The 70,116-nt window shown below is 49.1% G+C and overlaps 1 protein-coding gene, 1 long non-coding RNA gene and 1 pseudogene across 5 annotated transcripts; 1 reads left to right on the top strand and 2 right to left on the bottom strand.

Annotated features, from left to right (window-relative positions):
• Positions 1–2,999: 2,999 nt before the first annotated feature.
• Positions 3,000–7,894, bottom strand: LOC117082403. The gene is made up of 3 exons (XR_004436599.1): positions 7,221–7,894; positions 4,810–5,012; positions 3,000–4,587 (listed from the first exon to the last, which is right to left on the bottom strand). It is a non-coding gene; the product is annotated as an uncharacterized LOC117082403 (long non-coding RNA).
• LOC117082402 lies at positions 6,429–7,222 on the bottom strand (annotated as a pseudogene). The gene has a single exon (XR_004436598.1). The product of XR_004436598.1 is annotated as an uncharacterized LOC117082402 (transcript).
• Positions 7,895–9,558: 1,664 nt separating the features above from the next.
• On the top strand, positions 9,559–30,945 carry GATA3 (GATA binding protein 3). 3 transcript variants are annotated; one of them, XM_033210026.1, is made up of 6 exons: positions 9,559–9,728; positions 11,245–11,854; positions 14,253–14,789; positions 19,966–20,111; positions 25,501–25,626; positions 29,773–30,945. In XM_033210026.1, exons 2-6 carry the CDS (start codon positions 11,614–11,616, stop codon positions 30,055–30,057), a joined length of 1,335 nt encoding a protein of 444 aa, XP_033065917.1. In that variant the 5' UTR covers positions 9,559–9,728; positions 11,245–11,613; the 3' UTR covers positions 30,058–30,945. The 3 variants fall into 3 exon arrangements, with proteins under 3 accessions (XP_033065917.1, XP_033065918.1, XP_033065916.1); XM_033210027.1 differs by lacking the exon at positions 9,559–9,728 and adding an exon at positions 10,568–10,850 and having other exon boundaries at positions 19,969–20,111; XM_033210025.1 differs by lacking the exon at positions 9,559–9,728 and adding an exon at positions 10,574–10,850.
• The last annotated feature ends 39,171 nt before the right edge of the window (positions 30,946–70,116 follow it).

Below are 70,116 nucleotides of genomic sequence, written 5' to 3'. Positions count from 1 at the left end.
AAAAGTCTACCTGTCAAAACAAATGGACTCTGGCCTTTCTACCCCAATGTTTATGGAGTTTCATTTTACTCTTGCCGAAATTTATTCATGACAGATTCTCTCTCCGTGGATTATTTTGATCTCCTCACCAGCAGGGGTAGGGATGGTACTGGAGAGAGGTGGTTTTGCAGGGAGGGTTGGAGTTTACATGGCCCTACGGGTGGCCCAACGGGATCATTTTCTTTCTGACATTTTATCTCCAGCGCGACCTCTGATTCCTGCTTTCTTATCTCACTCTCCTAGAAGTAGATTTGTCCTAGAAGTTTTCTTAAAAAGAATTGAGGCAGGGCACGGTGGCTCACGCCTGTAATCCCAGCACTTTGAGAAGCAGAGGCGGGCGGATCATGAGGTTAGGAGTTCGAGACCAGCCTGGCCAATATGGTGAAATCCCGTCTCTACTAAAAATACAGAAAATTAGCCGGGTGTGGTGGCGGGAGCCTGTAGTCCCATCTACTCGGGAGGCTGAGGCAGGAGAATCGCTTGAACCCGGGAGGCAGAGGTTGCAGTGAGCTAAGATGGCACCACTGCACTCCAGCCTGAGTGACAGAGTGAGACTCTGACTCAAAAAAACAAAACAAAACAAAAAACACAAAAAACTGAGACCCCTAGAGAATCCCCCCAGCCTCTAGTATGTGTGCCCAAGGATACTGCATCTCCAAATATTCTTATGTCTACTCCAAGGAGGGTGAAGGGGTAGCAGCCAGTCACCCAGCATCCTGCACCTCCTAACTTTTACAGGGCAACTACGGCTCAGGAGAGATGAAGGTAGAATGGGGACGTTTTGGAGGCGTCAGCATAGACAGAAACAGGAGAAATAGTCGGAAGGGAGAGGGAGAGCCCTGGAGGGCAGAGACCCTAGCTCCTTCCCCTGCTAATGGATGCCACTGGCTGGACCAAGACAAGCTCCCCCTGGATCCCCACTGCTCCCAAAAGTGGAAGGAAAATGCCATGCATGGGTTTATGCCTATGGTAATGACCTAGTCCGCACTTCTGATGACATGTATAGTGTTAATTCCAACCCTACCAGAAGACAGCGGGCTGTGCAGGCGCCAGGTGCCGGTCACATTTCAGGCCGCCTTTCCCCAACCCCCTCCCCCACCTCTGTCAGTTTCACACAACCCTGATGTGCGGTTTGCCTGTTTGCAAAAGGGGGTGAAATTCATTCCCTCGCTCTTTCTCCTTCCCTCCCTCCCTTTCCCTCTTCGCAACCCGGAAGAGCTCCGCTCTCTACAGTGAGCAGGAGAAGGCGGAGGGGAGGGGGCTCCCAGGAAGAACGCACATCGCCCAGGTTTTACCTCTGGCTGGAAGCCCGCCTGAGATGCGGTGAGCAGTTCCAGCGGCCAGGACGGCAGCGGCGGCCACAGTGGCGAAGTCTGCCTGTCATTTCTGCCTTCAGATCTCCGGGCGAGTCAGGAAAAAAAAAAATAAAAAACAGCTGGCCCTCGGGAGCGAGCTGCCCAGGTCAGTGAATATCACTCTCTTCCCTCTCTAACTCCGCACGCCCTCTCCCCGCTCCACGTGGAGAGAATTAGGAGGAGGCCTCCTCTCCAAAGGGCAGACTGCCTCTGAAAGAAACTCAACTAGAACCCAGTTCTCATTGTTCTTTTTGGTCCCTGGAAATCTCTGGGTTTCTGTGGTGACCTTGGGCGGGCACGGTGTGTGAGTGTGTGGATGTCCTCGTTTGCGGGAAAGAGCTGGTAGAAGTGGGGATGTGAAGAAAAACCCAGCGGAAGAATGAGAGCCCGTGGGAATGCTTGCAAAGGGCCGGAGACACGTTTCCCACTGCAAGAAGGGCAGAGGATTGGGGAAGACAACTCCTGTGCCCAGGAGCCTTCTCCTAAAGGTGGCTTCAGTGTCAATTTCATGTTTATTTTCCTCTGTTTTAAAGCGTGTGTTGAGGCTCATTGTCTCTGCATACAATTAAATAAACAGCTGTGCGCTGTAAGATAAAGTTGGAACCCAGATGTGTCAACATCTGGCATAGCCCCGGAAAGCTAGGGGTTGGGAGGCTTCTTTGCTTCCAGGAGCACCCTGAGGTGGGTGAGAAAACCGCAGCCTCCTCAGAAGTTGCCCAGGGACATCCAAAGTGGAAGGGGCAGAGAGGAAAAGATTTGGACTTAACTTCTCGGACATCAGACCAACAGACCTCTCCAAAAAGTCACTCAAAGGCAGTTGTCCCCTGAAGACAGATAATGTTAAAATGTCAAGGAAGTGAAGTGAGTCTGGGCAGGACAGCTGCTATTATACACGCCTTTTCTTTCTCTGGGATACCGACAGGGTGCCTGAGGAAAGTGACATGGGTGATTCTCTGGCAAGGGCAGGGAGGAAAGGGAGTCCAGTGGCGCAGCATCTCCCTCGGCTTGGTTCCCATATTTCCTGGTCCTTCTCTCCTCCCTATTGTCCATGCTCACCAGGATGCTGGGGTCGCAGATGGGACATTAAGAACTTTAAAGGGATACGTGATGAAGCAGCATTTCCGAAGTCTCCTCTGCTTACCGGCTGCTGCAGGGAAGGTAGTGGTAGTGACCATGGGTGGGCTGGGGACTAGCCAGTCATGTTGAGTCCATCCAGGCATCTGTAAATGAGATGCTTGGGGGCCCACATAGCTAGTAGTTTGTGTGTGTGTGTGTGTGGCTTACCATGACCTATTTGTGCCATTCAAAAGAATGGAATTGTTTTCTACCCATTTGAACCCAGTCGGGGTGTGGTGTCAGTTCGGACCAAGACCCCATTGGGTGTCTGGTCGCATGGGGGGTCTGATTATGGAGTCTCTCGGTGGGATCAAGCAGGAGTCTCTGCTTGCACCTTTCAGCCAGCTGCCTCCTAAAGCCCGAAGTCCCTGGCCCAAGAAGCCGCAGGGCTTAGAAAATGCGGAGTGGCTGCAATCCACCGGCCCATCCTCCACTCTGCACAAGAGGTCTCTGCCAGCCCCAGCACTGGGGCTTTTCTGTCCTTATCAAAAGCAAGGAGACCTGGCAAGCTGCATTTTTCTTTATTTGACATTTGCAACCTGCCTTCTTGCAAAAGATAAATGAGGTGGGGACAGTCAGGGGTGCAGAGAAGGGATGGGAGTGGGAACTCCTGAGCATTCTTCGGTGGGGGTTTTCTGTTAGGGTTTCCAGCTGCCTCGGGACACAGAGTGCCTGGGGAACCAGCAGGTAGGTGGGAGCCACGTGGCTGAGAACCCCTCTTCTGGAGGTTAAAGCAGTTTGTGTCCTGGAACCATAGGAGATGTCGGGGAATTAGGGATCCTGATAAGGTGTGTGGGGGCAGATCCCAAAACCACTTCTGTCCTCTAGCATTCAGTTATATTTAACCATTTCTAGGCTGTACTGAAGTAATGTCTCATTCTTGGTGCCTGGGCTTTTTTACACATAAATGTGCATTCTTCTCCTGGTATGTCTTTGTGTGCAGACCAAATCTTTCCCATCACCTCTTTTTTCCTTAATGGTTGGAATAACCAGAGAGGCTTTGCAGCCTCCAAGGGAGCAAACTGAGGAATCTCCTTTTTGCTTTGGCTGCTGGGCTGACCGGAGCTGGGGTGCAGAGGTGGGTGCGGCAGCGAGCAAGAAGCAGCTGCCTGAGGCGTCCCGGCTGATGTCCGCCGGGTGTCCGTCGCTGCTGGACTGCTGGCGCTAGTGAAGAACAGGCACATGCGTCTGGTTGCTGTTTTGTTTTATATAACAAATTGCTTGGGGTCCGCGAGGTGGAAGGCAGCCTACAGCTGAGCTGCCGGGAGGGAGAGGCTGTGGGTAGGGGGCAGCCCGGGACCAAAGGAGGCCGGGAGAAAGGTGCGCACGCCAAACCTCCTCCTTTGCATCTCTGAGCCAGGCACAAACATGGATTTTTTACCAGGGGTTCTCTAGCACGTCCAAAGGAAGACACGAACGGCTTGTGCTTTTAAAAGTGCGCCTCTACTGTCTCCAGGATCTGAACGGAGTCCCCCTCCCCTCTTTTCCTACCCCTGCTGTGAACACTCCGCCTGCCAGATCGTCCCGCTACAATCACACTCCAGTTCCTTGGCTAATATAAAGGAGTCAAAACACAATAGTCCCCAGATAAAGCCCTCCTTCTCCTCCAAAAAGGCCAAACTGAAGCAGACGGAGGAGACTCGGTTGAGGCCAGCGCTGGGGGCTTGGGGCTGTAGTTGGCCAGGGTCCTCAGGAGCTGGGTAGCTGTGAGGAAGTGGGTGTCCAGGCAGGGGGAGTGGAGCAGGTGACTCCACTGGCTGTCCTGAGCACCGCGTGCACCCCACCTCACCCGGCAATGCTAAGGCCTGGTGGGCCAAGCCTTGAAATGGGTGAATTTCTGCCAGGCTGAAGCCTTTCCTAGGTGCAGGGGCTGGAGTCCTGGGTGCTATAGCGGTGAGGCTGAGGGGTGCCCTGGGAGGGAGGAGAGGCCGGGTCTAGAAGTAGCAAGCTCCTAAGAGTCACTGATGCCGCTGAGGGCAGGGTAAGCGGTCCCGGCTTACCCCTGGAGACCCAGGGCCGCGAGCTGGGCTGCCTACATCCCTTCTTTTTCTCCGGCGGCATCCACCTGTTCCCCCACCTGCCAGGCCAGGAGGGAGGGAGAGAGCTGAAAAGGGCACTTTTCCTCCAGGGTGACTCCAATTCCTTTCCACTCATCCTCAAGGCGAGTTCTTTCTCTCTCACCCAACCCAGGGCTCCCCCCAACTGCCACCCGCCTCACGTGTGCATTGTTAAACCCGAAAGCAGAAATCCCCTGCCTTCTCCCTTCCCGTCTCCCCCTTTCCGCTGCACCCCTACCTACCCAATTTTTATCTCGCTACAATCAGGGGTTTTCTCAACCGGGGAAAAGGTGGTAGTGGCTGTGGGAGGCTCAGGATCCCTCGAAGTGGAGGCCGGGGCCGGGCTAGGGGCGGAGTGCGGGGGCGGGGGTAATCTCCCAGCGCCATCTCCTCTTTTTTTGACTCTCCCCACCACTCGCGGCTCCTCCTGGCCTGGGCGGGTTTCCTTCCGAGTTTTAAACGGTGGTAGATGAATAAGCAAAACAAACAAACAGGAAAAAACAAAAAAAGAAAGAAAAAAGAAAAAAGAAATGAAGGAAAAGAAAAAAGGGCAAATCAAATCACATACCACCCCCAAAACGATGGCTCATTTCACAGGGAAGGTAGACTCCCGGCCCGGGGCGCGTGGGCGTGGGAGCCGCGGGGAGAGTTGCCCCTTGGACGCACCCGCCTCCATCATCTTCCCTTTGCCAGTGAGTTTTAGGTCCCTCTTTCTCTGCTTTCCCCCAAGTTCCCTGCTCGCTGGGTTTTGTTTGAGAAGAGCCAGCCTTGCTGGGCCGGGATCCTCAACCAGCATTACCCACTGCCTGGCTGCTTTCTCCTCCCGTTTAGATCTTGCTCCGCGCTCTCCGCATTTCAGCTCGCCAGGGAAAGAAAAAGGGGGCCCGAGTGGCAGATGCAGAGATAATATGTATTTAACCTGAGCGGTCCGGGGCGCCGTGCCGCAGCGAGCTCCCCGCGGTGTGGCCCGCGCAGCCGGGGCTAGCGGTGGCGCCTGGAGCCGTGTCCCCGGCATAACCCTCCCGCCCGGCAGCCAGCGAGCTGTTTATACAGCTTTACCTGTGCTATAGTCCTATCCAGTAAAAGCCCTCGCTCGGCCAGGGTAACCTAATCCAGGGGCCGAGGCGGAGGAGGGGGCAGTGAGACTGGCTGGGTTGGAGAGGGAGGTGTGCGCGCGCCACTATCCGGGATCTCTCCTTTGCCCCTCCTCCCACCATAGGGAAGGAAATTTGGACATGGTTCGGGTGACCGAAATGGGGACCCGGGGCTAAGGAGAAAGGAGGCCAGTTTTCACGACCCCGTCCTCCGGCTTCTCTCCTTTGAACAGGCGCTGGGGACCTGCGCGGCGGCCACAGCCGGACGCGCGCAGCGAAAGGCGCGGCGGGCCCGGGGGCTCCCGGCGTGGGTCAGCGAGGCCGAGGACAAGTTTCCCGCCCTGGCCTGGCTCAGGTCGCCCTCGCCCCGCTTTCATCTTGCCCCAGTCGCCCTTTCCAATTCCCACACTGAAGGCAAAGCGAGCAAGGAAAGGAGCCGGCGCCTCCCCAAGCGGACCCTCCCTTCCGCGCAGCCTCGGCCACTCTTCCAGAGCGCCCCGGCGCGGACTGCGGCGGGCGCAGGGAATCGAATTAAACGCCTCTAGGCGGTTATTGTCTTCGGCTAATTGCTCGAACAATGGCCTCTATTAAAATGGAGACACCCAATTAAAGGCCCCGCCAGGCCGTGCTCTGCTCCCGGCAAAGCTCTGTCCCCCGGCCTGCGGCGTGTAGACCGCGAGGCCGCGGACCTGGCTGGTGCTGGGCGCTGGCGCCGGCCTCGACACCTTTGGCCTCCACTTCCTCCCCAGACTCACAGCGACAGCGGCCGCTTCACACTGTTTTTATTGACCGATCGCAGCCCAGCAAGATTGATCGAGCTGGAATGGGAAGGACTTCTCCTCCCCCAGGCCCGGCTCGTCAGGGCCTCGGGCCGTGCTGCAGTTTCTGGCCTTTGGTGTCGCTCCCCGCCCCCCAGCCTCGCAGATTCCCGGTTTCTTTTCTGTCTTTAACTGCGAGGCCGGGTCCGCCCAGGCCGGCGCCGGGGCTCAGGGGGGAGGGACTCGGCGGCGCGGCTCGGCTCCGCTTCTTTCTCCTGCCTGCAAATATTTGCTGCCTTGCTGGAAATCCGACGATTTCGCGCGCGCTGTGCTTGCAAAGTCTTTAAGTAAACACCCTCAAATGACCGCCCCGGGCGGCCCGAGGCACGCTCTCTCCCCCTGCGCGGGATTAGTAACTTTAGGACTTCGACCCCGGGGCTCCACTTTGCCGGTTACCCAGGTCGGGCAGCGCGCGGGCGCCCGGGGCCGGTTCTCCCGGCACCTCGGCCCCGCGGAGCTCGCCTGGAAGCATCGGTTGCCTGGCTCGGGTGGGTGGCGCGAGCATCTCCGCAGCCTGGGTCCGTAGCCCTAGGGCTGAGCCCCGGAAAGCCGCGACTCCTCTCTGCGCCATGGCCTCTGCTTTCTGTACCCGACTGGGTTTCCCCACTTCCACCGGGACAGGGTCTCTTCGCCCCTGGGAGGGCGGGTGGGAGGGACTTGCACGTGGGCATGTGTTTGGGGGTGTGTGTGGGTCCCAGCTTAACCCCTACCGAGCGGAGAAACTCCGGCTCCATTTCTCACCTTTTCCCCAAGAGGACACACATACCCAGCTCAACTTGACGCCTAAAGCAGCCGCTTCCAGGCCTGGGGTTTCAGATAGGCCAAGCCGGCTGCCACCGCCCCGCACGCCGCCCCGGGCCCCGGCTCCTCTCCAGGCGGTGGCCGCGCCGTCGCCTGCTCGGTTGCGGGATGCTTGCTCCCAGGGTCCTAAGCGTCCAGGTTGATCGCCAGCCCCTTACCCTGGTGAGGGAGGCCTTGTGCCCTACAGAAGCCCTGGGCCCTGCAGCGGCGGCATCCTTCGGGTCGCCTCCTCGCTTTCCTCCACCCGAGCTCCTCTGGCTGCTCCTTGGGAGGAAGGGGACTCGCTAGACCAGGCCGAGGCCCAGGTACCTGGGGAGGGGTCGCGTCAGGTCTGCGGGAAGGCGCTCAGCGGCTCCTACGCAGGAGGCCAGGATCGGCTTTGTGGCTGTGGCACAGGGAGAATCAGGACCACCTTATCCCCCTTCCCCCCGGCCAGGAGCCCCCTTCCCCTCCCCCGCCCGCCAAGGGAGGAGGAAGCCCGGCCTGCTCTTGCTGGCGAGGCGGGTCACGCCGGCGCCTGGCCTGGCCCGGACCCCCGCAGCCCGGCTCTCCGCCTCAGGCCACGCGCCGCAGCCTCTCCAACCTCGCTCCCTTCCCCCTTCCTTCCCCGTGGGTCCCGGGGCCGACCTCGGCCCTCCCTCCTAGGTATCCCCCTCCCATCCTTTTCCCTCCCCCGCTGCCCTATGCTCCGGGCTCCGGGGCTGGGCCCGTGACGTCAAACCCAGTGTGGCGTCGGCGAGACTGGCCGGCGCGGGCCATCAAAAGAGCAACGTCCTCTCTCCCAATTACCCACTGTCAGTCCGGGAACAGGGGCGGACCGGCTGGGAATTAAATGTTAAATACCCCCTACCGGCTGGCTCCATTACCCGGGGCATCCAGCCCCAGGCCCCCCACCCCTCTCTGCCAGCCTCAAACCACCCAGACCAAGAAGGGCCTTCGGAGATTTTTTATTTTTCTAAAGGTGGGGGTTGCTGTTCTCCATCCCCGGCCACTCCGACTTGGTGCTGGCAACTGAATTTAAACGAATAATCCCCATTTCCCCATCCAAAATTAGCGGAGAGGCGCCCCCGCACCGGAAGGCCTCCTCACCAGTCTTTTCTTTTAGGCTTTAAAATAATTCTTAGCCTCAGAAGTGAGCATTTTCAGGATCCGGCATCCGCAGCGTTTCTGTCGCGGGGACTTCTCTCTTCGGCTCTGAGGTCTCCGCGCGCAGGACCCAGGGCTGCTCTTGGTTTTACGCGTGCCTGTAAGCTGGGCTCACGCTGCGTGGCGCATCCACCCCCCGATTGACAGGCGGAGAAACATTTTTCATTTTTTCTTTCAGCTTCTATCCTTCATCTTAATCCCGGGCTTCTTAGCAAAAAATGCATGTGCGTTCGTTTCTCCTTGTTTATGGAGAGGTTTCCGGTGAATGTTAGACAGCAACTAAATAATTAAAAGGTTTAGAGAGCGCTGTGAGCAGAAGATGCGGGCAGCTTGGCTGGCCCAGGAGAGACGAGTGGTCAGAGAACGAAAGGAAAATCGATGCCTCTTAACTGGGCCGCCTAATAACGGGAGACCAAGTGGGCTCAGGCGAAACGTGGGGGGAGAGCTTTCTTTAAGAAAAATTAGGGTTCTTTCTGTCCTATATATGGAAATTCAGCCCTGATTTCAAACAAACATCAGATTTAAGAAGGTGAGGACTCCAAAGAAGATCCAAACGCAAGACCAGGAAGAGCTACGTTTCCACTACTTCTTCCAATACATTTCACTAATCTTTCTACAGGGATAGTGTTTTAAAACACGACAACCCGCACACACCAAGTTGAAGCTGAATGTTGATGTTCCTTCACCGCATGAAAGGAATCCTTCAGAACTTACTTTCAGGGCCGGCTTCTTCTATCTCGAATTTTTGCATTTGAAGGGAATTTTATGGAGTAGAGGAGCGAAGAGGGAACAATGTCTCCAAATAAAACCCCAAATTAAGCTCTCAGCCCCATCGGTGGGATAGCCTGCGGAGGAACCCACTCCCTCTCCTCGCAGCATTGCCCTGGGGGCGAGCAGAGAGTGGATTTGGAGTCTTCTTTTCCCGCCTGACCCCTGCTCGCCCGAGAAGCATTTTCGGGCCGGCGGCTGCAGCCACCCGGGCGCCACTAGGGGATGCAGTGGCTCAAAGGACCGAGCGGGCCGTGCAGGTTGGAGCCCGCGGGGCGGGCCAATCGCGGCTAGTTCGCAGCCTCGCCCGCTGATTGGCCCCTCGCGGTCCCGCCCCTTCTCGCCCCGCCCTCCTCTCTGGGGCGCCTTGCAGCCGTGTGCCCTCCGCGCCGAGGTGCCCATTGCGCAGAGCTTGGCCTGGAGACCCGAGAGCCGGGGAAGGTCGCCGTGGAGTTCCGACCGGAGGCCGGGGTTGGGGTCGGTGCAGACTGAGGGCTGGTTTCCTCGACTGGGGGAGAAACGCCGGGAGCCGGAGTAAGTAGGACTCCGGGCGGGGCGAAAGGAAAAGTTGGGTTCCTGGAGTGAAGACCGAATTCTTTCTGTCCGTCTACACTGAGCGTACTCGGGGAATGACTTAGAGCCAGTCTCTTCCTCCCCTCCCCTCCCCCCTTCTAATCCCTCACTGTTGCCACTCAAGTCAAAAGCACACATTGATTACAAATATTAGGTCTGGAAAGGGCAGCTGCAACAGCTGAAGCGTGTTCACTCTGGGGGCTCGAGAGCGCAGAAGGCCCGGGAAAGAGGTGACAGTGACAACAAAATTGACACGGACGCTCCAGTCAAAGGCATCTCTCCTTTACCCGATGCCTCACCCTCTTAGGAAGTCAGCCGGAGAGGCAAATCTCAAAGCACCTTGACACCAAACATTTTGTTTTACTGATCAATTTAACGCGCACGTCTCCCCACATCGATGCGCTCTCCCAAACAGCCTGCATTGGATCCTAATGACGATCCATGCGTGCCTATTGTTTAAAAGTCTGAAAAAGAAAAGTCTGCCCATCGACATGAACTTCATGAATGGGGCAGGCTGGCTGCACTGGGACAGAATCGTCCACCCGACCCGAATGAATCGGCAGGAGCTGAGGCCACATTTAAAGGGCCAGAGCGCGCATTCCCTCCCGTCCGCCCGTAAGCCCCACGGGCCTCGCCCACCCTGCCCGCCGCCCCTCCGCCCGCGGCCGCCCTCTGCGGCGCCCCTTTCCGGTCAGTGGAGGGGCGGGAGGAGGGGCGGGGGTGCGCGGGGCGGGGGGAGAAGTCCTGGAGCCGGTTTGGGTTGCAGTTTCCTTGTGCCGGGGATTCTGTCCCCTACTCGCCAGCGCCAGGCTCCTCCCCCCTCGGCGCGGATGACACTAGAACCTCCTTAAGTTGCGTCGCGCCACAGCTGTCTGCGAACACTGAGCTGCCTGGCGCCGTCTTGATACTTTCAGAAAGAATGCATTCCCTGTAAAAAAAAAAAAAAAAAAAAACTGAGAGAGGGAGAGAGAGAGAGAAGAAGTGAGAGAGACGGAGGGAGAGCGAGACAGAGCGAGCTACGCAATCTGACCGAGCAGGTCGTACGCCGCTGCCTCCTCCTCCTCTCTGCTCTTTGCTACCCAGGTTGGTACTGGTGACTTTTTTTTTTTTAGCTTTTATTTTTTGCCCCCAACCACTTGGGAGGACGTAAAGCAATTTTAAAAACTCAACTCTCCTCTTTTGGAGGTTTTCTAGGGGCTGAGGGGATGGTCCCGGGACCGGTGTCCCCGAGGGAGGGACTTGTCCTCCAAGTTGCAACAGTCAGCCCTGGGACTTGTCCTCCAAGTTGCTCAGCCAGCCCCGGCTCCCGAGAGTCGGGCTGCAGGGACGTCCCTGAGAGTCCTGCGGGCTCCCTGGCCGTTTCCCCGCGCGCCTGTGCGGGTCTCGGGTGCGCTGGGCGGGCGGGCGGCGCGAAGGGAGGTGGTGCCACTCCAGCAACTCAGGGGCTCATCCAGGTCTCCCCTTCTCTCCCTTGCAGGTGACCCGAGGAGGGACTCCGCCTCGGAGCGGCTGAGGACCCCGGTGTAGAGGAGCCTGGCTCGCAGAATTCCAGAGTCGTCGCCCCTTTTTACAACCTGGTCCCCTTTTATCCTGCCGTACCCAGTTTTTGGATTTTTGTCTTCCCCGTCTTCTCTTTGCTAAAAGACCCCTCCAAGATTATTTTTTAAAAATCCTCTCCTTTGCTCACCTTTGCTTCCCAGCCTTCCCATCCCCCCACCGAAAGCAAATCATTCAACGACCCCCGACCCTCCGACGGCAGGAGCCCCCCGACCTCCCAGGCCGACCGCCCTCCCTCCCCGCGCGCGGGTTCCGGGCCCGGCGAGAGGGCGCGAGAGCAGCCGAGGCCATGGAGGTGACGGCAGACCAGCCGCGCTGGGTAAGCCACCACCACCCCGCCGTGCTCAACGGGCAGCACCCGGACACGCACCACCCGGGCCTCGGCCACTCCTACATGGACCCGGCGCAGTACCCGCTGCCGGAGGAGGTGGATGTGCTTTTTAACATCGACGGTCAAGGCAACCACGTCCCGCCCTACTACGGAAACTCGGTCAGGGCCACGGTGCAGAGGTATCCTCCGACCCACCATGGTGAGTGCGCCCGGGGTGCGGGGGCTCTTGTCGGCTGCGTCAGTCGTCCCAGCTCGGGGAGGTCGGGAAGGACCTGAGGGCGGGGAGAGGGCAATCGAAAGCCCCCATCTGCCGTTCCTGGTTCTTTTACAAAAAAATTGGGGCCCGGAAATGGGCAAGGGAGGCCTCTGGCTCGTCGCGAGAGTGTGTTTTCAAACAGTCGCAGCAGGCGCCTCTCCCGGCTGGTGGCCCTGGGGCCTGGCGCTCACCTGGCGGGCGCCAGGCCGCAGCCTTTCGTCCCTGCGCGGCTGCAGGTTTTGGGGGGGGGGTCTCGGGATGTCTCCAGGCGTGGGGTGCCCTGGCTCTGCCTCCGCGGGTCCGGGCTCTCTGGGCCCGGTAGCCGGCGCCGGCCAAGCCCGGCTGGAACCCGGCTCTTCCAAAAAACCTGGCGTTCCCTGTTACCCGCTAGCTCTTTCTAGGGGGGCGGCCTCTGCCAGCGTCCGTCAATTCGCACATTTTCAGAAAGGCCCCAGAGACTTATTTATTCACACCCTTCTCCTTGACCTTTTCCCAAAGCTAGTGCCTTTGGTTTTTAGACAGGTCTCCTACCTCTTGGCTTCAGGAATGGAATTCTGATGCTGAAGGGATTTGGAGGGGAGACCCCTGTCTTAAGTTTGAGGGATCTGACGTTTCCCAGATTCCCGGCTGCACAGAATTTTCCTGCGTCTTTGCTTTCAAGTTGCCTCCTTGCCTGCAACTCGTGCCTTATACTCTGTCTCTGGGTACTGCCCTCCACTAGCCTCCCACCTAAGATGTAGGATACACCCCCGTTTAAATAGAGGCAATTCCAGAACCACCTCTTTTCCCCTTTCACCTGGAGAAGTTTAGGAGAGTTTTGAAATGTAAAAAAAGAAGACCGGGCCTGTGCAGTTTGAGGAAAAAAGATCGCATACTTTCCAGCTTTAAGTTTGTTCCTAAAGAAGAAACAGGGGCAAAACATTGGTCAGAAAAAGTGTGAGGCTTTCTGAGTCCAGCCAGACCGAATTCTGCCCTGATCCCCCTACTTAGAGCCTGCCTTGGCACTGATGACATAGCCCCTCCGGCAGCAGGCATCCTCTACCCCGCTGTCGCCAGGTTTTAAACAATCGTTTCTGCAGATGGGGCGCTCTCTGCCCACCTTCTGTGCAGATCAACAGTTAAGTGGAAATGCGGTAGAGGCAGACTTAATATTATTTACTATACTACTTCCTGCATAATATGAAGCTTGACCCTTGGTGTTCAGAGAACTCTCTTTCCCTCTCCACTCCCCTCCCCTTCCTCTCTCTTAAGTTTAGTTTCAGTATTGTTCTTAATGGTTGAATCGAATGTCAAATGCTGAGGCAGGTACCGGATTTAAAGATCAAGAAGTGTGTGGATTTGCACTTGCTTTTTAAATGAACCCCTCGGAGTGTATGAGTTACAGCTACTTTATTGTGCGTTTTAAATGAAGGCTAAACAGACTCTGTGTCTGAGTCATCTTTGATTTAAAATATATACATCAACTGGAATTTTGTGTCTTTGGGGCTCAGGTGAAAATTCACCTATGGCACTGGTGGGATCATAGCTTTATTGAGGGCGCGTGGGGCTTATGTTATCTCCTTCTCCTTTAGGATTTGGGAGGGCGAGAAAAGTGGAGAAAACAGCCATCCCAGGGTCCAGCCTTGGGAACTTTCTCCAACAGCCCCAGCAATGAAAATGTCCCTGCAAATCCCATTTCAGGCCTTTTGCAGGCAGTCTGGCTGATTCTGAGCAAGCACTGGGTTAGGTTTCCGGGAACTAACCCTGAAAGTCTCCTGACTTCTGTCCCAAGGCCTCTCCTTCCTGCATTCAGTGCTGGGAGCTGGGCCTGACTCCAGGGTCGTTTTCTGGTGTGGAGCAGTTGTGTGGCCGGGCTCCATCCTTCAGGCCTCCTCACTCACAGCCCTCTCTCTTATCAGGCTGACTGGGATTAAGTCCGAGTCAGGGAACTCAGGGCCATTGAAGGAAAACCATAAATCAAATCAGGTTCTAGAGAGAGGCTTTGGGGAATGTGATTTAGGTGGTGTATCTGGAGAGGCCAAATAAGCAGAGGGGCCCTTCTCCACTCTGCAGCAACCTCTCGGGTGTCAGCCACAGGCCCTTCATTCTGCTGGATTTGATGGGACATCCCTGTGGGAGAGAGGGGTGAAGGATTCTGTCCCCAGCCTGACCCCCAGGTGTGCCAGGCAGGTACTCCTGGGACCACTGGGATGAGAGAATGGGCCTGAGCCCTTGTCTGTGCTTGGACTTTTGCTGAAAGGGAGGCTAGTGCGAGGGAGAGAGTCCCCAGGTGTCCCTGACGGCCTTGCAGGGTCACACTCACCCTCCTTCTCTCTCCTGCCCTTTCCCCGCTGCCCCACAGGGAGCCAGGTGTGCCGCCCGCCTCTGCTTCATGGATCCCTGCCCTGGCTGGACGGCGGCAAAGCCCTGGGCAGCCACCACGCCGCCTCCCCCTGGAACCTCAGCCCCTTCTCCAAGACGTCCATCCACCACGGCTCCCCGGGGCCCCTCTCCGTCTATCCCCCGGCCTCGTCCTCCTCCCTGTCGGGGGGCCACGCCAGCCCGCACCTCTTCACCTTCCCGCCCACCCCACCTAAGGACGTCTCCCCGGACCCGTCGCTGTCCACCCCGGGCTCGGCCGGCTCGGCCCGGCAGGACGAGAAAGAGTGCCTCAAGTACCAGGTGCCGCTGCCCGACAGCATGAAGCTGGAGTCGTCCCACTCCCGTGGCAGCATGACCGCCCTGGGGGGGGCCTCCTCGTCGGCCCACCACCCCATCACCACCTACCCGCCCTACGTGCCCGAGTACAGCTCCGGACTCTTCCCCCCCAGCAGTCTGCTGGGCGGCTCCCCCACCGGCTTCGGATGCAAGTCCAGGCCCAAGGCCCGGTCCAGCACAGGTAGGAGCCAGCTCTCCCCTGGAGCCTTTTCTCCCCCCTCCTCCCCTTTTCCTCTATCCAGGACCGCACCCAGAGGGACCCCTCCGGGGAGCCGGTGTGTCCCAAAGCCTGCTGAGATGCCATTTCTTCCCATTCTTCCTGCCGGGAAGGCACTGCATGTCCTCCCATCCTAACTCACGCCTGGCTTCGGAGGCAGAGGGGAAGTGGGATCTGATTTAAAACCCCCCAATGAGCTGGGAAAGGAAAAAGACAAACAAAAACAAAGTCATGCCCTCTTCTGCCTGTCGCAGGACTTCTGGATTCGGTTGGTAACTTTTAGTCAGTTTCCAAGACCAAATGGAAGGCCGAGGGAATAAATCTTGAGTGTTTCATGCTAAAGCGAAACCTCCTCAAGCCTAAACAAACACAGGTCCCTCTATGACCCCTTTGGCCTCTGTCATTCTGACTGTTCCTCTCGCTCAGCTCAAAGGGGACCATGCAGTGAGGACAGTCCTTTATTAGACATGTAGATACAAAGTGTGTGTGCAAGAGCCTGGCCAAAGCTGCACACATATTCTCTGTGTGGAAAAGGGGGCTCTCAGCTGAACTGAGAGAAAGCGGTGGCTTTGCACTGGGGAAGCCGAGTTGAATGAAAATCAAATATTGCCTGGCCCAGTTAGTTACCTGCAGCTCTCCTAGAGCGCTCAGTGCAGGCAGGGGCAGGAAGCCCTATTAGGACAGACTGCTTGGCTGAGCTGCAGCCAGAGGAGGTAGAAAGGAACGGAAAAGTGCTCCAGGTGTGTATCTCAGTTTCCTGTGCTCTGTTCCTTTCCAAAATGCAAGCGCTGCCTAGCAGCACGCTGCATTTTTATTCAATTGGTGTCATTACTTGCATGAAAGAAACCCCCCCCACAAAATACTTTGGCTTTAAAAATAAATCAATCCATCACCAATTCCATTTCTAACCAAAGTAATTGAGTCAAAAGAGAGCCAGGGATTCTCTGAGATCGATTTAACTGTATTTTTAGACAGGGTTTGGTGAAGATTTTGATGTCTCCTTAGGCGTGTCCATTTCAGGGTGGGCATCTCTTCCCTGATCGACTCCGGGTATCTTGCCTCTGCTCTCTCTCTGTATAGATCCTATATAGAAAGCAATCGTGAAAATCACTTGTCTTTTAGGGATGAGATGAGCAGCCTTGAAACCGAGCTCCCAAAGCTCCGGTTTGAAAAACTTCAGAGGGAGTACTCTGGGAGCCCAGTGACCATGAGATCAGTTTTCAGAGCTTTTTTCTAGGGTGACATTCACTCCGACTGCCTGAGCAGGACTCTCTCTATTTAGTTGATATGTTTTAGCTAATCCAATTATTTTCAGACTGCTGCACGCGACAGTTGCATTGTTTATCCCGAGCCAGGAACTTTAATAGAGTCCGGATGCGGTTAGGCTGACAGAAGAACTCAGACCTGCATGTTCAGTACATGAAAGTAGGCAGGAGGGAGAGGGGGCAGGCTAGCTGGTGGAGTCGAAAAGAAAGCAAGAGGACGGGAGAGCTGGAGGCACAAAGTGGCCGCAGTGCCTGGCAGGGGCTGGGCTTGGGGGTGGAGGGAAGGATTAAGGAGAGGCGGGGTACAGCTTGACTCAGAAACACAGGCTGGGGCGCTAAATCTAAAGAGAGCAGACCTGTGCATTTTGAGGTCATGATGGGATTTCTTTTCTTTTTCTTCTTCTTCTTCTTTATTATTATTATTTTTTAAAGTTCTCTTTTCTGGTAAGGCTATGAGGTTGAGGAGAGCTCGTGGTATCTGAGGCCGGGGTAGTGGTTTGTGCGGGTGGGGGAGGGGACAGAGTGACTTTTCCAAGATACTCTGGTTTCTTTACCCTCATTTCCGTGTTTGATTTCTCCCCCTCTTGTGCACACTTTCTGCCTTAAGTCTCATTTCTTTCTGTAAGACTCTGAACATGGAGGGGAGAAAAAGAGCGCCGTGGTTTCCCTAAGCCAGAGCTAGGAATACCGATACACCGATTTTGGTTTTTTGGCAAGGGGGAGAGGAGGCCATTGCAATTTGGCCTTTATACTTCCTCCTTCTTAATTCCTTTCTCACAGTCATGAAAACCAAGAACAGCACACCTGGCAGGGGTGGTGAGCGGGCTGGGACTTTTGGGAGTGTGGAGGGGAAGTTTTGAGAAGCCCCTCCTTGTGCAGGGGGTGGAGGTGGTGGGAATTCTTGAGGAGGGGATTCTCTTGGTTTTAGTGGTTGCTCTCTCTCTCTCTCTATTTTTTTCCCCCTTTAACCTCTTCTTTGCAAATGCATTTGCTGAAGGAGGACACAGAGAAGAGAGAGTTTTTGGGGTTGTCGCTGGAAACGGTTGAAGTTGTGGTTAGGGCACCTATTGCTGTCTTAACGCCTAGGCTTTCGGGGCTGGGACGAAGCTTTTGCAAACAAAAGACAGAGTCTTTGTATCCAGGGCAGCTTCTTAGCTCCCCTGCCACCTTTCCAGTTGGGTATCTCCCTCCACTGTCCTCTGATCAAGCTCCTGCCCTGCTCCCTACCCCCTCCCACAGCCTGGTTTCAGGGTTTCAGGCCAAGGCAGAGTAAGAGGCGTTTGCCAGCAGCTGTTGAATGTCAAGAGGCCTCGCAGCTCTGTGGTTCTTGTCACCTAAGAGAGAGGTGTCTGCCTGAGCAGCTCACAACAGGCAGGGGTGAGGAGTGGGGAGGAAAGAAGGCAGGAGAGAGTCAGGGCCTCCATTAGGAAAATTGGCTGTTTGCTGAAGTCACAGACCAGAGGCAGCAAGGAAAAAAGAAGAAAAGCCCATAGAGGCAATGGCAAACTTGCTGAGTGAATCAAGACAGAACATTGCCCTAGTGTGCAGATCCTTGTTGAAGAGGTAACCGTTGCTAGCTTTCAAGGCGTTTCTGAAAAGGAAGCTATCACCCTCCCCAGTGCCCTGCAAATGAAAGGAAATCAGACTGATCACGTCAGACTGGGAGGTCCCCCAGCGCCAGGGTGCCCAGGAGCCGGGTGGCAACCACACTCCCTGCCTGCCTCCAACCACAGCGGCCTCTCCTCACACTGCCCTCTGCCCAGTGCCCAAGTAGGGGAGGAGCCTGAAGGGGTCCCCTGTCTGGGCAGGGTGGGTAGTGGGCCTGCAGTCCTAGCTGGGACAGGGCCAGTGCTGCTCTAGAAGGAGCTAACCCAGCGGCCACCAGGGACGCAAAAAGGCAGGCCTGTGGCCTCCTGGCTTGGGCTGTAGCCGGCTGCTCGCCCACTCACCCTTCACTCTTTCCTTCCAGCCTCCCCCGCATCCAGTCTGCCACATCCCTCAGGCTTTTGACCCCAACTGAAAGGTGTCTGGGTGTGATTCAGGCCTGAGTCTTTTTCAAGAACTGAGAAGAGCCGTTGGGTGCTTAGGAAGGCGCCTTTGGCACGCACTGCGGCATGTTTGTGTTTAATCTCAGGGGTTCTGGGGCACAGCGAAGGCACTCTGGGGACCCTAGGTTAAGAACCTTTTGGAATGTGGAGCCAAAAAAAAAAAAAAAAAAAACCTCTCTTACGTCCTCAATTTTTTTTTTTTGAAAAAGCAAAGTAGACAAAAACTAGTGGACACCCTCCCTGACTCCCATGGAAAAGGGCGCAAGACCTTCTTCCATTTGCAAAAGTCTTTAACTTTCCTAAAGAACTTATCCCTGGAGAGGATCACAGGCCCCCAAGTGTGAACCCCCCTAGATCCCTCCTACTTGGTCTGGGGCTTTCCAAAGGCCCAATAGGTCCCATATCTGCCAAGGCAGATTTTTCCTCCTTTTAGGGGAATCAAAATTCTAAGCACCTTACTGCGTTCTCTGTTTCCACCCCAGTGGTCCAGGCAGGTTGGAGGTCACTAATTACTCTCTTAAAACAAAACAGTCTTCAGGGCTCATTTTTCTTCCTTACCCACCCTCCAGGGTCCTCCTCTGGGCCTCCCCTCTCTGGGGGACCAACTGGAGTTGAGCCTTCTGTTCCTGCAGGGAAGGGGAGTCCTGGCTTTCTCCGGGCACCAAGAGACCGGGCACTAGAGACCCAGGTGTCCCTGGGCCCCCCAGAAGCAAGGAGAGTCTCCTAGAAAGCATCTTTCTCTTCCTCCTGCAGAAGTTGAAATCAGTTAGCAAACTCCCCCATGTCTTGAAATGGTAATTTAAGGGATTCTTCCAAGGAGTTTTCTGGGTGGGTCTGGGTCACTTTCCAGCCGGGGCTGAGGGAGTGAATATGCCGCTCAAACTCCCTACCGGCCTGGCCGGTTTTTCGTTTATTTTGTTTGTTTGTGTTTTTGGAAAAAGAGAAACTGCAGGCAGGCTTTGGTTAATGAGCAGCCACCCCCCTTCGTGAACTTGCCTGTTCTCCTGATCTTCCTCTGATCGGCTTCACTCTGTCCTCCCAAACCTTCCCTTTTCCTTTTTCCCTCCCTCCCCCTCTTCCGGGTTCCCCGCCTAAAGTTTGCATCTCGCCCCTGCACACCCTGGCTGGGGTCATACTTTAACTTCAGTCTGTGTAACAGTGACTGGAAAGCTATGGAAACCCCTGCTGGGTCCTAATCGCTTCCTCTCCAGCCGGGGACATTTACAGTTTGATTGGAAGTAAAATCTAAAACCCTAGCTACTGAAATCAATCAGCCGACTGATCAATCTATACATCTATCTATTATCTGTTCACCTATCTAGCCATTGATTAATCCTTCCTTTCCCCCATCCTAATCTTCATTATTTAATCAATCTCTATAGACAGACCCATGATGATAATGGGTCACCTTTGTCTTCCTTTTTTTCCTTTGAGGGGAAATGAATGGAATGTTTGGCTTTTGCCACCATCCAGGGCTCAGGATTTTCTCAGGGAAGTATTTGAGCTGGAATCTGCGTTCCTTCTCAGTCCTGCCCGGTCTTCTCCATCAGGTCGGGCAAGCCAAGAACAGGGTTCTGTTGCAACGATGCATCTACCCCTTCTGCGGGCGCCTCTATGTGTGTCGGGGGAGCGGTCACGCGGGGACAGCATTCCCCAGCTCGACTTTGGAGCGTCTTGGAAAGAGGTGGGGGTGGACACGCTCCCCAAAAGAGGAAGGAGAAGGAAAAAAGTTCTCCATTTTACTTTTCTTCCCCCAGTTCCAAATGCTGTCAGCCTTCCCGCTGTGTTTTCCTTCCCTAAGTGGCTTATCTGTGCTTTTGTTTCCAGAAGGCAGGGAGTGTGTGAACTGCGGAGCAACCTCGACCCCACTGTGGCGGCGAGATGGCACGGGGCATTACCTGTGCAATGCCTGTGGGCTCTACCACAAAATGAACGGACAGAACCGGCCCCTCATTAAGCCCAAGCGAAGGCTGGTAAGTTCTCGGGAAGGGATGGATTCCACGCTGACCATTCCCGGTTTCTCATTTCCTCTCTTCCGGAAGGACAGCTTTCTGCAGGAAATTGATTGACAGGATAGCCTCCAATCATGTCAGCTGGCTTGGGATAGTTTTTTTTTTTTTTTTTTTTTTTCAAATTTGATACACAGAACAACTCTTTTTCCCCATCTGTGTTTCTTAAGTCACTTGTGAAAATTTTAAGGAGACTGAATTCTTGGTTATCAAATCTGCAGTGTATTCCTGAATAGAATAATGGTATGAACAGGACCAGCGCAGCTGGTTTAAATGTATTGATGAGCACTGTTTGACAGATAGAGACATTTAGTATGAGGATGGAATGTTCCAGAAACCATCCAGAATGGGTTCCTGAAGTTGTGGTGTGTGGCTTCCCAGGAAGGATCACAGACTCGGTGCAGTGGATGGACTTGTTATGCTAATGCTTCGAAATGGTTGGAGCTGATTAAATGAATTTCAGAGGCTTCACCAGCAACCAGTGAGCCTAATGCCACTTTCCTCCCTTCTTGGTCTCAGCATTCGAGAACTTTCCACAGGCAATTCCTGGGGGCAACGTCGTGTGAGTCCTCTCATACCTGGCATTTGGTCTTATTTTCTCTTTGAACTACTACCAGTAGGGTGATAGTTTTTTCCCTCCTCTCTCATTATTCTTTAAAACACTTTTGAAGCATGAGGGATCCTTGAGAAAACCTGGCTCTGTCAAGCATTTATAAGGAAGACTCACAAGGGACACTCATTTGCAAGCTCCTCTTTGGAAGTCTGAGTAGTGAATGTACGCAACACACAAATAACAACTCTAGCCACAGCTAAGAGATCAAAATGTGAATGTGGTGCTGACATTCACCAAGTAGATAATGAGAGGAGGGGATTTCCCCATGCAGATTAATGGATACATTAGCATCCATCAATTTCTAAGGGAGGAAAAAGAACATCTTTGTATGCTTTTTAAAGAATTATTTGCCCTCCCCATCAGATTGTAGTGCAACTCAACACGTTTCACATCCTTTTTTGAAGAAGGAAAAACTTTCTTTTCTTTTTTTTTTTTTTTGAGATAGAGTCTTACTCTGTCACCCAGGCTGGAGTGCAGTGGCACAATCTCGGCTCACTGTGATCTCCACCTCCCAGGTTCAAGCAATTCTCCTGTCTCAGCCTCCCGAGTAGCTGGAACTACGGGCACCCACCCCCACACCTGGCAAATTTTTGTATTTTTTCAATAGAGACAGGGTTTCGCCTTGTTGGCCAGGCTGGTCTCAAACTCCTGACCGCAGGTGATCTACCCACCTCACCCTCCCAGAGTGCTGGGATTACAGGCATGAGCCACCGCTCCCAGCCGAAGAAGGAAAACTTTCTAGGGATGGAAATGTCCACATGACTTTAATCTTTGACAATCCTGGATATCGAGGCTTTATTCTTTCTGATCTTTGCCCCCTTCTCCAACTTTCTCAACCTTCCCCCAGCTCTCCTCCTGCAGTTTGGTTTTTTTTTTTTTTCCTTTCTCTCATGTGCAAAGCTGACTTCCTAGGAAAAAGCTGCCGGATATCTGAGCACTGGAGATAACTCATAAACAACAACTCAGCTTCCCCAACCTAAACACCAAGATGTTTGAACGTATCAGAACAAGAAGTGTTTGAGAAAAAAAAAAGGCTAGAGGTGTTAGTGCAGAATGAATATGATCACACCACAAAAGAATGTTTTGAATCACTCAAAAACCTGGCCCTAGTAAAAAAAAAAAAAAAAAAAAAAAAAAGGAGAGAGAGAGAGAGGAAAAAAAAAAAACCAACAAAAACCTTCTTGTTAAAATGTGTCTTGGTACCATTATAGTTTTTTTTTTTTTTTTTTTTTTTTAAATAAAAGTAAAGAAGGCAAAAGAGAGGGATTAAAAGTCTTAAGGTATGGGCTGATTGGTGAGCAAAAGTTTATTTGACATTTTCTTGGGTTTTCTTCTTGTGTCTGGTCAGATTGCAGAGGAGGATCGTACTTCCATTTTATACAATTTTGTCTCCACTCACCTTTCATAGGAAAGCTCTAGAACTCTGAGTAATAATTGCTTTGAATTTTAGAGTTCAATGACTGTCACATTTTCATCTGTCTTTTCTTTCTTAATCATCTGTCTTGGGCGGTTTGATGTTTTTAGTTCTATAGAATTCATAAGCTACAGGGAGAACACAGGACACATTCAGATTTCTCTTCCTTTCTCTCTCTCTCTTTCTTTCTTTCTTTCTTTCTTTCTTTCTTTCTCTCTCTCTTTCTTTCTTTCTGTCTGTCTGTCTTTTTTCAGCCCTGAGATGTATTTGACTTCTGAATACCTAGAACCCATTGTTTTCTCCTTTCCTATATTCCCTGACCCTTTATTCCAGTTCCAGATTGCTATTTTTGTTGAAAACATTTGCAGATTCACTGAAGACCACTCAGCCCATACATCATAGCTAGCTCTTCTGTGAGATGCATATTTAACCCTGAATAAACAAATGCGGGAAACAGGAGAGAGAACTGAAAGGAAGATTCATAGATTCTTTTCCCCCGGCATTGCCAGGATTTTCATCCATCTCACCACTAGCGAGAGGCTGAGCTGCTTGCCTTAATATATTCTACCTCCTGCTAGTGACCCAAACAGTATGGCTTTGAGAGACCCTAAGTTCCCATAAAGTTTGTAGTACAGGAAGCATCTTCCTTTGCTTTTATTTAGGTTGCTGTCAATAGACTGCAAAAGATTACACGCTATACCTTGTCATCTGGAGCTCTGATTTTACCAGTTGGCATTATACGCTTGTACTGTGTACATTCAGAATTGCTGGGCTAGGAAACCCAGGTGCCTGAATGATATTAATCTGCTATAACTGAGTAGCTCTTCTAAAGAAAAAAAAAAACACTATAGGAAGATAATAATCACATATAATTTAATTGTCAAAATCATTAAGCACTGGTTTTATGTTGTACTTTCTCCCGAAGAGTATACAAATGAAACAGTTGTTTCAGCCTTAAATTATCACGTTTCATAAAGGCAGTCTGGCAGAGGCATATGGGGTTAGAATCAACACTCATGGACAATGTGAATTACGTTCAAGATGGACAGCAAAAGACTCCCATCTTCTCCATTGTGATAGATCAGGGCAGTTTTTAGTTTCCAGTTCCTTAGAATACAGAAAAGAAAGAATTTGTTTAAAAAGGTCATAATATACTCTGTTATTTACATCCCACAGGAGCATATCTGTGGAACAATTTAGCAACTTTGAAAGAAAAAGGGTCACTCAGGTTAATTCAAAATTGCCACTGGGTTCTCCATATTTGGTGGCTTTGTGTGTTGACTTCAACTTTTTGCTTGATAAAATATTGATATAAAATTGTACTAGGATCCCAGGCCAGGTGTAGTGGCTCACACCTGTAATCCCAGCACTTTGGGAAGCCGAGGCAGGCGGATCATGAGGTCAGGAGATCGAGACCATCCTGGCTAACATGGTGAAACCCCGTCTCTGCTAAAAATACAAAAACTTAGCCGGGCGTGGTGGTGGGTGCCTGCTGTCCCAGCTACTCGGGAGGCTGAGGCAGGAGAATGGCGTGAATCTAGGAGGCGGAGCTTGCAGTGAACCAAGATCGCGCCACTGCACTCCACCCTGGGCGACAGAGCGAGACTCTGTCTCAAAACAAAGCAAAACAAAACGAAAAACAAAAAACAAAACTGTACCAGGATCCCTATAGTTCTTGTTCTGTGTTCTTATAACCATACCAGAATTTTCTTCATCACAGACAGAGACTAAACTCTTTCTTCTCTTACCTTTCTTTTGATAATATTTTTGATCCAGGAACGGGGATAATTTTGCAGTTAAAATTTTTTTTCCGTGATAGAAGGTGAGGAAGAGAGAGAGGTTAATATTAGAAGTGACCCAACTCCATTTTCTTCCAACGGTTTTTTTCATTTTTTTTTTAAAGCATGAACAGAGAGTAGTCACTTGACCAATTTAAATATGTCAAAAAATGAAAGAAAAATCTCTCTTTTAAAGGAAATTAGGGCAGTAACACAACCAAGGAATTAAAATTCAAGTTGAGGCTGACCTTTGACCTGCAACTATGCTACTCCGTGAACAGCAAATAGGAAATGCCTGATTTCACGAAGGTGAACTGGTATCAGAGGAGGCAAGGGATTCTGGGTCCTTGAACTCTGGCTCCTGATGAGTGGCAACATTCCTTGGTCTTTTGAGTTTGTTTGATTGGTGAATCAAATTTAGGTGACAGCCACCTAAAGAGAGTGAGGGTGGCCGTCTCGTGAATGGGAAAGAGAGTGAGGGTGGCCGTCTCGTGAATGGGAAAGAGAGTGAGGGTGACCGTCTCGTGAATGGGAAGTGACCAAGCTTGAAAGCACAGGCTGCGGTGGCTCACGCCTGTAATCCCAGCACTTTGGGAGGCCCAGGCAGGCGGATCACTTGAGGTCAGGAGTTCAAGACCAGCCTGGCCAACATGGTAAAACCCTGTCTCTACTAAAAATAGAAAAATTAGCTGGGTGTGGTGGCAGGTGCCTATAAATCGCAGCTTCTAGGGAGGCTAAGGCAGGAGAATTGCTTCAACTCATGACGCAGAGGTTGCAGTGAGCTGAGATCACACCACTGCACTCCAGCCTGGGTGACAGAGTGAGACTCTGTCTCGAAAAGAGAAAAAAAGAAAGTGCAGGCTGTATAAATTTAGGAGGTCTTGTCAACTTAGGATGTCCTACTCAGCGCTTCCTCAGGTGTGTCACCCATGTGTGCATGCCACACACTTGCACAGACATTCTTTGCAGAATCTGCTGTTGTGTTAGCAGGCTGTTCTCTTGATAACTCAGCATTTCTTTATTTGGGATCCAGAGTGTTTTTGGTGCTTGGCTTTGTGCTTCCTTCGCTGATGACCGGAGCCTATTTGAGGATGGATATTCTTGGGAGTTGAGTTGGAGTTTGAAAACGACCTCTTGTGGCCCTGGACTTGGTGAAAAAGGCAACTGAAAGCGCAGTTCCAAAACTGGCTGGCTAATTCAAAATTGCCACCCATAAAAATGAACCCTCTAGTGTACTTTGTGGGAGGAGGGTAGGAGGCTAAGACTGCCAGGGAGGAGGGGCTAGCTTCCTGCTCCTACCGGAGAGTGGTGGGTGAAATTCTGGCCACGTTACTGCAATCCTGACATGCTCCAGTGTAGTGGCGACATTTTTCTTCTCGAGGCAGCGTTTGGGGATCTGTATCACTTTCATGTGGGCCACTTGCTAGTTTTGATTTCAATGATAATTTCTTCCCTCCTTTTGTTTTTTTTTTAAGCCTGTCTTCATAGTGATGACAACACATTTAACATTTGTTTTGATTTTACCCTCTCCTCTCTCCCCACTCTCAGTCTGCAGCCAGGAGAGCAGGGACGTCCTGTGCGAACTGTCAGACCACCACAACCACACTCTGGAGGAGGAATGCCAATGGCGACCCTGTCTGCAATGCCTGTGGGCTCTACTACAAGCTGCACAATGTAAGTAGACTGGGACCAGCAAGAACAGGGCTCCCTTCCTGATGGTGACCGGCAAAGAGTGTCACCACCGCCCTCTCCATGTGAATCGCCCACCGCGGGGGCAGATCACAGGCTCCAAATAATCGATGCAATAGGACCTGGCTTGGAAAACTACTTTGTCTAGCATAGCCTTGCTGAGGCCGAGGGGGTTTACAGCCTGGCAGCCACACAACCCCCTTGGTATGCATTGGACACTCCACTATCATGCAGCAATCCGATGTGCTGGCTGGGCCTGTCTGGTTTATAACGAAAAAAAAACCCAAAATCTTCCTTTTGGAAAACAAAAACAGCCACCGGTCGTATGTTGTTGTTTCCTTACATTTTAAACTTTTTGCAGAAAGAGAGAGTGAAAGAGAAAGGTAAATAGAATTGTAATGTGTGGCAGGGACTCTGGAAACCAAGAGGATCCATTCGGTTACTGAGAGGTAAAAAGTCTTGGCTAAATCTGTGCTATGAATCTGAAATGGATTCTCCGTATAAAAGACACGGAAAAAATGTCTGAGAGATTTCGTCTGATATCTTTGTCCGAACCAACTTTTACGTGCAGAGAGCTAGCTCCTGAGGAAGGTGGCTCACCTGGGAGAAGTTACCACACCAGGGAAAAGAAGCTGTCATTTTCTCCTTTTATGTCATGTTAGCAGAATGGTAATTGCCAGTCACCTGAGTTTAGCTGTGTCATTTCTAATCTTTCCATTTGGGGTCCTCTCATTTCATAATATATCTTAATCTTAAAAAATTTTTTTTCAGGTTTTTTTTTCCTTTTTCCTGAAACCGTTCTGGCTCACAGGCCATGATCCTAGTGAGGCTTCAAGTTTACGTTCATTCCAAAGACAAAAATGGTCATTTTGGTCTCTCTCTGTCTTGTTCTCTCTCTCCTTCCTTTTTAGCTCTTTCTGATTCTCCTAAATTCTCTTGGCCAACCTGACTTTGGCAAAGTCTGGGGCTGAACGGGGAGGAGACAGGGACGTTTGCTTGCGGCGGTTCTGGCAATGAACTCATCTTACTCAGGAATACCTGGGAATTGGGGAGGAAGCTTTTCTGGTTGGATTTTTTGAGTCATAGAGAACTTCTTAGGGTGACCCCAGCACCCTGCTTCTTTTTCACTTCTTGGGAACAGGTTGTTGTGATTCCGAGGAGCTCTATACACTCGTTTCCCTGCCTGTGCCATCTCTCTCGCTGTGGTCCCGGTCCAGTGAATGAAACTAGAGTCTTACTACGATCCCTTATTTCCCCTTAGGTCCTGGGACTGTGGTTCATATACATTTATCAGCAATTAAATCCAGGTTCTGTTTTCACTTTGGGGAATTTACTTGCTGACTGCAGTAGAGATAGAGATTCATGATTACAATCTGGAAGACTTGGGCTTATAAGCTGTGAGGCTTTAGCATTAGGGTTTATTAGCTATCCAGTCATCAGCACTGCCTATGAGGTTATTTCTGGGCTGTAATTTATGGATTTCAAAGAACTTTCCTGTTACTTGATTACATTTGAGCCTGAGATAGTCCCATGATATAGACAGGGCAGAAATTATTTTTATTTCGGTTTTACTTGAAGGAATTATGACTCAGAAAAGCAAGTCGCTTGCACAAGATAACGTGGCTGAGAAAGTAGAAGAGTCGGGGCCCATTTCAGAGTCAGGAGGCTTTCCTGGGAGGCTGGCAGTGTCAGAACTAAGAGGAGAACCAGGGGAAAGGGAATGATGTCTTTTTTTAGAGTACAACAAAATTGTAACGAATCGTGTGTGTATGTATATTTCATCCCTATATCCGCGAAAGTATAGGAATTACAGGAGATTAACTAGTTATATGCTTTTTTGAATAGTTAGCTGGGATGAGATATGATCTCACTTGTGTCTGATCATATACATATATATATGTAATATATTTCTGAAGAATATGAATTTCTCAAATCAAAGAAAAGCTGACAGATCCTCTCCATGCCTCACTTCTACCTCCTCAGTCTTAATGAGCTTGGTCTTCATGACTGGGCTCGGGTGAGTGGGAGACAGAAACTTCCTCATCCTCAAGAGTGGTTTTTCTGTCTTCTCTGGTTTACCAGGAATTCGTAAAAGGAGGCGATTGATGTGTATTGAACAGTAAGAGATAACAATCTATTAACGTTGTCATCGCGTTGCGTTTTGCTCTGCCCTTCCAGACATCTCTACATGGACGCCATAAGCTCCTTCTTCTTATCTAGGTGTTGAGATAACTGCCTACCTCGGTATCAGCATCTCTCAGTGGTGTTGTGACTGGTTATCTGGGGTTGTGTGGCTACTGGTGTAACTAGATATTATATTTAGATACCCGGCTATGTATAGCTAGATGTCAGCATCCAGAGCTGTGTATCTGGACATCATCTTGGTGAAGATTTGATGTGGGAGTAGATTCCTGTCATCTCTGTAGGCTGCATCTTTATCTTGATGAAAACTTGGAAGAAGGAACCCGGAGATGTTCCTCTGGCAGTGACCTTTCTGGGCTCTCCTGCCGTCGGTCACATTGCCTTCCTGGGTGTGGGGGAAATAAGGTCTCAGCTCCAGTGTGGGGCTTTGTCTCCTTCTCCAGGTGACCTCTCCCAGCTCAGCTTCGGGAAGCTGGGTGTTGGCTGCTCTCAGCACGCTGGCCATTTGAATTCTCCGTTTCTCAGCTGTGATTTTCTGGCTTTGGGAATAGATAGGTAAAACCCAGAGCCAAGGGTTCTCCACGCTTGAGAACTGTGGTGGAAGGCGATGCTTTCAGCCCGGGAAGTCAGGAACAGCCCGACACTGCCATTCACTCCTTGAGTCTGTTTGCCACCCTCCCCTGGGAACGTGGCCAGATGGGGAGTTTGCTCTTCCGGGCAGATGTCTGCTGTCGGGGTGAATCTGCCTCGGCCTCCCTGTGGGGAGTAGCTTCTGTTTACTTTGTAAAGTTTCCTTTCTTGATTCTGGGCCCCCAAAGCAAGTGTATTTTTAAAAGGCAAATGAGGTTTATCAAGGAGAGGGAAATGGTAGCTGTCTTCAAGATTGAAGTCTCTTGATCTTCAGAGTAGGGTCTGGTCTCTGTCTCCTTAGCACATTCTTGGTCTTTCCTTATTAACATGAGTGCCCTTTTGTGCTCTGCACCCCATAGGTGGTTATTAAATACTAGTTGATTTGTTGGTTGGCTGTTTGTCTGGTTAGAAGTGGAGAGTCAGAGTTAGGTGAAAATAGCACTTGCAACCACTACAGCTGCTGCTGGAGTGATAAAGGCAAGAGATCACCTTTTGGCCAGGCGCGGTGGCTCACGCCTGTAATCCCAGCATTTGGGAGGCCGAGCTGGGTGGATCACAATGTCAGGAGTTCGAGACCAGCCAGCCCAATATGGTGAAACCCCATCTCTACTAAATATACAAAAATTAGCCAGGCGTGGTGGCGGGCGCCTCTAGTTCCAGCTACTCAGGAGGCTGAGGCAGGAGAATGGCGGGAACCCAGGAGACAGAGGTTTCAGTGAGCCGAGATCGCACCACTGCACTCCAGCCTAGACAACAGAGTGAGACTTCGTCTCGAAAAAAAAAAAAAGAAAAAAAAAAGAGATCACCTTTAAGAAAGGCATGGTTTCGTGAAGTACAACCCTGCTACATATAAATTCTAGGGGAAGATTTTATGACCTCTCAAAGGCCAGGTAGAAAAGAGGCAACCACAAGTTATTCAGTAAAGCGGTACAGTCCTCATTTCTTCAAGGCAGACGGCCTTAACCACCTAGAGGCTGATGACCTGGGGAGTGCTGTTCAAGTTCAGATTTGTCAGAGTAGACAAAATGGTATTTCCCTCTTGAAGATTCTTCACTACCTTGATTCTTATGATATAGTCTAAGGAAGTTCTAAAGAAATAAGACAAGTGAACTCCATTTTCGTTACCAGAGAAATACAATCGTATTAGATGGGTCTCTCATCTGGTAACTGTATGTATTTGAGTTCTTCCGTCCCTGGGAAAGAGACAGGAGAAAGTGGGATAGAGGAAGGGGCCAGCTGAAATGGAAACGGATCCCTGACCGGGGCAGCCGGTGGAACCCTTGTTGGTGTGGGAGAGCCTGTGCATTTCAGAGGCAGCCAAAAAGTAAAAAAAAAAAAAAAAAATTGATCTTTGTTTAGATTAACAGACCCCTGACCATGAAGAAGGAAGGCATCCAGACCAGAAACCGAAAAATGTCTAGCAAATCCAAAAAGTGCAAAAAAGTGCATGACTCACTGGAGGACTTCCCCAAGAACAGCTCGTTTAACCCGGCCGCCCTCTCCAGACACATGTCCTCCCTGAGCCACATCTCGCCCTTCAGCCACTCCAGCCACATGCTGACCACGCCCACGCCGATGCACCCGCCATCCAGCCTGTCCTTTGGACCGCATCACCCCTCCAGCATGGTCACTGCCATGGGTTAGAGCCCTGCTTGAGGCTCGCAGGGCCCCCAGCGAGAGTCCCTGCAGCCCCCTTCGACGTGCATTTTTGCAGGAGCAGCATCATGAAGCCTAAACGCGATGGATATATGTTTTTGAAGGCAGAAAGCAAAATTATGTTTGCCACTTTGCAAAGGAGCTCACTGTGGTGTCTGTGTTCCAACCACTGAATCTGGACCCCATCTGTGAATAAGCCATTCTGACTCATATCCCCTATTTAACAGGGTCTCTAGTGCTGTGAAAAAAAAAAATGCTGAACATTGCATATAACTTATATTGTAAGAAATACTGTACAATGACTTTATTGCATCTGGGTAGCTGTAAGGCATGAAGGATGCCAAGAAGTTTAAGGAATATGGGAGAAATAGAGTGTGGAAATTAAGAAGAAACTAGGTCTGATATTCAAAAGGACAAACTGCCAGTTTTGTTTCCTTTCACTGGCCACAGTTGTTTGATGCATTAAAATAAAAAAAAAAAGAAAAAAAAAAAAAAGAAAAAAGAAAAAAAAAAAAAAAAAGAAAAAAGTTGTAGGCGAATCATTCGTTCAAAGCTGTTGGCCTCTGCAAAGGAAATACCAGTTCCAGGCAATCCGTGTTACCGTTCACCAGTTGCCATTGAGGGTTTCAGAGAGCCTTTTACTAGGCCTACATGCTTTGTGAACAAGTCCCTGTAATTGTTGTTTGTATGTATAATTCAAAGCACCAAAATAAGAAAAGATGTAGATTTATTTCATCATATTATACAGACCGAATTGTTGTATAAATTTATTTACTGCTAGTCTTAAGAACTGCTTTCTTTCCTTTGTTTGTTTCAATATTTTCCTTCTCTCTCGATTTTTGGTTGAATAAACTAGATTACATTCAGTTGGCCTAAGGTGGTTGTGCTCGGAGGGTTTCTTGCTTCTTTTCCATTTTGTTTTTGGATGATATTTATTAAATAGCTTCTAAGAGTCCGGCGGCATCTGTCTTGTCCCTATTCCTGCAGCCTGTGCTGAGGGTAGCAGTGTATGAGCTATCAACATGCATGTCAGCGACCCCGGCCCGACAGGCCACGTCCTGCAAGCAGCCTGGCTGCCTCTTCGCCCTGTCGTGTTCTGTGTTAGTGATCACTGCCTTTAATACAGTCTGTTGGAATAATATTATAAGCATAATAATAAAGTTAAAATATTTTAAAACTACAAAATGACATCGTATCCACGTGGTGGCCAAACTCTTCTAGAATAATCTGGTAGCTCTAGCTCATTTCAGAGAAAGGAGTTAAAAGAGACAACAACCAGACGTGTTAAGTTATTCACTAGGAGCCGATGCTAACTCCAGAGAGTCAACGTCTATTTTGGGGAAAACTGGGAGTATCTGGAGTTCTACATGCGGCCTGGAGGAATTTATCCTGGGGCTGGGGTGACATCTGGGGTCCCCTAGTGAGCGGCAGTGTGTCTTCCTGCTCTCCTCCTGCCCATGGAAGGAGGACTGGGAAGATGGTATGCTGAGATTTCCAGGCGCAAACTGCAGCTGACAGGTTCCTCGAGGTTCTCTTTGAGATGGAAACGAGCCGGCTGCTCTTCTGTTCATTTCTGTTTTGCTTTTCTACTGTTGAGTGAATAACACCACAGTGAAGGGATTATTGGAATGTTTTCAAAACACTAAATGACCATTTTGTAACTTCTGCTGTATAGTTTTCTTTTCCTGTGGAGGGAGTGTGTAACTATAGCACACATTTAAAAGAAATCTGTTAATTGCCTCTGCGCTATCTTGGCAAATATTTTAAACCTAAAGCTAAATGTTGAAGTAAAGGTGTAGAGCATCACTGAGATGCAAACGGAGCTCTCTCTGGCTCCTAATTAATGACCTACAACTCGAATGTTGTTTCCAATTACTTTTGAAACACCGAAGGAAAGAATCACTGCTGGCCGTGGTAAACTTGGGAGGTTTTGTCACATAGTTCCAGTGTCTTCAGGTTTGCCACCACTTTGCTTCATGAACAGATTTGAGTTAATGCCCTTTCACCTTAAGAACAGGGAGTTCAAATTCTTGACATTCTTAGGGCTAGACAAGGGGCAGGGGACACGTGGAAAAATCCCAAACTCAGTATCTCAGCTACGGTTTGTTTTAGGTACATTTCATCCCATTCCTTCTTCAAAGAAATGTCATTTCATCGTTGTGGGCATGGATTGAACCTTCTAAGATGTTTCTAGCAGATGATGCAACAGCCGTAAAATATAAATATATATATATATATATATAATAACAGTGATTCAGATCCTTTTTTTTGTTTTCTTTTTCGAGACGGAGTCTGGTTCTGTCGCCCAGGCTGGAGTGCAGGGGCGCAATCTTGGCTCACTGCAACCTCCGCCTCCCAGGTTCAAGCGATTCTCCTGCCTCAGCCTCCCGAGTAGCTGGGACTACAGGTGCCTGCCACCATGCCCAGCTAATTTTTGTATTTTTAGTAGACATGGGGTTTCACCATGTTGGCCAGGATGGTCTCGACTTCCTGACCTCAAATGATCCACCCATCTCAGCCTCCCAAAGTGCTGGGATTACAGGCATGAGCCACTGTGCCCGGCCCATTCAATTTCTTCTTTGGAATATTATCATATATTTTAATGGCCAGAATGGTTTGGTTCTTTTTTCTTTTTTCAAAACCATAAGACACAGTAGAACAGCAATACTAAAGAGGGTTTAATCTAGAAAAGTAGAACAAGATTGCAGATCTAAAATATTGCTAAATTTTTTTTGAGTAAATTGTATTCCTAACTAATTTCCAATTTGTTTGACCTCACTTTTGAAGTTGTTGTATTAGCACATCTATGGGAGAATATTTGAGAAATATATGGGTTTTTTTTTTTTAAAGATCTGAGGATTTGGGTTAGTTCTTTAAAACATTTAAAAATCCAACAAAATAGAAAAAAATTACATAGGAATCGAAAAGTTTTGCTATTTATAAATGCCTCTATAGTGCCTCTGGATTAAGCACTTTTTTCATTTATTCAACAAATACCCAAGTGTCTAAGTTGACCTTTTTTTTTTTTTAATTTTTTAAAAGGCAGATCAGGAAACAGAGAAATCAAGATTCCAGTGATGTCATTCTTACTTTGTGACATTTACATTGTTGTTCTTCTTTAAAATGAACTGCGTGAACTGCGGTGTGCTTCTCACTGGGCCTCTGGGTTAGTCCCTAAGCAGACAGGTTGTGATGGAACTAGGGTTACCCAGAGCTCACCTTCTGAGATCAGCGTCTGCTTTCTAAACCTCTTTTTCTTTATTTTTTGAGACGGAGTCTCGCTTTGTCGCCCAGGCTAGAGTGCAATGGTGAGATCTCGGCTCACTGCAACCTCCGCCTCCCGGGTTCAAGTGATTCTCCTGCCTCAGCCTCCTGAGTAGCTGGGGTTACAGGCACGCGCCACTGCGCCCAGCTAATTTTTGTATTTTTAGTAGAGATGGGGTTTCTCCATGTTGGCCAGGCTGGTCTTGAACTCCTGACCTCAGGGGATCCACCCATCTTGGCCTCCCAAAGTGCTGGGATTACAGGCATGAGCCACCTCACCCGGCCCTCGCTTTCTAAAGCTTTCTAAGGTCTTAAAGTTGTTTTTAAAGCGTACTCCTCATCACAAGACTTCATTTTGGTATTTCACAAGTTTCAAAGTGTGTGAAGGGTGCAGATTCTTTCCAGATATTGCATACATGACTCGAGTTTAGTGAAACACCTGTTCCCAAATTCAAACCCACAAACTCCAGCGCAATCCATTGCCTGCCTTGGATGTTTTCCTCCTCATGGTAAATTGTCCTATTTACATTTTGAAGATGTAGAGGTATTATTACTCCATTTTCTCTTGTTCCATTCCCCTGTCCACATCCTCAACCCCAAATCTACCCCTAGAGCCATTTTTGTGATACTGCATGGACAGAGGACATTGGTGAGCCCTCTGCAACTTCCAAGCTAAGGAGAGATTAAAAGACCAAAAGAAAACATTTGGACAATGGCATAGAATCTTATCCATAGAACAAAATGCTAGCCATTATCTAAATCAGCAGAGCAACACGCCAACACCTTTTGCCCTTCAAACTGAAGCAAACTTCTGGAAAACATCTTCATTTTTCTTTGTACCCTCCAGCTCAAGCAGATTTGACATCATCAGCTCTGTCTTGTCCATACGCTTTGCAAAGAGAACAGGGAGGGGAAAACCCTGGAATTCTGAGACACTTATTGATCATTTGAGCGTGTTTTGACTATTGTCCTAGGAGTTTGACTATTGTCCTAGGAGTCTGGAAACTAGGGCTTCGTTCTTGGCTGTGCTGACAGTTAACAGGATGATGTGAGGCTCTCTGTTTGATTTCTCTGGGAGCTTTGTAACTCTGTAATTAGTGAGATACTCTCTAAGACTCATTGAGTTTTTTTTTTTTTTTTTTTTTTTTTTTGAGAACTTTTCTGAGGAAAGGATTCTTCGCACCCTCAGCCATATTTTTTTAAATTTTTTTTTTTGAGATGGTGTCTCACTCTGTTGCCCAGGCTGGAGTGCAGTGGCACAATCTTGGCTCTCTGCAACCTCTGCCTCCTGGGTTCAAGCAATTCTCATGCCTCAGTCTCTGGAATAGCTGGGATTACAGGCGCCCGCCACCATGCCCGGCTAATTTTTGTGTCTTTAGTAGAGATGGCGTTTCACCGTATTGGCCAGGCTAGTCTCAAACTCCTGGCCTCAAGTCATCCGCTCATCTTGACCTCCCAAAGTGCCTATGATTACAGGCATAAGCCACCATGCCTGGCCCATAATTTTGACCAGGGTATTTGGAAAGCCTGAAGGGAGAATAGCCCATTAAAGATTCCAGGTGGGGGCTGGGCTCAGTGGCTCATGCCTGTAATCCTAACACTTTGGGAGGCCGAGACAGGCGCATCACCTGAGGTCAGGGGTTCGAGACAAGCCTTGCCAACATGGTGAAACGCTATCTCTACTAAAAATACAAAAATTAGCCAGGTGTCGTGGTGCATGCCTGTAATTCCAGCTACTCGGGAGGCTGAGGCAGTAGAATCACCTGAACCCAGGAGGTGGACATTGCAGTGAGCGAGATCCTGCCACTGCACTCCAGCCTGTGTGACAGAGCGAGACTCAGCCTCAAATAAATACATAAATATAAACAAAAAAGATTCCAGATGGGTTGGGGGAGTTCCACTTCTATCTGCCCTTAGTGCTATCTCGTGAACTGCAAATTAACTTGTATTTCATGACTGTCAACCCGGGATACGAGTCAGTGCCTCAGTCTTAGGAGTCTGTTCTTTCTGAAATGTGTCCAGGCCCCTCTCGAACTGAATACACAGGGCTTGCTTGTCCTGCTGATTTTGGCAGCCTGGTTCATATTTCTCTCATCCATTGTGTAAAGAAATTCTGCCTGAATTGCTTACAGGCTATTCTAGGGCTATAGCCAGAGTCCAGTCTTTTTTTTTTTTCTTGTCCCGCCTGTCTCTCTTTCTCTTTGGAGAAGGGGATCAACGGAGGAAGTGGATCAGTGCTCAGAAAAGTGGTTCCTTTTAGGATGCTCTGTTTGGATCCTGGTGCCCCCGAGTCACTTCCTGACACGCCCTTGAGCTCTGGTGCAGGGGATGCTGGTCCATTAGCTACATTGTCTGTGGTGCATTTTTACAATCCCCTGTCATGTCTGTGTGCAGTTCAGCAGGCTGCACATTGGAGCAGGGATTTAGAGAGTGGGCCCTCTCCCCTTGCCCTTCCCTACCCCCACAGGTCTCAAGCTAAACAAAAGCCATGCTGTATAAAGCCACTCATCTCATCCCTGACTGTAGTGGCAGGGCTGGGTCCCCAGCAAGAGCCTGAAAGATGTGTAAACACCTGGAGGAGGCTTTGTGCTTGGGCCTTGCATTGTGTAACTAAGGGATGTTGTGTGGGGAATTGAGGCTCCCAGGACCAGGTCCTCATTCAGAGAACAGGTCTAAAGAGGACCCTGCTTCAGAGACGCGGGTTGCACAATGCCCAGACTACTGCGTGCTCTGCAAGGAAACCAGCCAATCCGGTTTTGTTTTTGTTTTGAGGGGGTTGGGGGTGGGCTGCCTGTGGGCATAAGAAACTTCCAGAAAATTAAAGTTTTGTTTTCTTTCCTTTTTTAAAAAAATTATAAAATTAGTTAATAATTTATTGACCAAACTTGTAAAGTACCAAACTGTTTTTTAGAAGAAGCAGAAGAGCCAGGTGTGGTGGCTCTCACCTGTAATCCCAGCACTTTGGGAGGCCAAGGCAGGAGGATCACTTGAGGTCAGGAGTTCAAGACCAACCTGGCTAAACATATGAAAATTAGCCGGGCGTGGTGGTGCACGCCTGTAGTCCCAGCTACTCGGGAGGCTGAGGCACAAGAATCGCTTGAACTCAGGAGGTGGAGGTTGCAGTGAGCTGAAATCGCGCCACTGCACTCCAGCCTGAGCGACAGAGCGAGAGTCTGTCTCTAAATGAATGAATGAATGAATGAATGAATAAATAAATAAATAAAAGAAGCAGAAGCTGCAGAATTTTCCTCCTTGCTGTTGAATTGACCACGTGCAGTGCAGTCTTAGGAAGGGTTTGTCCCGAATGCTGTCTTGAACCTGATGGTCTCTAGGGGTGGGGCTGGGGGAAGCTTGCGTATAGCATTTGTTTTTTTGAGGGTCATTAAAAGTTCATCTCATGAACTGGAAGGGGTCGTTAAGTAAAAGCCACCTTGTAAACTGTGGCCACCCTCCTCTTCTTACTGTTGGGGAGTCTCTGTTCCTCTTTATTGGGTCTACTAGGCTACAGCCATGCCAAGGATAGCACAGGGACTGCTTGAGCAGGCACAACAAGTGGCCCACACTGCCCCACAACCTCCCGCAGCTTCCAGGACAGCCTCTACCCACGGGCACAGCCAACTCTGAGCAGACACTGCCTGACTTTCCCTCCATCGCCAACCTGATGATCCCGAGTCACGAGCTCTGTGACTCTCCTCCACTCCAGGAAGACCGTTCCCATGCCAGGCACACGAGCTGGCCTGTCTTTGATAAATTTGATACCCAAGTGTGGGAAACCACCCTGTTCTTCACTTTGAACATCTTCGGGCTCCTTTGTGCCAGAGTGACCTGAAGTGCCTTGACACAAGGTGGGCCTCCGGTGGCAAATTCTCAATTTCCCAGATTGGAGTCACTCTTCTGAAAACCAGACCTCTGAACTCCGGACGACTGCACAGACCTATGGGGCCATCCTAGAAAGACAAGGGAATGGATTTGTTCAGTGCAACTGCTGGGACTCACTCAGCCTAGACGATGAGAGTAATCCACCTGAGAAAATGGGCTGGGAGGCTGGCCTCACACAGTGCACAGAGGCTAACAAACCAAGCTTGTAACACATCAAACCCTTGGCAAATGACAGTGGGTATTTCCATTGAGCACATGCTCCGTGTTGAACTCTTTGGAAAGATTTTCTCCCTTGACTCAGAAAAGCTCTGGAATGTGGGACCATCACTGCCCTTATTTTATGGGTAGGAAAATCATGGGAAAGGGTAAGTAATTTGCCTCCAACAGGAGTTCAACATAAGGAGGGGCATCAGGTCCCTTTTGCTCCTCCCAGAATCCTGCTAGGATCACAGTGGCCGGCAGGCAAGACCCACTCAATAGGTTTGGTTGAATACATGAAGGCCAGTGTTATGCTGCTTTGAACATAAGTAGATCCCTTTTTCGGAGGAGAAACTGAAATCACCCATCAGAAACAGTGGCTTCCAGTCTCCCCTGATTCTTGTTAGATAGCAGGTCCTGGGAAACTGCGAGGCAGACAGGATGTGTCTGAAGATCCTCAGAGGCCTGAGGACAGACCCACAGAACACTGAGATCTTCAGCTTCTAGGGACGCTCTTCTGCAACGTCCAGTCCCCGGCCTTCGTTCAGTCAGCATCTGCGTTAGTTGCCTGTAGCTGCTGTAACAAATGTTATTTGTTATTACCAAATAACAAATATTATTTGTGGCCGGGCGCGGTGGCTCAAGCCTATAATCCCAGCACTTTGGGAGGCCGAGACGGGCGGATCACGAGGTCAGGAGATCGAGACCATCTCTGGCTAACACGGTGAAACCCCGTCTCTACTAAAAATACAAAAAACTAGCCGGGCGAGGTGGCGGCGCCTGCAGTCCCAGCTACTCAGGAGGCTGAGGCAGGAGAATGGCGTGAACCTGGGAGGCGGAGCTTGCAGTGAGCTGAGATCTGGCCACTGCACTCCAGCCTGGGCGACAGAGCAAGACTCCGTCTCAAAAAAAAAACAAAAAACAAAAAACAAATATTATTTGTAAATAACATTTAAATAACACGTTAACATGTAAATAACAGTTGTCATTCACGAATGGTTATTTGAACTTGGTTGCCTCCAACAGCACCCACGTATTCTCTTGCAGCTCTGGAGGTCAGAAGCTCGCAATCAGTGTCACTAGGCTATAGTCGTGGTGTTGGCAGGGCTGCTTCCCGCAGGAGGCTCCAGGGGGAGAGTCTGCTTCTTTGCCTTCGCTCACCTGGGAGTCAGCCTGCATTCCTCGGTGCATGGCCCTTTCCTGCCATCACTCCGACCTCTTGCTTCTGTCATCACATCCCCTAACCATCTTTTGTCAAAAAGAGGAGCTGGCTGTCCTTCGCTCTGCAGAAAGATGCAGCTTAGAGGTTACAGCAGGGGAAGGGCTCTTGGGGTCAGATGAGACAGGTGAAGTTGGGGAGTTTTTCTCCTCTGCAGAGTTCGCTAGTGAGCCCCAACTGGAGATGGGGCCCGCAATCTTGGCTTTATTTGCTGAAGGCATTCATCAACTGAACTTGGCCTCAGTGATTGTGCATGTAGCTGATACCAAAGTATTTGTTAAAGACATAAGAAACTGAAGAAATTCTTTTACCTAAGCCCAGGGCAGTTTTATACGTGTCTTCTAATCTCAAAGTCAGGATGACTCTGGTTCCTTGGACCCCAAGGTGAGGTGAGAGTGTGATTTTTGTCATTGTGTGATGAATGTCCTGAGAAGTGTCAGTGACAGGGCTTCATGCAAGATCTCTCAGCAGGGCAGGGAGGCACGCCCTCTTTCTGTATGGCTTCTTGCTACATGGGACCTTTCTGTAATGGTGGAGTGTAGTAAAATGACAGGGACTTCTGTTATTCTACCTGTTTTCATTGTAAACTTATAAATGAAGGCATTTTCATGACAGTATTTCTACCCATGAAAGGCTGTTTTTTTTTTTTTTTTTTTTTTTTTTTTTTTAAGACGGAGTCTCGCTGTGTCGCCCAGGCTGGAGTGCAGTGGCGCGATCTCGGCTCGCTGCAAGCTCCGCCTCCCGGGTTCCCGCCATTCTCCCGCCTCAGCCTCCGAGTAGCTGGGACTACAGGCGCCCGCCACTGCGCCCGGCTAGTTTTTTGTATTTTTTAGTAGAGACGGGGTTTCACCGTGTTAGCCAGGAGGGTCTCGATCTCCTGACCTCGTGATCCGCGAAAGGCTGTTTTAAGAATGAAACTTCAGGCCGGGCGCGGTGGCTCAAGCCTCTAATCCCAGCACTTTGGGAGGCCGAGGCAGGTGGATCATGAGGTCAGGAGGTTGAGACCATCCTGGCTAATACGGTGAAACCCCGTCTCTACTAAAAATACAAAAAGTTAACTGGGCATGGTGGCGGGCGCCTGAAGACCCAGCTACTCGGGAGGCTGAGGCAGGAGAATGGCGTGAACCTGGGAGGCGGAGCTTGCAGTGAGCCGAGATTGCGCCACTGCACTCCAGTCTGGGCGACAGAGCCAGACTCCGTCTTAGAAAAAAAAAAAAAAGAATGAAACTTCAGAAACTTCAGAGACTATGGTGGGTGAGTAGCAGGAAACAGCTTTCTCTCAGCTCCCAATAAATTATACCAAGTAAGTGAGCAACTAATCCAACTATGTGTGAAGTCAACCCTTTCCTTAAGAGGTTTACAATCTCTTCGGGGTGACAAGATGTGCCTGAGAACAATTAAGTCCTGAATGTGGCTCTGGCTCACTGGATGAGGAAGTGGCGACACTCAATCCCTTTCTTCGAACAGAAGACAGGAGGGCTGTGCCTCTTAGTTGGATCAGGGGGCTTGGAGCTGCCACTCGGGCTCTCAAAATGTGATTGTGGGTGGCACCAAGGGATGGAACTTGGAGCTTAATTCACTTCACTGCTGCTCTGGCCAGCACTCCACACCGTCAGTTCCATCTGAGGCTGGCTGTCCAGGCTGTTCGTGGCACAGACCCTGTTGCACGGTTGCCTTATAGAGTCCAAAGGCAGCTCACTCCTCCGTTACGTCGCACATCTGTGAAGAAGGGGAAGGACAGGCAGCGGCATCACTGCCAGCCGCATGGACGGATCACCAGCAGCTCCGATGAAGGCAGAGGTTTTAAACTACAGTTGTGTCTAAGATGAAGTTTGGGGATTAGGTGTCTCTGCTTTCCATTACCCCAGATAGAAGTGTGCTGGCAGAATGTCTGCCCTCGGAGCCAGCTGGCTGGCCAAAGGTGAAAGGAGAGGAGGAGAAAAAGAGGCGTCTATCCATCCACTTTTTCCATCAGCACGGTCCTCTAAGGTAGACTGCTGTCCTCTCTGTCACGCCCCCGGAAACTGAAACTCTGGGATGTGTTGAAGTTACCCAAGGACACAGAAACGCTTGTCCCCAAGGGCCTGTCCTAGATTGTGAGACTGTTGGTGTATCTGCTCTCAGCACTAACAATAAAAAATAGAAAGAAAAGCCCACAGCGTGATTCTTAAATTTGAGGGAAATGCTGTATTGGCTTAGGACTGATAAATAGATTTTGTCATCTAGATAGAAATATCCCAAATCAGAGTTGTCACCTTGATTTGTCATTTTAAAAAGTCCCATTGTTTTGGGCCGGGCGCAGTGGCTCACGCCTGTAATCCCAGCACTTTGGGAGGTCGAGGTGGGCGGATCACGAGGTCAGGAGTTTGAGACCAGCCCGGCCAACATAGTGAAACCCTGTCTCTACTAAAAATACAAAAATTAGCCAGGTGTTCTGTAATCCCAGCTACCCAGGAGGCTAAGGCAGGAGAGTCAGTGGAACCCAGGAGAGAGAGGCTGCAGTGAACTGAGATCTTGGCCCTGTACTCCAGCCTGGGTGACAGAGCAAGACTCTGTCAGAAAGAAAGAAAGAAAGAAAGAGAGAGAGAGAGAGGGAGGGAGGGAGGGAGGGAGGGAGGGAGGAAGGAGAAAGAAAGAAAGAAAGAGAGAGAGAGAGAGAGAGAGAGAGAGAGAGAGAGAGAGAGGGAGGGAGGGAGGAAGGAGAAAGAAAGAAAGAAGTGAGTCAGTCCCATTTCTGTCAGTGGATGCCCCATTAAAAGTCTTTGAATTGTGCTTTGCACAATGGAACGTAATACCTGTTGAAGGTGTGACCAGTAAGAGTTCCAGCTTGATCCTAGAGTCTGAATGGCAAGCATGAATTTTCGCTGAAGACAGACAGCTGTAATGTAGTAAGAAGGGATGCTCAAGTTGGGCTGAAGTTTGCAAATCAATACAATGTGTTGGCTTGCTGGGAACTTCCTTCATTTTGTTAAGGATTACATTTCTACATGATTTGCAGACTAGATGTTAATCAGTGGCTGTTGGCCAGAGAGGCCAAACCCTACCAGCAAATAAATGCATTTAAGATGTTAGGGAGTGACCAAAGAGGAATATGTATGCAGAGACCTGGAAAATATGAAACCAGTTAAGAACTCAAAGGTCATTTTGTTCAGGGCAAAATTCTTGTGCATGGTGCTGACAGTTTGCCCTCTGGGTGTTTTCAGAGCTTAAAGGATCAAACTTGTCCACATGAAATATGAAATGTCTAATACAGAAACCCCACGTACCCCATCAGACCAACCTTTTTGCCCTGTAATTACCACGGCTCCAGCTTCACGTGGGATCCCACCCTGTCTATCGCTCTTGCATAGGCGTGGCCTGGCTGAACATCTAGAGGACCCTTTGAAGATGTCTTAGGGAATTAAACAAAACAGAATACTTAACAGTCTATGCAAAGGAGGGGGAGGATTATCCTTCTCCATATCTGAGATGGGTTCCCAGTGGTAATGCAACTTTGCTACAATGCAGAAATCTCACCAAGGTTTCTGATGTCACTGTCAAAGTGGACTGCCGTGCTAAAAGGAGGATGAACTGTGATCTTCCACTTTCTTTTTTTTTGGAGATAGTCTGGAGTGCAGTGCTGTGATCACGGCTCACTGCAGCCTTGACCTTCCAGGCTCAAGCAATCCTCTCCCCTCAGCCTCCTGAGTAGCTGGAACCACAGATGTGCACACTACACCTGGCTAATTTTTAAGTTCTTTCTGTAGAGACAAGGTCTTGCTGCGTTGCCCAGGCTGGTCTCAAACTCCTGGGCTTACTTGGTCTTCCCTCCTCGGCCTCCCAAAGTGCTAGGATTATAGGCGTGAGCCACCACGCCTGGCTGATCTTCCCTTTGTACCAAATTGGTTATTTTCCTGCAGGTGGACAGGATAGAGTAGGTACTTATGTTGTGGAATGGAGACCTTAAGAACCGTGAGTTTTGGGCTGGGCGTGGTGGCTCATGCCTGTAATCCCAGCACTTTGGGAGACCGAGGTAGGCGGATCATGAGGTCAAGAGATGTAGACCATCCTGGCAAACATAGTGAAACCCCATCTCTACTAAAAATACAAAAATTAGCCAGGCGTGGTGGCAGGTGCCTGTAGTCCCAGCTATTCGGGAGACTGAGGCAAGAGAATCGCTTGAACCCTTGAGGTGGAGGTTGCAGTGAGCCGAGATTGTGCCACTGCACTCTAGCCTGGCGACAGATTGAGACTCCATCTCAAAAAAAAAAAAAGAAAAAAAAGAACCATGAGTTTTGCCAAGAGACGGATTGTGAAGAGGTGATAACTCAAGAAGATGAAGTTAGAATTACTTCCATCTTCCAGTTTCTGGCCCCCACAATGGTATTTGTCACAGTGGTACTGGGCCCCTGGTACAGTTTCCTCATTCAGCTGCGGAACCCTGATGCAAATAGGACCCTGCACGCTGGGCCCTCGTCAACTGATCCTTGCCCCTCAGAATAAACCTGAGCTGTTCAGAGTCCTGCTCCACACTGAGTCTGAGCTGATACATTCTTTTGAGCTAAGGTATTGATGACTCTTAATGGCTTAATGTTATCCTTCTTTGTTGAGCTTTGCATGTAAAAGAAGCCTTTAATGCCTTCAAACTTACACCAAGCAAGCGAATCCTGTGGGAATTCCGGGCACCAGGGGAGATACGATAGTTTTGGGCAGAGATGTCTTTCAACACCTAGCACAGTGTAATTTGTCGAATAACAACTGTCAGCTGATGTGCAGGGTGGCCAGCAAGTCTGGAAACATAGAAGTGATTTTATCATGTAAGGAAATTAATATCAATACAGCATTTCTGCATCCCCTGACGTTTCTAGACTTAGTGACCACCCTGAATTCTGAGCGTTTACCAAGTGCTGTCATAAGTGCTCTCACTTAATCTTCCCAACAATCCTATGATGTAAGTATTATTATTTATCATCCCTGTTTTACATATGAGGACAAAGAGGCTTAGAGAAGCTAAGTTGAGGAATTAACTCATCGCTGGTCTGTAGCTTTGATCGAAGAGCTGTGTTGCTACTCTTTCTTTCTTTCTTTCTTTCTTTCTTTCTTTCTTTTCTTTCTTTCTTTTCTTTCTTTCTTTCTTCTTTCTTTTTCTTTCGAGATGGTGTCTCCCTGTGTCACCCAGGCTGGAGAGTACAGTAGTTGCTCACTGCAACCTCCACCTCCTGAGTTCAAGTGATTCTCCTGCCTCAGCTTCCACAGTGGCTGGGATTACAGGCGCCCGCCACCACGCCCAGCTATTTTTTTGTATTTTTAGTAGAGACGGAATTTTGTTATGTTGGCCAGACTGATCTCGAACTCCTGGCCTCAAGTGATCTGCCAGCCTCGGCTTTCCAGAGTGCTGGGATTACAGCCATTGCACCCAGCCACTATCTTTACTTTCTACTGAGAGAGACCATCCCTCCTCAACCCCAGATAGAAACTGAAAAAGGAGCTTGAGGCTCTATGTCCCCAAGCTTTTGGATTTCTGTAGAATATTTTCCACTGATCTTTTCTGTTGAGTGGTTGCCTTGCAGTTTCTCCCTTGTAAGGCAGCCTGACCATTAAACCCTTCATCTCAAGAGGTTGTTTGCCCAATATCACAAGCAAATCAGCACTGGGGTGAAGTCACAGCCATAGGTGCTCAGGTCTGGGCATCCTCCTGACTGGCTGGGACTACAGGCGTGCACTATGCCCAGCTGATTTTTTTGTGGAGATAAGGACTCTCTGTGTTGCCCAGGCTGGTCTCTAAGTCCTGGGCGTAAGTGATCTTCCTGCCTCGGCTTCCCAAAGTGCTGGGATTACAGGCATGAGCCACCGCACCTGCTTGATCTTCCCCCTTTACAAAATTGGTTATTTTCCTGTAGGCTCTTATGTGTGGGACAATGACTTTAAGAACCATGAGTTTTACCAAGAGATGGATTGTGAAGAGGCAATAACTTGGGGAATGCTCTTGGCAGAAGTAGGTTAAGTTTAGATTTGATCTCTTGTTGGTCATTAATAGGCTTGAGGAGCCTAGCATCATCTCCAATTTGGAAGCTCTGGTTTAAAAAAATCTCCTCCCGGCTGGGCACGGTGGCTCATGCCTGTAATTCCAGCACTTTGGGAGGCCGAGGCTGGCGGAGCATGAGGTCAAGAGATGGAGACCATCCTGGCCAACATGGTGAATCCCTGTCTCTACTAAAAATACACAAATTAACTGGGCATGGTGGTGCACACCTGTAGTCCCAGCTACTTGGGAGGCTGAGGCAGGAGAATCACTTAAACCTGGGAGGTGGAGATTGCAGTGAGTGGAGATCATGTCACTGCACTCCAGCCTGGCAACAGACCAAGACTCTGTCTCAAGAAAAAAAAAAAAAAAAAAAAGCCCTCCCGTAGCCAGGTGCAGTGGCTCATGCCTGTAATCTCAGCACTTTGAGATTACAGGCTGAGGGCAGAGGATCACTTGAGCCCAAGAGTTCAAGACCAGCCTGGGCAACATAGAGAGACCCCATCTCTACCAAAATTTTAAAAATTATATGGTAATGGTGGTGCATGCCTGGAGTCCCAGCTACTTGGGAGGCTGTGGCAGGAGAATCACTTGAACCCAGGAGTTTAAGGCTGCAGTGAGCCGTGATGGTGCCACTGTACTCCAGCCTTGGAGACAGAGCAACACCCTGTCTCTTAAAAAAAAAAAAAAATTAAATTAAATTAAAAAAAGAAAATCCCCTTCTAATGCAGAAGGAGGATGTGGTTTCCTATTGGACAGACTGCAGGGAGTGGTCATTTCCTTTCAGACTGCCTGCCTGCCCACACACTTAAGCACATAACGGATTTCAGGCCCCACGTGGAGGCTTGCTACCCTGAATTATGTCTAGGCTGGTAAAACTCAAACCAAACTCATCACAAAACACTTAGTCCCATAAAAGAACCCCTCTTTTTATGATGGAGAAATGAACCAGTCCTGAGCAGGAGAGGGTAGGGAAACTGCCGTAAGGTATCATTATAACCATGGTAATATTAATAGAGGTACACTCTGCATGCCTTTTGCCTTTTGTCCCAGATCTGAGAGTGGCTGACTGGTTAATTAACGTGAACGAGCGTGATTGGCCCTGTTAGAACTGTACATGGATCTAGAAAAAGAAGCAGCGATGCTTTGTTTGTCTGTTTTTCACTGTGAGCCCCGTCCTACTTTGTCTGGGGGAAGTGGAAGTGGTGGTCTTAGCCTGGCTCGCTCTCCCTTTTGGAGGTTGAACAGAATGAAATGAAAACAGAAGTTTTTTTTGAAAATTTAAGTTTAAATTTTGGGCCATGCGCAGTGGCTCATGCCAGTAATCCCAGCACTTTGGGAGGCTGAGGCAGGCGGATCACTTGAGGTCAAGAGTTCAAGACCAGACTGGTCAATATGGTGAAGCCCCGACTCCACTAAAAATAGAAAAATTCCCCCGACATGTTGGCGGGCGCCTGTAATCCCAACTACTTGAGAGGCTGAGGCAGAAGAATCGCTTGAACCCAGGAGGCAGAGGTTGCAGTGAGCTGTGGTCATGCCACTGCACTCCAGCTTGGGCAACAGAGTGAGGGACTCCATTTCAGAATAAATAAACACATAAATAAATAAATCTTTTTTTTTTTACAGGCGAGATCTTGCTCTGGCACCCAGGCAGGAGAGTAGTGGACTGATCCTAGCTCACTGCAGCCTCGAACTTCTGGTCTCAAGTGATCCCCCTGCCTCAGCCTCCTGAGAATCTGGGACTACAGACATGTGCCACCATGCTAAGCTAGTTTTTAATTTTTTTTTTCTTTTTGTAGAGAAGGGGTCTTGCTGTGATGCTCAGGCTGATCTTGAACTCCTGGGCTCAAGTGATCTTCCCACCTCAGCCTTCCAAAATGCTGGGATTACAGGCATGAGCCACGGCACCTGGCCCCCCATTGTGTTTCTTAGGGGTTGTGAAGGAGACTTACGAACTCTCTGTGATATCCAAGGTTAGGCTGGGTATTAGGAGTCACTGTCCTGAATGAGTCTCGCACCTAGCACACCCTGTGAAACCAAACATTCCCGTGTAGCATAAAATAGGTGGCCCCACTCTGTCATTACTATACGTGACATCCTTCAAGGGACGGCAGAACAAACTGAAGCATTTATAGCAAAGCAAAACTAAATGAAGATCAAAACAACTTGCCTTCTGAGAGGTGGCTATTGGACTTTATTAAGGCATTTACTGGACAATGAAATAATCAGTCATATGAAGGCAATAAACAGGAATATGAATGCTGCTACCTACCAGGAATTGGCCAATAAAGTGAAATTTCCAATTTAATTTAATTTAATTTTTAATTAGTTCCGGAATATATGTGTAGGATGTGCAGGTTTGTTACATAGGTAAACGTGTGTCATGGTGGTTTGCTGCATCTATCAACCCATCACCCAGGTATTCAGGCCTGCATGCATTAGCTATTTATCCTGATGCTCTCCCTCCCTCAACCCCTTGACAGACCCCAGTGTATGTCGTTCCCCTCCCTGTGTTCATGTGTTCTCATTGTTCAGCTCCCACTTATGAGATCAATAAAGTCAAATTTCTAAGTGTCTGAAATTCCTTTTAAAAATATATATATATAAAAAAATCCCTCGAGTTGGAAGGACGAGTAGAGCAATGCTAGGTACAATTCAGGTTTTTGTTTGTCTTTTTTTTATAGCACCTGTCAGTGCTATAAAAAGGCAAGAAGGAAAATCATCCTTATGAGGAGAAATGGATGCCCGCCAAGAGCTGGGATTTGATCCTTCAAGTTCTCTTTTCTTCCTTTTGGAATCACTGGGTTTATGAAAGAAAGTGTTGAAAAATATGCAGAATGTGAGAGATTCGTCGTCTTTGTCCTAATGTTCACTTATTACGCAATACCAGACCAGGGCCTTACTTCCTTCGTGCTAGTTTTCTCCTTTCAAGACGGTGGAATACGATGGTAATTATAGCTTGTGGGTCCTTTGGCGAAGGGAGTATTGATAAGAATATGTTGTCCAAGGCGGCCTATTTTGTGACCCCCCCCCAAGGGTTGTTATTCCAGCCTAGGGTGAGGTCAAATAGTTGGACAGTATTTGAAAAATGTCACAATGCAACGTGCTATTTGACTTAACGTCTAAATGTACTCTTGTCATCCAGAGTGGAGTATCGGTGGTGTGGACGTCAGCCCCAAACGGACTCAGGGGATCCTCACAAAAGGAACATGTTGGGCCGGGCATGGTGGCTCATGCCTATAATCCTAGTACTTTGGGAAGCCGAGATGGGAGGGTTGCTTGAGGCCAGGAGTTGGAGAACAGCCTGGGAACCATAGTGAGACCCTGTTTCTACAGAAAAATTGAAAAAATAGTCAGGCATGGTGGGGTCTGCAGTCCCAGCTACTTGGGAGGTGGAGGCGGGAGGATCGCTTGAACCCAGGAAATCAAGGCTGTAGCAAGCTATGGTTACACCACTGTACTCCAGCCTGATGACAGAGAGAGCTCCTGCCTCTTAAGAAAAAAAGAAAAAGAAAAGAAAAACTTTACAGCTTAATGTGATCAAGGCATTGATCCCCAATAATAGGATCAGGTTAAAGTCATGTGGCGGATGGCTACAGAAGTGATTGTGTCTGGAGAATGTGTACCTGTGTCTCTCTCAATGGATGTGCAAGCGTTTACATGCTTGTGTGTTCACTTGACATCCCAAATCCAAATGTAAATGAGTTTAGTGCCTGTATTTTTTTCCTTCTTCCATCAGAGCAGATATCTGAGGCTCAATATTTGGGTGGGGAAGAGAATATATGTTCGAGATAGAATCTTGCTCTGTCACCCAGGCTGCAGTGCAATGGCGCAATCTCACCTCACTGCAAACTCTGCCTCCCGGGCTCAAGTGATTCTCCTGCCTCAGTCTCCCGAGTAGCTGGGATTACAGGTGCCCACCATCACACCTGGCTAATTTTTGTGTTTTTAGTCGAGATGGGGTTTCACCATGTTGGCCAGGCTGGTCTCAAGCTCCTGCCCTCATGATCCGCCCACCTCGGCCTCCCAAAGTGCTGGGACTACAGGCGTGAGCCACCGTCCCCGGCCAAGAATACCTTTTAGGATTGCCCTTTCTTTAAGTAGGAAGAAGGCAGTGAGATCCACTCTGATTCACTGTTTGGATTGGAGACCAGCTTTGACAAGGTCCCGAAAAGCTCGGGGCCCTGTTCTCCGTTGGTGAGGCAGGTGTAGGGGAGTGTGCTGTCTGCTGTGTAAACAGGTTTCTGTTCTGTTTGGTGCTTGCCTCATGCTTTCCATGGAGCCCAGAGAGGCTGGGAAGAGCCCTTAGGCCCTTGTTTCAGAGTCAATCAAGCCCTGACCTCTTACCTAGGCCAGTCTCCCAAAGCATTCAGGCCAGGGCTGCAGTCAGCTGTCACGTAGGACTCAGATCTCCGACTCTCCTAAAATAGGAAGGTTTTAGAATCCTGGGCAGGCAGATGAGTTCTCCTCTGCACTTTCTGGACTTGTGCTTCCATGAGAGTAAGGTAGACTTGTGTGTATGTATAGCAGTGCATGTATGACAGCAGTGCATGTGCAAAAATTCAATTACACCCTAAAAAGGAAAAAAAAAATCGATGAAAATATAAAGCATCCACTTAGTCCCACACATTGTGCTGTACCTTTGCTGGTGACCCAGTAGTGTGAAAGATGCATAAAACTTCAATATTGGCCAGGAATTGGCCAATAAAGTGAAATTTCCAATTTAATTTAATTTATTTTTAATTAGTTCCGGAATATATGTGTAGGATGTGCAGGTTTGTTACATAGGTAAACGTGAAGTAGAAATGATTCAGGCACATTGAGACGAACAGGTCTGACTGCTTCTCTTGCCTGTTATCGTACTGACTCGTGGCTAGTGCTGATGAACCGCAGTGGCAAATTCTTTATGAGTGGCTCTTCATAAGGAGAATTAGTGGCTCCATAAACTCAAATATTGTTAAAATGAGGCACCAAGGCGAATTGCCATTTAATTCCCCAGGCTTCCAGAGCTGAAGTGGAGCGCAGGACCGTGGGGGTCTGGTTGGGAGTGGGGCAGGGGTGGAGGATCACTGAGTCACATACTTTTAGACTGTAGAAAATATATTTTCTGGCCGGGCGCGGTGGCTCAAGCCTGTAATCCCAGCACTTTGGGAGGCCGAGACGGGCGGATCACGAGGTCAGGAGATCGAGACCATCCTGGCTAATACGGTGAAACCCTGTCTCTACTTAAAAATACAAAAAACTAGCCGGGCGACGAGGCGGGCGCCTGTAGTCCCAGCGACTCGGGAGGCTGAGGCAGGAGAATGGCGTAAACCCGGGAGGCGGAGCTTGCAGTGAGCTGAGATCCGGCCACTGCACTCCAGCCTGGGTGGCAGAGCAAGACTCCGTCTCAAAAAAAAAAAAAAAAAAAAAAAAAAAAAGAAAATATATTTTCTTACCAGTAAAATGGGAGCTGCAATGAGAATTAAATGAGATAACATAGGTACGACATTTAACATAGTGCATGGCATAGAGTAAATGTTCCATAGATAGTGACTATTATTATTAGAAAGGCCCTGCTGGGTGCAGTGGCTCATGCTTTGTAATTCCAGCACATTGGGAGGCCAAGGTGGGTGGATCGCTTGAGCCCAGGAATTTGAGACTAGCCTGGGCAATACAGCAAGACCCTGTCTCTCTATTTAAAAAAAAGAAAAGTCCTGACTATCAATATATTTAATACCTTTGAAAATCAGGCCAGGCACGGTGACTTACGCTTGTAGTCCCGGCACTTTAGGAAGCCGAGGCAGGTAGATCACTTGAGGTCAGGAGTTTGAGTGCCAGCCTGGCCAACATGGAGAAATCCCCATCTCTACTAAAAATACAAAAAAAAAAAAGTCGGACACGGTGGCTCACACCTGTAATCTCAGCACTTTGGGAGGCCGAGGCAGGTGGATCACCTGACGTCTGGAGTTCAAGACCAGCCTGAGCAACATGGTGAAACCCCATCTCTACTAAAAATGCAAAAATTAGCTGGGTATAGTGGGTGTGCCTGTAATCCCAGCTACTCGGGAGACTGAGGCAGGAGAATTGCTTCAGCCTGGAAGACTCTGTCTTGAAATAATAATAATAATAATAATAATAATTTAGCTGGGTATGGTGGCATGCACCTGTAATCCCAGCTACTCTGTAGGCTGAGGCAGGAGAATCTCTTGAAACTGGGAGGCGGTGGTTGCAGTGAGCCGAGATTGTGCTATCACACTCCAACCTGGGTGACTCCGTCTCAAGAAAAAAACCCGGAAACAAAACAAAACAAAGAATTGGGACTTTCTTCTGTATTCAGTATGGAGACATTAAAGGCATTTCAGCAGAGGAGTGATCTTATCACAGCTCCACATTTGGCAATGGATATGGGATGGATTGGGGGTAGAAAGATGGGAAAAGGAGAAACTAGCCGAGGCAATTGCAGGAGCCCAGGTAAAAGGGGGCATCTCAGAGGGCAACTTGGAGCGATGGGGATGGATGGGAGAGAACTTGCAAAGGAGAATCAGGGGAAACCCGGAAATTGACTAGATGAGGTGGACTGAGGTAGAATGAGTCTATGCTGGGTGACGGGGAAGTGACTTCTTTATTCTGCTTTCTCAAACACCCCTGCTGCCTCTTTGAAGGGTATATCAAGTCCTGAGGAGGCGGTATTTGAGAAGAGATGATAAACCGAGCTTTAGACATCTTGAGTTGCTGGTGGGGTATCTTGATCAAGGGGTGCAACAGGTAGAGAGTGGAGTTAGGAAGAGATATGATGGGGCAATCTGAGTAGAATCCCCCTTGCAGGCTGTGAGGCCATAAAGAGAGACCTTGACAGTGGAGAGCATGGATTTATCAATGGGGAATGCCTTTGATTTGACGATCGCCCTGCACACGAGGTGGAAGGCAGAGAGCACTGGAGCTGGACAGGGAGATGAGAAGCCCGTCTGAGAGGTGAGAGCAGCCTCCAGGAAGACCTGTTTCCTGGAAGCCAAGCCAGGAGACAGTTCAAGGGGGAAGGCGAAACGTTGCAGAAATCACGGTTAAAGAGATCACTAGCTTTTGGAGGGAGGTGGCTATTTTGACCTGGGAAAAGAGTTTCAGTGAGATGGCCGTGGTGGGCACTGGATGGTTAGGGGCAAAAGCACATGTTGGAAGAGAGGAAGAAGTCCTGGAGATTCATCTTGGAAATCTTTGTCAGAGAAGAGACTGGGGTATTAAATTGATGAATGAGGCCAGGCATGGTGGCTCATGCCTGTAATCTCAGCACTTTGGGAGGCTGAGGTGGGTGGACTGCTTGAGGTCAGGCATTCAAGACCAGCCTGGCCAATATGGCAAAACCCTGTCTCTACTAAAACTACAAAAATTAGCCAGGCATGGTGGTGCATGCCTGTAGTCCCAGCTACTCAGGAGTCTGAGGCACTAGAATTGCTTGAACCTGGGAGAGGGAGGTTCCAGCAAGCTGAGATTACACCACTGCACCCCAGGCTGGGTGACAGAATGAGACTCCGTCTAAATAAATTAATAAATTAATAAATTAATAAATTGAGGAGGTGAAAGGGTTGCTCTCAAGTGTTTTAGGTTAGAAGTGATGCAATCAGGTTATCAAGCAGAAGAGAAGGAGTGACTGGAGTGAAGACAAAGATAAAAGGTGACAGACAGGGCCAGGCACAGTGGCTCATGCCTATAATCCCAACACTTGGAGAGGCCAAGATGGGAGGATTGCTTGAGGCCAGGAGTTTGAGAACAGCCTGGGCAACATAGTGAGACCCTCATCTCTATTAACAAAATAAAATAAAAGTGCAAGACTGATGGCGCTGAATGGCAAAAAATCCTCCAGGAGATGGGAGAGAAAAGGATCAGGAACAAAGGCCTTCTCCCAAGAGATAGAAAAATAGAAGGAAAAAAATTCAGAAGTTGAGGAAAGGAGTGGGGTAGACATGGCAATGTCTGCACATAGCTGTGGCGTCTCTGGGTGTTATGTTAATGACGAACAGGGAAGTTGAGGACGGTCATGGCGAGAAGAGGCCAGGCCATCTGCAGGGAGAACAGCAGGGCAGGGCAGGTTGGAGATTCCAGGGAATTCCCCAGGGAACGCAGCAGGGAACCCGCAGGAGATGACTGAAGGATGGTGGAGCCCTTAGGCGGGCTTGGGTGAAGTTAGGGGCTTTCTGCAGCCATACTCTGAAATCTGGGTACCAGGGCACAGAAACTGGATGGAGACTGGAGAGGCCTGGCTTGCTGGGTGGGCTGTCTTGGGGCTGGGGGATTTCTACCTTCAAGAGCAGCAAATGAACCAAACTAGCGAGACAGGCCGTGAGTTCAGAAGAAATAAAAGTGCTTTCCATTTCTTTGCTTGAGGTAGGAGCACGGGCAGTGGAAGCGTTGGGCGGGCATCCATGTCCTGGCTGCCTCTCCTGCTCCGAAACCGCCCTTGGGTTCTGCTGCCAGATTCTCATTGCATGACTTTCTTTCTCTCGGTGAAAGACGAGAGAGTGACTCTCCCGAGAGACGGGAAAATCTGTCCCATTGTTTGTGCGCCCCTCTGCTCCTCTGCAAGGGATGTCTGGCTTCTTTACGGCTCCTCTAATAGACCGTGTTTAATCATCACTGTCAGGCGGTGAGGAGCAGCCGTCGGTGGCCTGGTGGCAGTTTATAGGCCCAGGGCCATATGTCCCAGAGTGACATGCAGGGTTGCAACTCTGCAATGACAAAGAACAGCCGCGGTGACCACAGCGTGAACCATGACTGATGACAATCTGCAGGGTTTTTTGCATCAACCTGGCAGCATGGCTCACATAATGGGTGAGTGTATTTGGGTTCAGATTTAAAGCAGTGTACAGTGTCAAGGGATCATCTGAGTTAACCTCAGCAGGTCCACCTGAAACTTTGGTGGATCCTACAATAGATATATATATATATATATATATATATATATATAAAAGCCCAGGTGCGGTGGCTCACACCTGTAACCCCAGCACTTTGGGAGGCCAAGGCACGTGGATCACCTGAGGTCCGGAGTTCGAGACCAGACCAGCCAACATGGAGAAACCCTGTCTCTACTAAAAATACAAAAATTGGCCAGGCATGGTGGCACATGTCTGTAATCCCAGCTACTAGAGGAGGCTGAGACAGGAGGATTGCTTGAACCTGGAAGGTGAAGGTTGCAGTGAGCCAGGATCGTGCCACTGCACTCCAGCCTGGGCAACAGAGCGAGACTCTGTTCCCGTCCTCCCAACCACCCAAAAAAGGAGAGCCTAGCCAACATAATGAAACCCTGTCTCTACTAAAAATACAAAAATTGGCTGAGTGTGGTGGTGTGTGCCTATAGTCCCAGCTATTTGGGAGGCTAAGGCAGGAGAATCACTTGAACCCAGGAAGAGGAGGCTGCAGTGAGCCAAGCTTGCCACTGCACTCCAGCCTGGGCAAGAAATTGAGACTCTGTCTAAAGAAAAAAAAAAAAAAAAAAACGGGACGGGTGAATGTGGACCAAGAGCACTGTGGTCAAACCTGGGTTGAAGTCCACAAGGTGACCTCTGGGCCTCAGACTCATCGTCTGTAAAATGGGCATGCTAATATGTGCCTTGTAGCATCACTGGGGAGATAACAGGTGATAGGCCACAAAAGGGTGATTATTTTACACACCTCACAGAAGTGACCACAGCATGTAGTCATTGTTTGTTTTTAACGTTTCTCTCCCCGACTAGACGATGTCATCCTTGAAGGTGGAAACGTGTCCCCAGAGGTATGTTGACTCTGAATAAGTAGTTGTTGAATAAATGAGTTGCTGGATATTAACAACTCACATTTGCTAAGTGTGGATGTGCCAGATTGCATGTGTGTATTTATCTCATGGAATCTTCATGACAACTTAAAAGGGGAAATGCTGCTATTATTTACAGACGGGGATACAGAGGCTTAAAGAGGTTCAATAACCTGCCTAAGTTTGCACAGCTAGTTAGTGGTGGAGCGACCTCTTATCCACTCTTAGAGGGGCCGGGAAAGGCTCCAGTTGAGGATTTAAATCTCAGGGGTGTTCACAGCCACTGTGAACCAAGATGAGGAAGATGTGTGGTCGCGAGTTTTCTTCTAACTCTTTTCAAGTAGCTTCTCCTACTGGAGCTGTGCAAAGAGCTAAGGCCACTTGGCCCATCTTGCAGGCCCGTGCCCGTATTAGGTAAAAAATATTCAGAAGCTGTTCACACACATGAAGATCCATTAGGCACTATACAACAGACGGTGACCCCACCAGGGAAGTGTTGACTCGTGGTGGGGCTGGGTGGGTCCCAAGACCTGGAGTGCCTGCAATGAGTTTCCTGCACTGAGCCTGCTGCTCTCATGATTAATGCGACAGTGGAAAATTCCTCCCTTGGTTTATTTTTTTTCCCTGAACCGAGAGCTCCATGTAGGAGCTGTGAGTGCCTCAGGGTGATACTTTCCCATTTGTCAGTACGTGGCGTACTCCACCCTCACCTGGACGGATGTCTCACGTTGCAGGAGGGCAAGGTGGGGATCGGGCCAGGCGACAACTCCCCAGGCTTGGGCCCCGTGGCTCTGCGGCAGGCAGGGGCCCTGAGAACGCAGGGTTGTTATTTTCCAGGTCCCTCTGCTTTAGTCATCTTGCTGCACGGAATGCAAAGGCTCCTGTGGCAGGAACCGAAGCTTAGCACCCCGGGGTTCCCTGACGCTGAAGCAAGAGGTCCTGCCTCTGAATAGGGCCTCACTGACACCATTGGAGAAAGAAAGACCGTTTTCTGCCTTTAAAGAGCTCTGGAAGTCTGCCCCCAGGTTAACAGTGATTACCACCACGGTGACTTCTACTTTTTCAGTTTCCTTTCAGATGTTCTACAATGAAATTATATTGCTTTAATAATCAGAGGAAGAAAGCTCTAGCATGACATTAGCCTCCTGTGTGCTCACCAGATCCCTCTCTTGGGGGTGTTCTTTGGGGAAAACGAAGAAAATGTCGTCTTCTCTCCTCTGAGCACACCCGACCTCACTTCACCCCCGATGCAATTTCTGGTCCTGTAATTTTTCTTTATAGCTTCCACTTAAAATGAACCAACCAACCAACCAACCAGGCCAACAAACAAATCTGATAATTGATCTGAAGTATTTCTTGGACTCCTGTGATGGGCTTAATCTCTCAAACTCCTGGATTTTTTTTTTTTTTTTTTGACAGGATCTTGCTCTGTTACCAGGCTGGAGGGCAGTGGTGCGATCTCAGCTCACTGCAACCTCTGCCTCCCGGGTTCTAGTGATTCTCCTGCCTCAGCCTCCCAAGTAGCTGGGATTACAAGTGCATGCCAGCATGCCCGGCTCATTTTTGTATTTTTAGTAGAGACTAAAATTAATCATCTGATTAAGCAGATGAACAAAGGGCATCCAAGGGCTATGAGATTAGCCCAAGAATACCCACTAGGAATTGACTGAACCAACACTGAGTCCCAGTCTCTTGACTTCCCATTCATAAGAAGATGAAATTAATATTACTGGAATCAGACAGAATCAGGGTTTTACTATGTTGGCGAGGCTGGTCTTGAACTCCTGATCTCAGGTGATCTGCCTGCCTCGTCCTCCCAAAGTATTGGGATTACAGGCATGAGCCACCACGCCCGGCCTGGATTTTTATTTATTTATTTATTTTTGTTTTTATTTATTTATATATGTATGTATTTAAAGTTTTCTTTCTTTTTGAGGCAGTCTCTCTCTCTCTCCCAGGCTGGATTACAGTGGTGCAATCATGGCTCACTAGAGCCTCAACCTCCTGGGCTCAAATGATTCTCCCACCTCAGCCTCCTGAGTAGTTGAAACTATAGGTGTGTGCCACTATGCCCAGCTAATTAAAATAACTTTTTTTTTTTTAGCGATCGGGTCTTCCTATGTTGCTCAAGCTGGCCTTGAACTCCTGGCCTTCAGCGATCCTCCTGCCTTGGCCTCCCAAAGTGTTGGGATTACAGGTGTGAACCACCGCAACAGGCCCATGGGCTTAATCTCTTAAACAGTTTTTTGACTTCCTTTTAATCTTTTCTGCATCTATGTAGAACCTTGCTTCTCCCGTCCTTGCTTTGGAATAATGCTGCTGAGAATTTGGGAGTGTTTTCCTTTTGATGCCATTTATTCTTCCCCAAATGATAGGCTTTCTTGTCTACCATGTTAATAATTATTTTCTTCTTCTAGTGTGGTGACTCAGATGCTAAAATAAAAAAAATTTTAAAAATTGTTATTTTTCTCCAATGAAATTCCTCCAAAATCTTAATTTAGGGCATTATGGTTGGGACTTAGCTCTGATAAAGCGACACTTAGAAGATGGGAGAAGTTAGGAAAGAGGTGGATCTATCTGACTTCTCTCCTGCACCTGCTCTTTTTCAAATGTTTTCTTCCCATGCTGCTCCCAAAGTGAGGTCCTTTATGGAATCTGAGCCATGCTTAGAATAATATGGAGATTAGCTTTCAATACAGATACACACTTCACTTTAAGTAAAACTTATTTATAAACATCAGGAGGAATGATTCGCTTTGCAAAATGATGCTTTGCTAATAATAAGAATTCACCATAGGATACTTTATATAGTCAACTTCCCAGTGCATAGAAATGCTATCATTGCAAAAATTCAATATGAATTCAGCAGCATAGAATTTTCAGGAAGTAAGGCATACCTGCATGCACCTGTATGATTAGGAACCCCAATGCCATGTTTTCTCTGGAGACTGTAGGACCCACTATCTTGTCACCCCAAAGGTGATGTCGCTGACAGTATTATGGAACTCAAATTGTGCTTGTGAGTGAGGTTAAGCTAATCAGCACTGAGCTCGTGACATTATTCTGTATAAACCATTACAGAGGGGCTGTCTGATTCTGGTAATGTTAATTTCATCTTCTTATGAATGGGAAGTCAATAGACTGGGACTCAATGTTGGTTCAGTCAATTCCTAGTAGGTGTTCTTGGGTTAATCTCATAGCCCTTGGATGCCCTTTGTTCCTCTGTTCAATCAGAAGTATGTCCTAGAGAGTCTGTGCAGTTCATTCTCAACCTAATTTCCTCATTCTTTGATTACATTCAGCTATGTGGATAGGAGGCTGGGACTCTCTTGGGAGCTGCACAGGAGATTTTGGAATTTTACTTTATCTGGTTATAGTTCTACTGGTTTTAAGGAATTTCACACAACACATAGAGGTAAGAAACAGCATTTCTAAAAGACAGTGTTGTTTCATGGTTACATACTTCCAGGAAGGACAGGAAAAGCCAAGTCTGGGTTAACCCAACATAAGGGATCATGCATTACTGACATTCCTACTCCTCTTGCAGGACCTAGAGGGAAACTGAAGTTCTTGCCACCCAGACGCTGGACTGTGAAAACTCTAGGTCACATGTAGGCTCCTGGAGATGAGGAGCCTTCTTTGTTGTGGCTCTTATCATCTTTAAGGTGCAACACTTCCCTTTTCAGCACCTCAGTTTCCCTGTCTGTAAGATGGTTCATTTGTCAGTTCTCAGTTTGACTCATGGAACACTTGTGCAAGGTAGAAGAGGGTTATTTTTTATTTTTTATTTTTTGAGGCAGAGTCTCGCCCCGTCGCCCAGGCTGGAGTGCAATGGCACAATCTTGGCTTACTGCAACCTCCACCTCCCGGGTTCGAATGATCCTCCTGTCTCAGCCTCCCAAGTAGCTGGGATTACAGGTACCGGCACGGCGCCTGGCACAACGCCTGGCTAATTTTTGTAGTTTTAGTGGAGATGGGGTTTCACCATGTTGGTCAAGCTGGTCTCAAATTCCTGACCTCATGATCCATCCCCTTCGGCCTCCCAAAGTGCTGGAACTAACAGGCATGAGCCACCGCGCCTGGCCAGAAGATCATTATTAACTGCATTGGGCTGAGGGAGAAGCACTAGATGAAAAGAAAGACCAAGGAGCTCCACTTTCATAATGAAGCAATTCTGTCTCAAAGACAGATCTTGGGAGAAGGGATGAGGCCAGAGGCTTAATCATGAGTGATTGTCTTTAAGACTGAACCCCAAATCCCTGGTCAACAGCTTCTGGGAAAATGTCCCCTTTACCCAAGTGTCTAGTGACTGGAATTTTAGCTGAAGTCTCCTGGAATTTCAGATGAAGCTCAGCCTAGCTAATCAAGGTGTGAGCTTGTTCACATCCAGAATAGAACAGACACAGGCCATGCTTGGATATCCCCAGGGGTCCGAGGAACAAAGGGCATCATCATTGCAGTAAAAAGAAGTCACCAATCCTTGGATTAGGACAACAAATTCTCTGGGTTTTTAAAAATTACAATTATTTTGAACACCAGGACCCTTTTTTTGGGGGGGGAGTGCTTTTTCTAGGCTGGGTCACTTTTGTTATCACTGTCAACTTCTTCTCACTTTCTTGTCCCTCTTTTTTTTTAACCAAATGTCACCGCCATCCTAGCAGATTTTCCTTGGAGCGTTTTCTCCCCACCAATTGCCTTCTCCTCTCCAGGATTCCTTCTAAGGTGCGTTTGGGAGGCTAGGCTCTCGGGGGCTCTCTGGCTCTGTGTCCCTGGAACTCTATTTCTCTGGGTAGCTCCCTCCCAATGAGGCAAGGTACTTCTCTGTAAGGCAACCTGCTGTGTCACGGAGCCGTGGCCCTTTGCTGGGGGCTGGGTGGGCTGTGCCGGGGTGGGCTAACCTGTCTACCTGGGCTTCCTCTTGGTAGCCCCCCAAGTACACACAGAAATGAGGTAGCAACGGAGGCACACATGCAGGAGCCATTTCCTGGAAGGGCCCCATGTTTCACTCATTCATTCTTTGGCCATCACCCTCCAGACATGGAAGAGCTGGACCTGAAGTCCTTTCTTTTTTTTTTTTTTTTTTTGAGATAGAGTCTTGCTTTGTTGCCCAGGCTGGAGTGCAATGGTGCGATCTTGGCTCACTGCAACCTCCACCTCCCAGGTTCAAGCAATTCTCCTGCCTCAGCCTCTCGAGTACTTGGAATTACAGGCACCTGCCAACATGCCCAGCTAATTTTTGTATTTTTAGTGGAGATGGGGTTTCACCATGTTGGTCAGGCTGGTCTCAAACTCCTGATCTCGTGATCTGCCTGCCTCGGCCTCCCAAAGTGCTGGGATTACAGGCCTGAAGTTCTTTCTTAGTGGAGAATTGAATTGAAAAGATCCGGTCAGACATGGTGGCTCACACCTGTCATCCCAGCTCTTTGGGAGGCTGAGGCGGGAGTGTTGCTTGAGCCCAAGGAGTTCAAGATTAGCCCGGGCAATGTGATGAGACCACCCCCCGATCTCTACGAAAAAATTTAAAAAAATTAGCCAGCCATGGTGGTGCATGCCTGTGGTCCCAGCTACTTGGGATGGGAAGGTTGCTTGATATGGGAAGGTTGAGGCTGCAGTGAGCTAGGATTGCATCACTGCACTCCAGACTGGGTAACAGAGCCAGACCCTTTCTTTCTAAAAAAAGAATTGGATTGTTATCATCCACCCTCAACCTACACATCCTTGAGGAGTAATTCTCTCCCCTCTGTTCTTCTCAATGTGGGAATCAGATATGGGAGAGGAGAAGTGTGTCTTCCCAAAGCCCTGGCAGGGGTGAGATAAAACTCTGACATGTTATCGAATCTCCAAACCTTAGAGCACTGTGGGGTGGGGAGTGGGGGTTGTACATTTCACTACCCAGACTTCAAGGTCCTGGACAGACTGTCAAATCCTGGAGGACAGGCTGCCTCCTGCCCACCGCGGCCGTAACCCTCATGGGCATTGGCTGGGTCTGGGCCTTGGTAGGCCCTGCAGGGATGGATGACAGCCAGCCTGAGTGACAGGCTGATGGAGTCGAGAAAGCAGAACTCATTGGGTCCCCAGTAGCTAAGGGGATTTTCTGCTTCATAAGGGGAGTTCCAGAGCTCATCAGAGGTGGTGAGGGTGGGCGCTGCTTGCTGGAAGGGCTGGTGCAAAAACAATGCGGGGAGGGTGTGGTGTGGCTCAGGGACTCCAGCCTTCTGCTCTGAGAAATGAGTTTAGGTGCCTCCCTAAGCCGCCAGCCCCAGGGAGGCAGAGGGAGTGGCTGGGACACCTCCCTAGCCACCCACTCCCACTGGGAGGAAAAAAGGAGTGGCAGGAGGCACCTGCATGTGCCTCTTGCCGCAGGAGAAAAGCCAGAGACACCTGCTGGGGCTGCTGCCTCCCTCCTGGGAAGAGGGCGGAGCTGCTCTCTCGAGCTGCTGCATGCCCGCCTGGGGGGCCCGAGGCTGGGGGTGGTGTGCGGCGGGAGCTGAGAACAGTCAGATGTTTGCCAAGGTTTCACGAAGTTGGGAGCAGATCTCAGGGTGGCAGATGCTACCTTGGAGGACCTTGGCCAGAATTTTCTAGGCCATTGGGATTGCTCCTAATTTAGAAGATTCAGAATCTGGAAGAACGCCCTTTTGGAAGGAGGAACTAGAGGCAGAAGGATCCTGTCCTCCACAGCATTTGCCTCCAGCCTGTCGGAATTTACCCTGTGGTCTAGCTTGTTCTCTCCCCCAACCCCACCTTCATTCTTCATGGGGCGTGGGGGCAATGGAAAGCAGAGGGTTTGTCTAGTGTGTCCTGTCTGACCTTGACCTCTCCAAGTGCCGTGGCCTTCCCACCTGGGGAAAAACCGGGTCACTAGATGTGAAGAGAGCCCCTTGGCTCGGCGCTGGTTAGGACAGCCCAGAGCCCAAGGTGACTTCTGTGCTGGCATTTGATGCTCCTTGTATGCACCTCGCCCCATGTGGCTTATCACGTCCAACATCTGACGCTCTTTAGAGGGCATGTGTGTGTCAGTTTGCTAATACGGGATTTTATTTTATTTTATTTTTGGCCCAGAAGTTGCAAATTCAGGATAAGCCCCTTTCTACCCCAAAAGAACACTTGCGAGCGACTGCGCGGATCAACGTCAAATGCCAGCCAAGGACGAGGGGACGAGTGAGCTGCCTAAAGTCTGTTTTCTTCTTTTAGTTCCCAACTCACGCTGACAGCTTGGGGATTTTCAGTGACTCAACAAAGAGAATGACAGACAGAGCTCCCTGAGCGCGTTCCACACCACCAGCCATCATCCTTCTCTCTGGAGGTGTCAGCCGACCCCTAGACACCTGCCAGAGCCTCCCGGCCCTCTCAGGAATATATGTGATTGGATATTAAAGAGGGTATTGCCTTGACCCCAGGACCACACACTCCAGAACTAGTTAGGGAGAGAGACTAACAGAACGCAAATTCTGCTCAGTGAGACGGAGAGGTCCTACGGAAGCTTTTATAAGCCAGAATCTTAAAAATATTTCATCTTTGGCTTTCTAAACAAAACAAAACAAAACAAAACAAAACAAAAAACTCCTATTTGCTGGCTAAAGACTCACATCCTTAGCATATAAAAATAGAAAGCTTTTTCTTGATGTTTGTTTTAGAAAACAGTATTTTTAACCTCCCTGTAGACCCCGGGGAACAGGCTACTTGAAGTGAGGGGTCTCCAGGGTGGGAGAAACTCTTAAGGGCTGCAGAGATTCCACACGGAGCCAGGCAGGGTACCCAGCCGGTCAGGGCCAAGGAGTCATCGCCAAGGAATCATCCCCGAAGACGCTGCCTTATCCCCGGGAGAATCTCAGACATCAAAGGCAACTCACCTTAGGAGGGAATCAGATCCCTAACTGGGATCAAATACGGGAAGAGTTTCCAGTCCGGGTGGCGGAAGCTTCTCATCCTGGCCATTATCTGATGCTGGCAAGAGGGAGCCCTGAGAATCACCAGGGGCATTCCCCACGACATTCTGGGAGCTTAAAGCCTGCTGACTGTGCAGCTGGGCTTTCTGCAAATCCTAGTCCTAACGATGGACGGACAGTGGCAGTCCCTGTCACCCCCACCCCATCGTGCCCTTTCTCTCTAACCATAGACCTGTACCATCTTGATGGAAGGAAACAGGACTTTGACAGTTACCAAAACTCTGATCTGGTGAGATCATTTCATCAGTTTATCGTGTTCAGGTGCGGTGGCTTGGATGGCATCAAAGCTGAGATGAAAGGTGTTAATTTGAGTGGCAGCGTTTAGATGCCCATATTGTCTCCACAGCCTCGGCTGCCCTAGGCTTATTTTCTCTAGAATCACAAGTTTGAAAATATCCAGGCACGGAACGACGAACTCCAGCCGTCTTCTCTCTTCTTGGCTCTGAACTGTGCCCTTGGCAGACCTTACTACCTTCCCTGGTGATGGCCGCATCTCCTCTTCCATCCTCCCTTCCCCAGTGGGAACTCGAGGGAAACAAACACGGAGAACATGAGGTCTAGCACCTTCTTAGGGGGTGCTTTCCAAAAGCCCAGGCCTTAGAGAGGTTCATGGGAAGGCAGTGCTCTGGACGCCACTTAGATTCCTTTACCCGCTGTGGGAGGCGTTCCGGGTGGAAGCCCAGTCCGGGGAAGGAGCCTTGTGGGAATGTCACAGCACACGCGTCCTCTTTCTGGGTGGGCTTATCATGAGACCCACGAGGCAACACAGCAGGGTCCTGGGCCATCAGACCCCGAGTGTCTCCTTTCCCAGCACAACAGGCCAGTGCTGGGTTATTCTTTCCTGCGGCAGCTGGGTTTGGTGATCATGAGGGACGTTGGCTGCCTGAGTTCCAGATGCTGGTATCCCACCTGAAGCATGGTGTAACATTTCGGTTGAGTGCAGAGTTTAAAAAATTTTTAATTTTTAAAAAAGTTTTATTTTGCGTTCAGGGGTACCATGTGCAGGTTTGTCATATAGGTAAACTGTGGATCTTGGGGGTTTGACATACAGATGATTTTGTCGTACAGATACTATGCTGTCACCCAGCATAGTTTTTTTTTATCTCTCCCTCCTTCCACCCTCCACCCTCGAGGAGGCCCCAGAGTCTGTTGTTCCCTTCTTTCTGTCCATGTGTCCTCAAAGTTTAGCTCCCACTGATAAGTGAGAACATGTGGAATTTGATTTTCTGTTCCTGTGTTAGTTTGCTTAGCATAATGGCTTCCAGCCCCATCCATATCGCTGCAAAGGACATGATCTCATTCTTTTTAATGGCTGCATAGTGTTCCATGGTGTACATGGGCCTTGTTTTCTTTGTCCGTCCAGTCTGTGGTGGATAGGCACTTAGGTTGATGCCGTGCCTTGCTATTGTGAATAGTGCTGTGCTGAACTGAACTGTGTGAGTGCAGTTCAAGGGATTCTCCTGCCTCAGCCTCCCAAAGTGTTGGGATTATGGGTATGAGCCACTATGCCTGGCCCTAGTCATGTATTTTATCTGGCAAAGCTACCTGTGATGCAGAAAACGTTAACTTTTCCATAGCCAGCCGATCTCTCCTGCCGTGTCTCCCAGCCACTCTGTGTAGGGGAGGATGAGGAGAACATGTGCCTCTCATATATTTCTCTATTTCTCTTCTGACACATCCTCTCAAACCTTTTATCTCAGCCTCTTTTATCCTCAGGGGCTTTGGGGTGAGAAAGACCAAGCTCAGGTACCGTGAGCCTCCAATTGTGCCCAAGCTCTTTCCGCTTGGACACAAGCTTTCACAGGATTAATCTTTCTCTTTTTCTAACCACCAGCATTTATTTCCTAACTCCTCTTACCATCCATGAGAAATGAAACAATTCAGGGCCCAACTGTGTGTGGGACCTGAAATCCCGCTGGAACCTACCTGGTTCAAGCTTGGGCTATTAGAATCATCAAACACTGTTCAGGTAATAGCGTTTAATTACTTTAATTCCAAGAGTTCATTCCACAAAAACCAAGCAAGCAAAAAAAACTCAAAAATCTAAATTCAACTCCTTATTCTTCGTGAACGCCTCTCATGTATGCCTAAGGAGGGAATTTGTGACTTAAATATTTGTGATTTTATTTCCTTTGGTATTTGCTTTGGGAACAGTTACACTGTCCCCCTGTAGGAAGACCCTGATCCTGTCCTAGAATATGTGCTCCCCCCGCGTTTTCTGCCGTGTTGCTAACAAACATCGGATGAATTCGACTTAGTTCCTCAGGGAGTTATAAATGGAAGTACACACGGGCTGCAAATGTTCACTGCTCAGCATTCATTTTTAAGATCTTCTGGGCACACAAAACACGTTTTTTTTTTTCTTTCTAAAACATAAGAAATATGTACTTGATGGGGTTTAGATTGGAGTTGCCTATTACCTTTTTTAAAAAAATTTAATTAAAAAGTTTTTTTATGAAAAAGAAAAAAACTACTTTATGATAAATTTAAATACATAGGTTAGATTTTAAATACATACATGAAGTGGGCAAATTTCCAGAAAAACATAGTCAATAAAATTGACTTAGAAATGGAAAGCCTGTATAATTTTTAAACTTGAAAATAAATAGATCTGTAATTTAAAATCTATCCATTCAAAAGCCACTAGGCCTATATGGTTTAACAGATTATCTCTACCAAGCTTATTTTAAACATTTTTTAACTTTCTTATTTTTTGAGACAGGGTTGTGGTGTGCTTCTGAGGCTGGAGTGCAGTGGCACAATCACAGCTCCTGCAGCCTTGACCTCTCGAGTTCAAATGATCCTCCTGCCTCGACCTCCCGAGTAGTTGGGACTATAGGTGAGTGCCACCACACTCAGCTCATTTAAATTTTTTTTTTTTTTTTTGTAGAGGCAGGGTCTCAGTATGTTGCCCAGGCTGGTCTTGAACTCCTGGGTTCAAACGATCCTCCCACCTCAGCTTTCCAAAGTGCTGGGATTTACAGGTGTGAGCGAGCCATCATGCCTGGCCTCCCTCCCTCCAAGAAATCTTATATGGAGCATTCTTATATGGGGGTTGCCATGATTCAGGACCACGGAAAATTGTCTTATTTAAAAGTCAATAAATGAAAGTACGTCGGCATAGTGTGGAAACTAAAAGAGGAAAAAAAGTCAATAAACATGTTTTTCCTCAACTTGACTTTCTTCCCTTTGGTTAGGTCCCCTGACCCCTTCCTCCTTCTTATCTCTGTGTCTTCATGCATGCTAAGCACGGAATGTCCTCACCATGCCTTCCCATTCCTGGTAACCCAACCCTATCATCTGTACAGACCCCTGGCAAGTCAGAGCCTTCCAGAAGGTGCCTTTCAGGAACCCACAGCTCTGCCACCTTTCCTGTCCTCTGAATGTAGTTGCTTTACCATTATCAACCAGAGAGAAGGAACTTGTTTTTATAGGACTCTCAAATATTTGTTTCCTGTCCTGGTCTTAACACACACACATACCCCCACCCCAGAATCCCAACCCCCCCCATGGATGAGATGTGTGGCGGTATTCCATGCTAATGCTTGGAAATCTGTGCTCAGTCATGAAGAGTCTTGGGTTTTCTTTCAGAAAGTTCATTGAGCTTTCTGCCAAGCAAATCAATCAAGCTTTCCTTCTTAATGCCTTTACCTCAAAGGCCAGAAGTATTGATTCTCCTAATTGTATGCTACATGGTATCACTGGACTGCAGCCAGTTATTACTATTTTTGCTACTAGACAAGGATTCTCGTCCTTTCAAGTTTTGTTACATCTCCTTATTTCTCTTTTTATTTCTTGCTCTTAAATCTCATTCAGGGAGGAAGGCTGGCTCAGGCAAGAAGAGGGTAACAATATTTAACGGGCTCTAAAATGCCATATGCATTTTAAATATGCTAAAAAATTGTGTAGTAGATAACTGTTCTTTAAGAAAATAGGCTGGACAGGGTGGCTCACACTTGTAATCCCAGCACTTTGGGAGGTTGAGGCAGGAGGATCACTTGAGGTCAGCAGTTTGCAACCAGCCTGGCCAACATGGTGAAGCCCTGTCTCTACTAAAAGTACAAAAAAAAAAAAAAAAAAATAGCCAGGCGTGGTGGCACAGGCCTGTAATCCCAGCTACTCAGGGGGCTGAGGCAGAAGAACCCCTTGAACCCAGGAGGTGGAGGTTGCAGTGAGCTGAGATTGCACCACTGCATTTCAGCCTGGGTGGCAGAGTGAGACTCTGTTTCAAATAATAAATAAATAAATAATAAATAAATAAATAAAAATTCCAGGGAAAGCCCATTTTTGGTACTTTTTGATTCTTTGTTTGCAGCCCCTGTTTGAAGCTAAACTCAACTTGAGCCTGAAGAGCCACAAAAGTATTGAATGAGGCAATTCAACTCTTATTCTCTCAAAAACTGTGAACACAGCCTAGGGGAGAGACCTCTCCACCCATGTACTCAGGAACCATTTATTTAGAATAAAAAGGGTGTGAGGTATAGCGGCTGAAACACAGAATTAGACACCCGTAACTTCTAATTTACACAGATGCTGACTCTGGCCTGAGGGAGCTCACTTAAAAGCTGCCTCAGTTTCCCTATCTGTGAAGCGGGAATTATAACTGCAGTCACCAGGACAGGGCTGTGACTTAATTAGCTAATGATTGTAAAAGGCTTTGAAGAGGCTCATAGAAGCCGCGGTTGAAGGACAAGATGATTATTAGGTGGACCACATCACCAAGCAGCCGGCCCTGGGGAGACTGATGGGTTTGCAGTCATCTCTTGATGTCCACGGAAGCTGGGCTTCCAAACACCAGGGCCCTGGGGAAGACTGACGCGTGCTGCCACCTGGTTAGACAGCAAACTGCAACTGTTTCTCTTTTGAGAATCGCAAGAAATGGTGCTCAATCCTGGCAGGCAAAAAGGAGGTGAGGGGGAACCTGGGGCCAGGCCGACGGCTTGGGGCAGGCAGAGAAAGGCCATGTTGGTGACATTGAACAAATGCTCATTCCACACGAAGGCAGCCAGAAAGGGGAGAAAAACAGTTTCTGCCCTCAAAAGATTTGTAGTCTAGTTGAAGTATGAAAATCAACCCTGGCCGTGTTTTGAGAATGCTGTAAGAGTTGGAGGGTTCTCCAGAAGTCAGAGGAGTAGGGCACTAGTTGACGGTGACGACGACGGAATGGCACAGAGACGTTTCCCTCTTGCTTTTCTCTCAAGGGATATGGAATCCTGGCTTGAGCCAGCCATGCCATTGATAAGTGGTTGACTTTCAATCTGAGGCAGGAGAATCACTTGAGCCCAGGAGGCGGAGGTTGTGGTGAGCTGAGATCACACCACTGCACTCTAGCCTGGGCGACAGAACGAGACTCATCTCAAAAACAGAAAAAAAAAAAAAAAAAAAAAAAAAAAAAAAGGAGGCCGGGCGCGGTGGCTCAAGCCTGTAATCCCAGCACTTTGGGAGGCCGAGGCGGGCGGATCACAAGGTCAGGAGATCGAGACCATCCTGGCTAACACAGTGAAACCCCGTCTCTACTAAAAAGTACAAAAAACTAGCCGGGCGAGGTGGCAGGCGCCTGTAGTCCCAGCTACTTGGGAGGCTGAGGCAGGAGAATGGCGTGAACCCAGGAGGTGGAGCTTGCAGTGAGCTGAGATCCGGCCACTGCACTCCAGCTTGGGCGACAGAGCGAGACTCCGTCTCAAAAAAAAAAAAAAAAAAAAAAAAAGGAGAGCAATCAAAATTGTTTTTGTAATCACAGGTTTTTTCTTTTCTTGTTTAAAATGTTAGTTTCTTATTATAAAAGTAACATAGGTTTGTTTTCATTACATCATAGGGTCTCCTCTCTCAATCTCCCCGACTTCAGCAGATGCTTCCTCCCAGGAAAGTGTTTGTCCTGGGACCTGCGCGGAGACCATGGGGGTTGGAGGGAGAAGGAGCTGGCTTGGGAGGTTTTGTCTGCTGGGCAGGCACTGCTCTCCTCTCCAGGTTGCTTGTGAGAGTTTATTGATTGATTGATTGATGGTGTCTCGCTCTGCTGCCCAGGCTGGACTGCAGTGGTGCAATCATAGCTCGTTGCAGACTTCAACTCTTGAGTTCAGGCCATTTTCCTGCCTTGGCCTCCCAAATAGCTGGGACTACAGGCGTGCGCCACCATGCCCAGCTAATTTTTGTGGGTTTTTTTTTTTTGTAGAGACGTGGCCTTGCTATGTTGCCCAGGCTGGTTTTGAACTCTTGGGCTCAAGTGATCCTCTTTCCTTTGCCTCTCAGAGCGCTGGGATTGCAGGCGTGAGCCACTGGGCCTGGCTTTGAGTGGTCTTCGCCTCAAGTTTCTCTTCCCTGCTTTGTTTCTTGGCTGCTGGCTCTCTGGGTGTATGTTTTCCCCTCTACAACTGGATACTGGCCCCGGAGAGGCACGCGATGCTGCATGGAGTCGTGTCAGCTCAGGCTGATGCTGTGGGGCCATCATGCTCCTTTCCTGCGAGCCTGGAGTGCCTGCAGGAATGTGCCCTGGCCAGCCACTGCCTGCCACTGGGCCTGACCTGGGAATGAGGCTCACCCACCTTACTCCTGCTGGCTGTGGCCTCAGCCCTGGCAGAGAAACAGGCTGGTGTTTCCTTAGCTCCCACTGCCATTTTACCACCAGAATCCCATTCATTTTGCTTGGAATCTTTTCTGTTTCATTTCTACTTGTCTTTCTTCCTATTTTTGCAAGCAGGCACCCATGGGCCTCAGTCCCTATAAACTGTGCCTTTCTTCAACACTGAGCTCTGGTGCATTAATCTCTGTACAAATTCTGACCCACTTATTCCAGGGCCTGCTGTGTGTCAGAGGCTGAAGCATGTGTCTCTATAGAACTACTAAGCGGGCTTTTTAGGAGCATCACAGCGATTGTTAGCTAAGAAGGATTTCTTATGAAGAAATGTACCACCCCAAGTCACATACACATACAGACACACACACACACAGAGGCAGACACACACATACACACACACACAGACATGCACAGACACACACAGACACACATACACAGTCACACACATAAACACACACAGAGACACACAGACACAGACACACACAGACACACACCCCCCCACACACAGACGCACACAGAGAGACACACACAGACACACACACAGAGGCAGACACACACAGACACACACAGCGACACAGACACACAGACATAGACACACACAGAGACACACAGATACACAGACACACACACACACCCACACACAGACACACACAGAGAGACACACACAGACACACAGAGGCAGACACAGACAGACACACACAGAGACACAGACAGAGACAGACACACACAGACACACATACACAGTCACACACACAAACACACACAGAGACACACGCAGAGACACACATACAGACACACAGACACAGACACACACACAGACACACACAGAGACACACACACCCACACACAGATACACACACACCCACACACACACCCCCCCCACACACCGAGAGACACACACAGACACACACAGAGACACACACAGAGACACACACGGCCCCCCACACAGAGACACACACAGACACACACACACCCACACACACACCCCCCCCACACACACCGAGAGACACACACAGACACACACAGAGACACACACAGACACACACAGATACACACACACCCACACACACACCCCCCCACACACCGAGAGACACACACAGACACACACAGAGACACACACAGACACACACACACCCCCCCCACACACACCGAGAGACACACACAGACACACACATAGACATACACAGAGACACACACAGA

The sequence above is a fragment of the Trachypithecus francoisi genome, unplaced genomic scaffold (assembly GCF_009764315.1).
Source record: "Trachypithecus francoisi isolate TF-2019V2 unplaced genomic scaffold, Tfra_2.0 Lachesis_group9, whole genome shotgun sequence".
NCBI lineage: Eukaryota > Metazoa > Chordata > Mammalia > Primates > Cercopithecidae > Trachypithecus > Trachypithecus francoisi.
This window is presented reverse-complemented; position numbering and strand designations above follow the sequence as displayed.

What these genes read in the sequence shown, in the direction of transcription:
- GATA3 (XM_033210026.1), top strand. Translation starts at nt 11,614, where the DNA reads ATGGAGGTGACGGCAGACCAGCCGCGCTGGGTAAGCCACCACCACCCC. An exon ending in CAAGGCCCGGTCCAGCACAG is followed by an intron (nt 14,790 to 19,965) that starts GTAGGAGCCAGC and finishes TTTTGTTTCCAG; the next exon opens with AAGGCAGGGAGTGTGTGAAC. An exon ending in TTAAGCCCAAGCGAAGGCTG is followed by an intron (nt 20,112 to 25,500) that starts GTAAGTTCTCGG and finishes CCCCACTCTCAG; the next exon opens with TCTGCAGCCAGGAGAGCAGG.